Source organism: Trachypithecus francoisi, unplaced genomic scaffold (assembly GCF_009764315.1).
Source record: "Trachypithecus francoisi isolate TF-2019V2 unplaced genomic scaffold, Tfra_2.0 Lachesis_group14, whole genome shotgun sequence".
NCBI classification, from domain to species: Eukaryota; Metazoa; Chordata; class Mammalia; order Primates; family Cercopithecidae; genus Trachypithecus; species Trachypithecus francoisi.
The window spans coordinates 946-63,299 of record NW_022681459.1 but is presented as its reverse complement, the minus strand read 5'-3'; the positions used below and the strand labels follow the sequence as shown (position 1 = coordinate 63,299).

Sequence of the window (62,354 nt, the reverse complement as noted above, 5' to 3'; positions counted from 1 at the left end):
GAGGTTTTCCTTTGGTTAGTGCTTTAGGTAATCTTGGTTTTGATAAGATTACTAGACTGATCTGTCAGGGGCTAAGCCAGAGTTCATCTTGGTTTCAGTAGTGGTTTAAACGAAACTCATGATATCCTTGTGTTCAAGATGGCAGAAGAGTGGACCAGATGACAATATTTAGATGCAGTCATTCTTAACCTCTTGTTGCTCTCCCGGTGGTCTAGCCGGGGTTTGTATAAAGCGGAATGGGAGAAACAGGGATGGAAACTCCACCTACCCTCTCCATTTGTCCACTTGTCCTCCTTCACTAGTGGATAAAGTCCGCGGGAATAGGCAATGTATTATTTTAAGTCTGTATCTTCTGTTGTCAAGATCTGTAATTAGTTATGCTGGCTGGACTGGGGTCAGGAACCGAGGGAACATGAGGGTGAACGAGGTGACGTGGAGTCCAAGAACACACCGTGCCTACATGCAGAATGTTGTGCCAGGAAAACCAGTCAGCAGGCAGATGGTCTCAGATACCAAGTGGGAGGCAAGCTTCAGTCGCGTGAAGGCGGTGATTCTCAATGTGTGCTTTGTATCGCTTGCTTCCGAATGACCCGGAGTACTTGTTCACATGCAAATGTGGAGCCCAGTCCGAGACCTGCTAAGCCTGTGTCTCCAGGGATGGTCTCAGCAGTCGACACTGGAGACCTGCTAAGCCTGCGTCTCCACGGATGAGTCTCAGCAGTCGACACTGGAGACTTGCTAAGCCTGCATCTCCATGGATGGATCTGGGCAGTCGACATTAGAAACGTGCAGGTCCCTCGGAGACGCTTATGCAGATAAATTTGAACTGCTGTGTTTAAGGGTTAGGGAGCTGTCAAAAGCAAGGAATAGACCAGGCCTTTGGGTGGGAAGGTTGCACAACTTTGGTACTATTAGCGTTCTGGGCGGAACGGGATTTTGCCACATGCTTTGCAGCATCCCTAGCCTCTACCTTCTAACACCGTATCCCAGATGTGAAAACCAAAAAAATGTCCCCTGGGAGACAAAATAGTCACCAGTTGGGAACAGGAACCACTGCTTTGCGGGATCAGAGTAGTTACTTTGTTCCCAATCCAAGGATCAGAACCCAAGATGAGACAAAGTGCAGCTATGGGAACTGGAGGGCCAAGCTAGAGCTAGACCTACAACAAACGCTCCAAAAGCTCCTTTCTAGGCCTGATCCCGTGCCTCAGCTACCGAGCTTGTACAGATCCCATGTAACTCTAGATCTGGTGACAGATGGAATCGAAAGGCTAGAACTCCATAGGGTCTTTCAGATTAGGCCAGCACACAACATGGAATTTTGACAACATCGAGATGCTTGAACCAACCTCAGTCCTGAGGCAGAATTTCTCGTGACATCTGATATACAGCCTGGATTTGGAGCATTCACTGGGATTAGATGCCACGGAAATATTGTGTTTAGGAACTCTGAAAGAGACAGGCTTCAACAAAGCAGACCTAAGCAACACTTAGCAACTGAACTTCTTCAGCTTTCATTCCAGCCCACAAGGACAAAAGCTTCCCATACATGTCCAATGTGGCTAACCCGTCCTCAGTAGGGAGTTTCCCCAGCACTACTCTCCCCTCTGTTCTGAGCCTACTTGCTTTTTTGTAATGTTTCCACTTTCGGTCCCACTCCCTAACAGATGATTTGCCCTCTCTGTCCAGCCCCTAGTTCTGATATTTGGGCTGTCTGTGATCTGGGTAGTACTTCGGAGGTAGAATCAAAGTCTTGTTGATTGGATTGGGAATTTCTAACTTTCTATTAAAGGCACTGATCAAGTATCTATTGTATAAAGTAAAGACTATGATCCAGTAAGACAGATTCCACAAGCAGTGCAGGAAGAATTGGTTTCTAGTACACTGCATGCTTCAGGGCAGGAAATCCAGAAAAAAATTCTGTGGTACATTAAGTGTGTACTGTAGGTTTCATTTCCATGTGAAAAATTGTAGTTAGCTAAAAAGTACATCCATGGAGAATCCTGATTAAGCTTGTTTAATCCTGGTTAAACTAGTTACTAGTTAAACAATAATTTCACAACAACTCAAGAACTCTGTAAAAGCATTTCCTCTGAATATTTTATTCAGAAAAAAACACAAAAAGATAAAGCAGAAACAAAAATCTAGTCATTTGCAGTATCTGTCAGCTTTCAATTTGGCTCTCCTGTTTAAGCAAAGAAAAGTAATAAAATTAATCTGTGTAAAACATGCCATATATATTCAACTGCTACTAAATATAAAAAGCTTTAAAACTGTGTGGTCAATTTTGGTTACTATATTACCACAACACTTATATTAAAATATGTATACTTTTAAATTTGGTTTCTACAAAAAAATGGATTCTAATCTTATAATAGTTATTTCCTAACCGTCAATAAACATTGCCTAAGGGCTTTTTCAATCCACAATAACAATTTTTAATTATTCTGGAATTTAAGGGTGCTCTAAATTTCCATTCAATACGGTGAGAATGCTGTATTATTAGAAGTGATAAAAGTTACAGGACATAGAGTTTATTCCGTTTTAGAGTCTACATCCTGATTATATTTTATATCCTCTTCTTGGTTTCTTCCAACTAGATACATATTCATTTGCTTGGCTGGAAAAAATTCTTAACATTATGTACCGACTTTAGGTATGAAGTCTACCAGCTAGTTAACAGGAAATATGTAATTAAACATTGCCTTATCAAGAAATGTAAAAAAAGGGTAAGAGTAACTTTGCAACATAGGACTTGAATGAGCGGCTGGTGATTATCAAAATCTGGCACTTAATTGATTTATACTTAGACACTCAGAGCTAAACATCTCTGCCTGTTTTCCTATGTTGTAAATCTAGGACATTACTTATCCACATAGGAAGAGTAATAAATATTAATAGTGTGCTATGATAAACATCCTGCACTCTTCCAAATCTTATAGTAAAACTGCTTCAATTTCACTTGTGTAGCTTTTAGATTTTTAGCTGATCTATTCTTATTTTAAGGAACCTGAACTACTCTAACAGAATCCACATAATTTTTATATTAGTCAAACTGCTTCTTTCTAACTCTGGTTCCAACAGTTATAAAAAGATAATGATAAATTTATAAAGTAGACACAGTCAAACCTGAATTTCTTAAAGTATATACTTCGAATCGGTTATAATTTCTAGATATTCTTTCTTGACAGTCTTTTCCCCAACTTATGTTGTCCTCTCTAAGTAATATTGCCACATTCATAAATTAGAAATTAAAGACAAAAATGTGAAAACTATAGTAATTTAAGAGAACATAGGTTTTCTACACACCATTTCTATTCGCTACTGAAAACAGTGGAAGTAAATAAATAGCTACCTGTCCAGAAGCGTCTCATGCAAAAATCCATCTTTCCGAGCCTTTTTAAGAATTTTACTGTCTTCTTTACTTATTTTAAGTTTGTGGTCTTGGAAGCTCTGAAATTTCTTTCTGCAAAGAAAATGTCTTCATTGAAAAATACCTCAAACTCTGATTATACATATTTACTATTAAATTTATAAACACTGTTAATTCCTTTTTCACTTATTAAAAAACTCTAATTATAGGCCGGGGCAGTGGCTCATGCCTGCAATCCCAGCACTTCGGGAGGCCAAGGCACGCAGATCACTTGAGGTCAGGAGTTTGATAACAGCCTGTTCAACATGGTGAAATCCTATCTCTACTAAAAATATTAAAATTAGCTGAGCATAGTGGCGTGTGCCTGTAGTCCCAGTTACTCAGGAGGCTGAGGCAGGAGAATCACATGCATCTGGGAGGCGAAGGCTGCAATGAGCCGAGATCACGCCACTGCACTCTAGTCTGGGCGACAGAGCGAGACTCCGTTTTGGGGAAGGGGAAAGAAAAAAAGTCTAATTGTATTTTTTTAATAAGCTGGAGCTTTTCAACCACAAAGATGACCTCCATGACCCCTCAAAAGGAGGGCCACTCATTGACTGGGAAGAACCACAAGGCCCCACTTCTATCAGGGCATGCCGGCTGGAGTCCCCCGTGTCCTGGCCATAGCACAGCCTTTGACTGGCATCACACCCATTCTGTGAATGAACAGGGAGACGGACTAACCCGCAGGACGTTAGCTTTGAGAGCTGGTATGATGATTTGGAAAACTGAAGCCTTGAGAACAGCATTGAGCTCAGGGCTCTGTCCCAGAGGCTACACTGTGTTGCCTCTTCTTGTCTATCAGTTTTAATTTAATTTTGTCAGGGTCTTGTTCCGTCACCCAGGCTGGAATGCAGTGGTTATCAGAGCTCACTGCAGCCTTGGACTCCTGGGCTCAAACAATCCTCCTGTCTCAGCCTCCCGAGTAGCTTGGCCTACAGGCATGCACCACCATCCCCAACTAATTAGGTAATTTATTTTGAAAGCACTTTGAGAAGCACTTCACTGTCAAATCTGTAGGTCTAAAAGGAAAAGAATACATACACATAATTGATTTCACATTGTTTTACATTTCCTTTGTCTTCTTCTGGAATGTCATCTTTTTTCTTGGTTTCTCTTTCAGCACAGGATCTAATCTAGATATTGGAAAAGAGAATCCAATGGGTTATATTTTTATCTTCCACCTTCCCCACTTTACGTATCACATAAGAACATTCAAGCTGATTTCTCATGCAGAAGAAAAAATTAACTGATCAACTATATTCAGAAAAAGACAGGTTTTGGCTATGTGTTTTTACTTCACATCTATAATCTACACGAGTAACTGCTACCACAAGCTTCCTCCGCAGCCCTTGGGTCAGAAACACTACAGACAAAATTATTTCAAAAACATTTTACACATCAGATCCTGCTAGGCAATAAAGCAATCATTAACTAATTTAATTTTGTCCTCCCAGTGAATATACTAGGATCAAATTATCCCTAGTAGACAACTGTTCATTTGATCAGATTTAGCTTAAGATAGCTATTTTACTTCGCACAGACTATTACCAAATGTATTAAAACTTTTAACATTATACAACTTGTTTTAATTAATTGGAACCCACCTCTTTTACTAACTTCTTATATCCTCCTAAGTTTGGATAGATATTTACTATCACATGTCATAAGTTAACTGATCTGCATTCAACAATTAGGATCACCCACAGAACAGGCAATTGGCAGTGACAAACAACGTGTTTGTGCCAATGACATCTTTGTGACAGTTTTGATTAGAGGGTCCTGGAAGACCTGAAAACATTCCCTGCTAGGGCCTGTAACACAATGCTGTCTTTAGTAAGAGGGATCTGTGTTCTGGTAGATAAGGCAAGGTCATAAATGTGAATGGCTGACAGAGATTAGGAGAGCCTGCAATTAAACGGTAAAGGAAAAGAGTCCTAAATAATCACTGTTCAGAGATTCCAGGTACTTGACTAACCAAAGAGACCCAGAAAACTTTGTATTTTATCTGAAAACTGCTTTAAATAGTGAAAAACACAATCTTTGTATAAGTATCTTTGTATCTTTGTATAAGTGCAAAGCACTGCACATATATTTGCAATTGTTGCCTTCGATAACACTTTTGTGATGATATCCAGATGAAAAATAAACATGATGCAATAAAATATAAATAAATAAAATTAAAGATAAGTCACAATCCCACCTGCATTTCCCCAGTGACCTGTTTCCTGAGAAGCAATGCGCTATGAAATATTGAGTGGCTTAGGAGTCAGCTGGGCCTGGGTACACATCCTGTCTTTACCACACCCTGAAATCACTACGTGATTTCCATGAACTGACTGACAAAAACCACGAGGATGTAAGGAGGGTCAGAGGCTGTCTTCCTGTCTGTAAGGCTGAGCTCACATCCACCTCAGAGGAGCATTATGGAGATTCGAGACTACAACGCATGTGCCGGGTACATGCAACGAAAAAATATAACTAACATTTCACTTCTCTAACAATAATACCGACATTTTAGATTGAAATTGATTGAGCTTTAGATTTGAAATTATTTGAAATCAAGACTATTGTAAAAAGAAATCAAACATATGACCAGAAATCTAACATGAAGCACGTACAGACATTTGACAGATGCTTTTAAATTACACTGGTAGTAGAGAAAAATGTAACATAAATTTTTATGCTCTAATTGTAAGAACGAAGGGCATTTTAGAAAAGGCATTTCCTCCGTCTCTTAGAGCCTTCCACTCCGGCCCCCACAAAGCCTCACAGAGCAAATCTGGGTCAGACTAGATGCAACCTGTGATTCCCGACAGAGACAAACAAAGCAAGGTTCAGGATGCTCACTACCGGGAAGGTATGCCAAGGAACAGAAAAACCATGTGTCAAGAAGGAGGGAGTTATTCTTTAGATACATATATGTTTATCATTAAAGATCACTGGCTTTTGCTGAGTCTAAACAATTAAGCCTTAAATGTTTTCATCAAATTCCAGCTAACTACCTGATTTATCTAGGTTATATTAACAGTATTATTTAGAATTTCACCTTGATATGAAGATGTCTGTGTAACTTTTACAATGATATAAAACAAAGAGTAGGATTAGGGAGGAAACAGGCCAGTGCCTGGTGCAATGGATACCGCATCTGACTACGGATGAGGGAATTTAGCCTGGAATAAGGCACTTTTATTTCCAGCTTAGTGACACACACAAATGGTAAAAATAAAATAAAAATCATGTTTTATGTGATTCATGTTTTTCCTAATGTAGAGAAGACTGGTACTATTAATACAAATATTATTAAAATGTGAGGGCTAAAGCCCCAGAAGTTCTGCTATGATTTTTTATGTTTCATAGAGTGATTTTCATCACAGAAGCTCAAGCATTATGTAAATACAAATGCATATACCCCTGATCTGGTAATTCTGCTTCTGGAAATTTATCTTCAGGTCCACCCGCACATCTACAAATGGATACATATTCAATGTTTTGTACTGCAGCACTGTGTATATGAGCAAAAGACTGGAAACAGCCTAAATTTCCATCTATAAGAGACTAAACAAATTAAGGTACATCCCTAAAATGAATATTATACGGCTGTTAAAAAAGAGAGGGAAAGAAAGGAAAAGAAAGAAAAAGAGAAAACTTTCTACATTCAAACTAATAGTAGAAAACTCTCCAAGATACAATGTTAAGGGGGAAAAAAATCAAAGTATAGACGACTATAGACAAGGCAACCTTTGGTGTAAAAGAGTTGAAAATTATAAACATATTCATGTGTTTATAAAGAAATTTTAGGAGGTTATAAAAAAACAAAACAAAGGGAAAGAGATAGGAACAGGAGCTGGGACACAGGTGAGTAAGACGCATGGCAGGCAGATGTCTTCATAGGCTTTTATTTAAAAATGTTGAACCACATGTACATATTATCTATTTTAAAAATTAGATTTTAAAATACAAGCAAGAAAACAAGAAAATGAAAGTCTAAAAAGATCATGTAGAACTACTCAAAAAAATATACTAATCCATAGAGATAATGGCAAGGTAGCTCCTAGATGCACTGATTTCTCTATCACATTGTACAAACAAATCATCAATTATGGGATTTATAATAAAAAATGAGTCCATTTGAAACACCACATTATAAAAAGCTATTAACTAAACCTTTAAAGTGACAGTAAATGATGATTTAACATTTTAAAGAGATACAGTCACATTGCATGTGTGAATGCAGATATCTGTATAAAATGTCCTAATTACCTTGATCATTTCTTCTTCTCCTGCTGTCTTACTTTTTGCTTCTATGTCCCCAGCTTCATTGCATCTAATAAAGCAGCTATTTGAAGCCAATAAAGCCATTTTCCCCTAAGTGAAACAAAATAACAAAATAGAGAGCCATGAGGATACTTCTTGTAGAAGAAGTGTTTAGACTGAATTAATTTTTCCTCCCTGATTTAAAAATCACAGAAAAGAACTTAGAGAAAACCTGAAAAATATAATACAAGAACATGCAGAAAAGGAAACTAAAATCACCTATTTTACTATTCAAATATTACCACAATAAACATTCCTAGTGTATTTTCCTAGTAGGACTAAATTCTAATTAGATGAAGTAGGATTGCTTCCTTCCTAAAACATCTACGGTGATATAACTGATTTAGCTCAGTTTGATAAATTAAAGACAAGAACATAATTATGAATGCACACTTTATTCAAATATTAGCATTTTTAGTCAAATTTATTTTCCTCACAATTAGAAAACACGAAAAGGCATATACAATGCCTTTGGTGTTTTGAATTTAAGAATCAATGTCTGAGGGACTTTTGTGTGTGAAAATAAATATTCATATGGTTTTTTAGTTGTTTAATGTTTGATGTATTACACTGCTTTCTATTAAACAAAACTTTAAAAACTGATCTTCTTGTGCATCTAAATCTGGGTTATAAATTTGGTTAGCTTGATTCCCTTAACAAATATAATGTTTATTTATAACTTGTATTTGGTTGATTCTTTTGGAAAACTTGGAATACCATAACATTTAGACAAAATATTTACAAATACAATGATTATAAAATATGTATATATTTAATATAAATATGTATATATAAAATGTCTAAAATATGTGATATAACTTATATCACATCCAGTTAAAAAGTGCTGATAACATGGATTTAATTTCTTGGTCAAGGTCGCAAGGGTTGGTGGTCTCTCATCTGGATGGCGCCTGCTGAGCCCTGGAACATGCTGCTGTGGTCCAAGGCGATTTAAACCTGTGCCACAGATTATTCAGCTGAGTCTTTTTGCAATAGAATTTTAAGACCCTCTTTCATTTAAATTTTTGAAACTTAGTGTCCTTCCTAAAAATAAAATGAAATGAACTTTCCTAAAGTGTTGTATTATTAGAACTATCTAGCTCATCATCCTGGCCTTACGATATATTGCCCTTTTCTACTGGCGTAACTTTTATTAGACGTATCTCATCATAACTAGTAGGATCATCTCAAAGGGGTTGCAACACATTAGTGGGACATGAAATCAATGTAGTGGTTCCTGAATGGTATTGGGGGGAAAAAGAAACGGGCATACACACAGACGCACAGAGGAACGGGTAAAAGAGAATAAGAAATATCAAGCCGCATAACACATGAACAAGTAAGTATTGTTAAGTACAACTCTTGCTTCAGTTATACATATGTGTGTGCTGGGCTGCAATGTAAAAATGCATTTCTCAATGGGTTGGGTCAAAATAGTTTTCAAGTCACTGACTTAAGATTTTATCCCAGGGGATGAGGAAATTAGTCTAAGTGATTACCTCTTTCTGGGGGGATGTCTGTTTAATTTGTCATCTTAGAAAACATTGCTGAGTTCCTATTTTCAGTTCCTGATTGTATACCACCAAAGCGCTACTCAAAGGCTGAGCTTATCTTCTACTTGCTTGTGCCCACTGGTCCTTACCATTTTTGATATAGTTACCTACTTTTTAAAGACTGTTTAGCACTCACATACTTTTGTTCAATCTTTACTTCTCACACAAACAGAGAAAGGAAATTATGTATTCTGTACCAACAAAGATTTAACAAAACATCCATATACTACAACTGTCTACTTACCAAAATTAAGAATATTATCTTTTTTCTTCTTTTATATTAAAACTATCTTTTCGTACACTATTTGAAGCTTATGAACTGAAAGTCCCTTAGAGATAATTTACTTCAATGAACTATTATTTATTTTATGCACAAATTGTCACAACTTGGTCTTAGTTTGCTCCACTGTTTGCTTACAGTCTCTAATGTTTCTGAAAGCATCCATGATTTCTCCTACGAAGAAGATACTTAGGAACTATTCTGTTCTCCTACTCTGAGACCTAAAATTGACTGGTTCTTTAACGGAAATAAGATCCATATCTAGGCACTAGGGTATAGAGAAATAATTGTGGGCAAAAGTACTAATGCTATTTTTGTTGCACTATATTTTGAGATCTCTTTAAGGCTCTATGTTCTTATTGATTGATTCCAATTTAATGTATTATACTATTGCATCCTACTTTTTCTATTTAAATATATTAGGATTGTTACAGACTTTCTGTTACACTGACAGGAAGTTTTTATAAACAATAACAGCACTTACATTTTGAAAGACTGGTTCCCATTGTTCTCTTGGTCCAATTGCATCTGAACGCCCAACAACAAGCCCATCTGAATTGATACCAAGATACTTTCCATAGCCAGATTTCAGGGCAATTCTGCACATTAATAAGACAGATAAAAGTTAAAAACTGAGAGGAAATTAATTATAGAACATTAAAACAGGACATGTGTATGTTTGTGGGTGTGTACATATCTAAACTTTCAGGCTGGACACATTCCAAGTGTTCAAGAGCTGCATGTTGCTGAGTGATGACTCACTCCTGTAATCTCTGTGCTTTGGGAAGACAATGGGAGAATTGCTTGAGGCAAGAAGTTCAAGATCAGCCTGGACAACACAGTGAGACTCCATCTCTACAAAAAATTTAAAAAATTAGCTGGGCATGCTGGCGTGCACATGTGATACCAGCTACTGGGGAGGTTGACACAGGAGGGCTGCTTGAGTCCAGAAATTTGAGGTTATAGTGAGCTATGATCACACCACTGCACTCTAATCTGGGTGACAGAGTGAGACTCTGTGCCTTAAAAAAAAAAAAAGCTACATGTGACTAGTTGCTGCCATATTGGACAGGGCAGTTTTAAATTTACAGTTTTGTATTTTGCTTTTTTAATATAAACATTGTACTTATATATTACATAACAAATATTTTCCAAATTCATCATTCTTCAATTATACTTCTTTAGTTATAAAGTTTAATAATAAATTATTAAAACTTACTTTTTCTGTTATTATAAATAGTTCTATTTACATCTATTCTGTACATAAAACTGATTTATCCTCAGAAAAAATTCCTAGAAATAACTGGATCGAAGACTATAAACTATAAAGTTCTTATGTCATCAAACTGTTTTCCAGAAAATGCTGTTTCAACTTACATTCTTACTTCAAATTAAAAGAGTATGTTTTGGGCCGGGTGCGGTGGCTCCAGCCTGTAATTCCAGCACTTTGGGAGGCTGAGACGGGCGGATCACGAGGTCAGGAGATCGAGACCATCCTGGCTAACACAGTGAAACCCCGTCTCTACTAAAAAATACAAAAAACTAGCCGGGCGAGGTGGCGGCGCCTGTAGTCCCAGCTACTTGGGAGGCTGAGGCAGGAGAATGGCGTAAGCCCGGGAGGCGGAGCTTGCAGTGAGCTGAGATCTGGCCACTGCACTCCAGCCTGGGCGACAGAGCGAGACTCTGTCTCAAAAAAAAAAAAAAAAAAGAGTATGTTTTGTATCACGGATTTTTTTTTTAAACATTATGACTTTAAAAAAATACTTGAAAACCTGATATGGAAAAAACAGTATCCTATTAATTTGCATTTTAGTATTTAACTAGAATAACAATTGCTTTTCTTTTCCTTTCCTTTTTAGTTTTTAGATTATCTGGTTATGTCCCTTGTCCATTTTTCCACTGAGATCTGATTGTTTGCAGTTTTTCTACTGGGGTCATCAGGGCTAGGAATTCTGTACAAGATACATATGAAGAGTAAGAAGCCACTATTAAGATTGTTGCAAATATTTCCCTCATTTGTCAGTTAATTTTCTTTACAATCCTTTTTTGTTTATAATTGTAAAGCAGTTTAAAACTATTGAATTTTTTCTTTCTCTGCTTTTATTCTTTGTCTTTCCCATACTTACCAGACTTTCAAAGAAAGTATAAAAATAATCATCTTAATGTGATTTTTTAAAATTCTGATTTCTAATCTTTTACCTTACCGAGAATCTCCTGGGATGCCAGAATTGACTTTTACTCCTTTATACGTTAATGATTATATAACAGGAATCATTATCATATTGATGTAACCAATTACTAAAATATGCAAATTTACTTTCAGTATCTTCTACCCAAAGAATCATTCTATACTTTTGCACAAGGTGAGAATAATAAAGGTTACTTTATAAAATGACTGTAAAAATAGTAAGTAAAAATATTCTTCTGGTCATTATGACTCTGTAACATTCTCTGCTGGTTTCAACAATACTCCTTTTTCTAGTCTTCCTGTTTGTCTTTGGACTTCCCTACAGTGAGTTTAACTATCATAGTAACAGTGAACCAGGTTTTGTACTGTTTGATTTCTTTTTTAATCTATCTTATTTGGTGTGTGAAATTATTAATCTTGACTTTTTTACATATTTTTTTTTTCCAGCCTAGCATTATATATGACAGGAAATCCACTAAAAGTAGATCACAAAATCTACCTTTCAAAAAAGCTATTTTGTTTTTTATATCAAAATTACTCTGTGGGCTTAAGACAGACACTAAAATTTTTAATGAATACAATTAAATTTTTTAAATAACTGGTTATTAATTATATTACAACATAAGCTCACCTGGAATCAGATAGTTTGACAGCCGTCAACTGCTCTGGGGGACTAGGGCCCTCATCAACTATTGGAGAAAAAACATTTGAAAATAAATTTGACATTTGCTATAAAGATATCATTTTGCTTTTAAAAATGTGGCTATTTTCTTCTGCAATTAAATGTAAGAATATTCAGATATGCTGATGTCACTGTAATACTACCGTATCTTTGGAATCAAGATCTATTTTACCTTCTTTTAACTACAGCGCTAATTTTACATATTGAGTAGGACAGGCTAACATAATGCTTATTTAATAACTTCTGAGATATCTTCTCATTATGTTTTAAAATACAGTCATACATAAGCACTTATTTAAAAAACTAAATGCTTTCATTTATTCAAGGGATGGCCTTGTTGACCAAATGATACTGCTTTTTATCTTCTAATTACTTCGTATCTCACTAGTGCTTCCTCTAACGGGCTAAAGAAAATGAGGAAACTTCAAATTGTTACCCACACCCAGGTTAGTTTTGGCAATAGGTCTGAATAAAAAAGAAATTCAAACATTTTGAGTCAAGTAGGTTTTCTTTTTTCTTTACACTTACTATTTTAATTATTCATGTTGTTTTGATTTCCAAATATACTCTTCTGGAACTATACGGAATGTTTTCAAATGTTTATATTAGAAAGAGGGACTTGCCAATGGCTGGTAAATATTAAGGAAGAAAAAAGCGGAAAAGTCAAATGCAATGGAAAATTTGGAAAATTTGGAAAGATTTCCTTTGGAAAATGTCTGAAACTAGTTAGAGTTTGGCCTAAGCGAATGAATGTCCTAAAACCTACACTTGTGGCAGCCTCTTCCCTTCCAGACACAAACCTTCTTTGTATGGAGCTCCCAGGGTAAAAAGGCCATTGTCGAGTGCATGTATATAGGTTCCCTTATCCATTTCAATGGCTATGGTTCCTGAAATTTCACCAAAGTTTGTTACTGTCCACCAGATTCCTAAAAAACAAAATCAATATTTAAACTTTGTATCTTAGTTTTGACACAGAGTTCTTTTTGTGTTGTTATAACTTAGTTTTAAAAACTTTTTATTTTGCAGTTGTAAGAAATAATACAAAGATCTCACATATCCCTTACTCACTTTGTCTCAATGATGACATTTTGCATAAGTATCATACACTGTCAGAATCAGGAAATTGACATTGATATAATCCATGAACCTTATTCAGATTTCACCAGTTTTACATGTACTTGTTTGCATGTATGTGCACAGATTCATGCGACTACCAGCACAGTCAGGATTAGGTTTTTAAAATACAAACTAGCAAACTACAGCCAGGCATGGGGGTGCATGCCTGTAATCCCAGCTAGTCAGGGAGCTGGGGAAAGAGGATCACTTGAGCTCAGGAGTTCAAGTGAGAGCTATGATCTCCTCACTGCACTCTAGCCTGAGTGACAGAGCAAGATCCTGTCTCAAAACAAGACCAAAACAAAAGGCAACATGTGAAGGTACAAAGTGATACATAGAGAACAGTCTCTTTCATGATAGACCCCAACCATCTATTCACGCCTGCTTTCCAGAGGCAATGACCATCATAATGTTTCTTAGACATGCCCCTACAGGAAGACTTTCTAGCATAGTAATCTTTTTTTTTTTTTTTTTTTTTTTTTTTTTTTTTGACGGAGTCTCGCTCTGTCACCCAGGCTGGAGTGCAGTGGCACAATCTCGGCTCACTGCTACCTCCACCTCCCAGGTTCAAACAACTCTCTGCCTCAGCTTTCTGAGTAGCTGGGGCTATAGGTACTTGCCACCACACCTGGATAATTTTTTTGTATTTTTAGTAGAGACGGGGTTTCCCCATCTTGGCCAGGCTGGTCTTGAACTCCTGACCTAGTGATCCACCTGCCTCGGCCTCCCAAAGTGCTGGGATTACAGGTGTGAGCCACTGTGCCTGGCCAGTAATCTTAACTACGGTTTTAGATTGAAAGCAAAATGCACAGAATCTATGTCTATGTATACCAATTCCAATTTGCTAACAGAAATGTTAGACTCTAGGAACAATCAGTTAAGCAGTTGTTATAAAAGGTTATATCTTAATGTTAAAAAATATCCTTAAACCCCCTCCTAAACTGTACTTCAGCTAGAGCAGAAATGTCAATCATTAGCTGAATATGACATATTAAGGAATTCTTGTTCATTTTACAAGGTCTGATAATGACATATAGTATAATGTATAAAAGAACAAAACAGATGATGAAAGACATACCATGTTAAGAAATGTACATTTATGTACTTATGGGTAAAATGACATATCATCTGTGATTTCACTTAAAATTTTCTAGGAAAGAATGTGTGTGTGGGTGTGTGTGTAAATGAAATGAGGTTGGCAAAATACTGACAATTAATGCTGGGCCCTGGGCACATGGGGGACTCATTATATTCTTCTATGTATGGATTAGTTTGGATATTTCCATAATAAAAAGGTTTTAAACATTCAGTTAATTCCACTGCACAAAATTTTCTATTCAACTAAACATTTCATGATTTTCATAATAAATTTTAAAATACATAAAATTTTAGCTAAAATGAAGTTGGACCCTTACCTAACACCAAATACAAAAAGTAACTTAAAATAGACCAAAGACTTAAATGTAAGAGTTGAAGTTAGAAACTTTTTAGAAGAAAATGGAAAAAGCTTCATGACCATGAATTTGGCAATTATTTATTGCATAGAACATCAAAGGCACAGGAACAAAAGAAAACACAGACAAACTGGACTTCATCAGAATTAAAACCTTTCGTGCATCAAGAACCACTGTCAACAGAGTAAAACGCAACCTAGAGAATGGAGAAAATATTTGTAAACTGCATACATTATAAGGAATTAATATCCAGACTATATAGAGAACTCCAAAAAGACAAACATCACAATTCAAAACTGGGCAAAGGATGTACACAGCCATTGCTCCAAATGGCCAATGAGCACTTGAAAAGATGATCAGCATCACTAGTCACCAGGGAAATGTAAATCAAAACCATAATACAATACCACTTCACACCCGTGAGAATAGCTAGTATCAAAAAAACAAAAAACAAAAACAAAAACCAAGAAGACCAGAAAAACAAATGTTGGGCAGGATGTGGAGAAACTGAAACCTGATGCAATGCTGGTGGGAAGGTAAAACAGTGCATGTACTTAAATGCCACTGAAGTGTACACTTAAAAGTAGAAAAACTGGCAAATCCTATATTCTGTATATTTTACCTCCACACACACACGTAACCAATGGAGAAAAAGAAAATCAAAATTAAAATTTCAGCTAAAGATTATTAGAAAGCAATAAAACTAACAAGCAATTTAGACGACAGAGTTGTCTTATAGCTACAACTGTTTTCAGTAAAAGAAATAATGCTTTATTCAGAATCATTATGAACAGTGTTATGATTAGCAAGTCTTTCTTATAAATGTAATAGTTAAAGATTTTAAATTTGTTTTATTTTGTATGTTCTATGCCACATTTACCAAGTACATTTAATATTAAATAAAATCATTTAAATATAATATCTCATTAATGTTTTGCAAATGAAGAAGATATTTCTGGCAGACAAGCTCCTCAAAATTTTTACACTCTGTCCAAGTAGGGAAATGATACAGTAACATTACTTACAATATTGTGAACTGAAAAAGAAATTACTTTGAGCAGATGCCAGTATTTTTTCTCAATGGGATTTCAAAGAATAAGAAAGCTAAACATAGTATCATCAAGAATTAAATGTGAACTATTCTGCCTATTTTCTGCCAGTAGTCTATATTCAACCCTCGGAAGTATGCTTGTATGCTAAACGACAAAAGTAACATAACATAATACTTATCAGTGCCACTCTGGGGGTTTCAGCTGTGAAATAAAGTTCTTTATCATTTATATCTTTTGCAAACATCTTCTCCCCTGTCTGTGGCTTGTATTTTAATTACTTTAAGAATCTCTGACATAGCAGAAAATGTTAATTTTATTAGAGTCCAGCTTATCAATTATTTCACACATTGTACCTTTGGTGTCATATCTAAAAAGTTATTACCAAACCCAAGTCACTTAGATTTTACCTTATCTTCTATGAATTCTATAGTGCTGCATTTTACGTTCAGATCTGTTATCTATTTTGACAGGCAGGAATACTTCACCACTATACTAATGAGGACAGCGGCTATGTGATCTGTTTTAATTTTTTTGAAAGACGTAAGATCTGTGTCTAGGTTTATGCTTTTCTTTGCATGTGGATGTCCAGTCGTTCCAGTACCGTTTGTTAAAAATACTGTATTTGCTCCACTGTATTGCCTTTGTTCCTCTGTCAAAGTTTAGTTGACTATATTTTGTTACTGGGCTCTCTATTCTGTCCCATTGATCCTTTTGTTTGTTCTTTCACCAATACCACACTGTTTTGATTACTGTCGATTTATACTAAGTCTTGAAGTTGGATATTGTCAGTCTTCAACTTTGTTCTTCTAATACTGAAGTGGCTGTTCTGGGTCTTTTGTCTCTCCAAATAAACTTTTGGATCAGTTTGTTGATATTAAAAAAATAAAAAAAACTTGTTGGGATTTTGGTTGGGATTGCATTGTAAGGAAAACATCTTGACAATATTCAGTGTACCTATCCATGAACACGGACTACCTGTCCATTTAGTTTTCCTGTGAGTGAGTTTTTTAGTTTTCCTCATGAGGTCTTGAATATATTTTGTTAGATTTTATGCCTAAGTATTTCATTTTGGGGAGTGCTACTGGAAATGGTTTTTATTATTATTTTTAGTAGAGATGGGGTTTTGTCATGTTGGCCAGGCTAGTCTCGAACTCCTGACCTCAAGTGATGCACCTGCCTTAGCCTCCCAAAGTGTTGGAATTACGGGCATGAGCCAGTTTTTAATTTCAAATTCTACTTGTTCTTTGCTGGTAAACAGGACATTCAGTGAACTTTTGTATATTAAACTCAATTATTTTGGATCTTCTACATAGGCAAACATGCCATTTATGAACAAAGTTTATCTTCCCAATAAATATGTATTTTGTTTTTCTTGCCATAATTGCATTAGCTATGACTTCTAGTACAATGTTGTAAAGAAGTGGTAAGAGGAGACATCCTTGTTTTTCCTGATCCCCTTTCTGGATCTTAGTGGGAAAGATTCTAGTTTCTCACAATTGGATATGATGTTAACAATAGGTTTTTTTGTCCATATTCTTTATCAAGTTGAGGAAGGTCACCTTTGTTCCTAGTGTGCTGGGAGCTTTTATTATGAGTGTTAGATTTTGTCAAGTGCTTTCTCTTTTTCTTAGCCCGTTAATGTGATGAATTATGTTAACTGGTTTTTCAATGTTAAACCAGCTTTCGATATGTGAAATTCCATGTGGTTTTGGTGCACAATTTTTTTAACATTGTTAGATTTAATTTGCTAATATTTTATTGAAGATTATTGCATCTATGTTCATGAGAGATGTTCTGTGGTTTTCTTGTAATATTTTGTTATTAAAATGATATTTGGTATTAAAATGATGCTGGCTCCATAGAATGAGTTAAGAAGTATTCCTCAGCTTCTATGTTCTGAAAGAGATTGTAGATAATTGGTATAATTTCTTCTTAGATGTTTGGTAGAAGTCACCAGTGAACCTATCTGGGCCTGGCACTTCCTGTTTTGAAAGGTTATTAAATACTGATTCAATTTAACAGATGTAGGCCTATACAGATCGTTTCTTCCTGTTCAAATTTTGGCAGATTCTGTTTTTAAAGAAATTGGTTCATTTCATCCACGTTATCAAATTTGTGGCCATAGAGTTGTTCATAATATTTATTATCCTTTTAATGTCCATGGGATCTGTAGTTATGTCCCTTATTTCATTTCTGATATTGGTAATTTATCTGCTGTATTTCTTTTTCTTGTTAGAGGCTTATAGATTTTCTCTCAAAGAACCAGCTTTTGGTTTCATTGATTTTTCTCTACTGATCTTCTGTTTTCAATGTATTGATTTCTGCTCTTTCATTATTTGTCTCCTGCTTAGAATTTAATTCGATGTTCTTTTTCTAATTTTCGAAGGTGGAAGTTTATTGATTTCAGATCTTTTTTTCTAACATATGCATTTAAATCTATAAATTTCCCTATAAACATTACTCTCATTGCAGCTCACAAATTTTAACAAGCTTTCATTTTCATTTACTTCAAAATTTCAAGGAAATCTTCAGATTTCTTCCTGGAACAATGTATTATTTGTAAGTGTATTGTTTAATATCCTAACATATTTTCCAGTCATCTATTATTGATTCCTACTTTACTGTTGTTGAGAACATACTTGTTTAATTCCTATTCTTTTAAATTTGTTAAAGTGTGTTTTATGGACCAAAATGTGGTATATCTTGGTGAATGTTCTGTATTCTGCTGTTGTTGGAGGAAATAGTCTATAAACATCAGTTATATACAGTTGACTGAGGATGTTGATTTCAATTTTGTCCTTACTGATTTTCTGGCCACTGAATTGGTCCATTTCTGATAAAGGGGTGTTAAAGTCTCCAACTATAATAGTGGGTTAATTATTTCTCCTTGAAATTTATCAGTTTTTGCTTTGGCATTCTGATGCTTTGTTAGCAAAAATACATTTAAGGATTGTTACATCTTCTTGGAGAATTAACCCCTTTATTATGTAATAGTCATCTCTGGTAACTTTCCTTGATGTAAAGCCTACTCTGTCTGAAATTAATATCACCACTTCCATTTTTCAAAATTAGTGTTGGCTGGGTACGGTGGCTCATGCCTGTAATCCCAGCACTTTAGGAGGCTGAGGCAGGATGATCACCTGAGGTCAGGAGTTCAAGACCGGCCTGGCCAACATGGTGAAACCCCATCTGTACAAAAATAGAAAAAAAAAAATTACCTGAGCATGATGACAAATGCCCATAATCCCAGCTACCTGGGAGGATGAGGAGGGAGAATCACCTGAACCTGGGAGGCAGAGGTTGCAGTCAGATGAGATTAGGCTATTGCACACAAAAATATTAGTGTTAACGTTTATATCTTTTTCCATCCCTTTACTGTTGATCTATATATATGTCTTTATATCTAAAGTGGATTTCTTATAGACAATATATAGTTGGGTGCATTTGGACTGACATTGAAAGTAATGATATACAGTTGAATTAACATCTACCATATTTGTTATTATTTTCTATTTGTTGCCCTTGTTCTTTGTTTTTGTCTTTCACTCTTTTTCTTTTTTTTTTCCTTGTGGTCTTAATTGAGCATTTTCTATGATTTATTTTCTTTCCTTTCTTAGTATATCAGTTACTGTTTTTTTTTTAAGTGGCTGCCTTGGAATTTGCAATATAAATTTACAAGTAACCCAAGTCCACTTTCAAACGACACTACACTGGTTTTTTGATAATGCAAGCACACTATAAGAACAAAATAATCCTAATTCCTAATTGCTCTCTTCCATCCCTTGTGTATCCCTGCTGTCATTCATTTCACTTATATTTAAGTGTGTGTATATGACATATACATAAGCATGTAATCAAATATACTGTCGCTATTATGAATGAACTGTTATGTTAGATCTATTAAGAAAAATGAAAGTTTTTCTTCTACCTTCACTGTTTCTTCTTTGATGCTTTTTGTTTTTCTATTTATTTTTTTAAACAGACAAGGTCTTGCTCTGTTGCCCAGGCTGGAGTGGAGTGGCATCATTATAGCTCACCGCAGCCTTGAAGGGGATCCTGGGCTCACGTGACCCATCTCAGCCTGTCAAAGTAGCTGGCACTATAGGTGTCGGCCACCACGCTTGGCTTTTTTTTTTTTTTTAATGAGACAGAGTCTCACTACGTTGCCCAGGCTGGTCTCAACTAACCGGCCTCCAGCAGTTCTCCCATCTTTGCCTTCCAGAGTGTTAGGATGAGAGGTGTGAGCCCCTGTAAACAGACTGTGCTCTTCCTTTCTTTATGCACAGCTGAGTTACTGACCTCTACTATTTTCTCTAAAGAACTTTGAACATTTTTTGCAAGGCAGGTCTACTGGCAACAAATTTTGCAATTTTTGTATGAGAAGGTCTTTACTTTTCCTTCTCTTTCAAAAGATAATTTCACAGAGTATAGACTTCTAGGTTAATGTAATTTTTTTCCTCTCAATAGTTTAAATATTTCACTCCACTTCTTGCTTTCATGGTTTTTGAGGGAAAGTTGAATATAATTATTATCTTTGATCCTCCATAGGGAAGGAGATTACTCTGGTTTCTTTGTTTTTTAATCTTCAATTCACCATAGTTTGAAAAATTTATGCTCAAGTATGGTTTATTTTTGTTTTGTTTTTGTCGTCGTCGTTTTTACATTTATCCTTCTTGGTGTTTCTTGAGCTTCCTGGATCTATGGTTTGGTGTCTGGCATTAATCTGAGGAAATTCAGCTATTGCTGTTGCAAATACTTCTTCTGTTCCTCTTTCTTCCTCCTTGTATTACCGTTATGCATATTTTATGCCTCTGTAGATGTCCCATAGTGCTTGGATACTCTGTTCTTTTTTGCTTTTCAGTGTTCTCTTTGCTTTTCAGTTCTGGAGGTTGGAGTTGGGTATTTCCTTTCCCCCAGGTCAGAAGGCTCTGATAAAATCCCACCAGGTTAGTCTCTAGTTAACTAGCTTCTCTGGAAGGTAGACCTAGTTGAGAATGCATCTGCATATTTAAAAATGATTCCTATTCTCTTTCCCCTGTAGTAAGTATGAGGGGATTTTTCTCTGATATTTACTTCGAGAACCTGGTTGAGCTTCTGATGGTACAACTCAAAAGCATGAGACCCATATGCATAGGCCTCCTGGAGATTTTAACTCTCAGAGGTGGCCACACCTCACTGCAGCAATTTGTCAATTCCAGTTCAAGTTTTCCAATCCCAGTGTGGGTTCCTTGGAGCATTGTGCTCCAGTGTACAGTGATTCTCCGCTTTATCTGTCCAGCCAATGTGGGGACAGTGGCTTTCCTGTGACCTCACGTTTCTTGCAGGTTTAAGAAGAGCTGCTGATTTTTCAGTTTGCTCAGCTTTTTACCTGTGAGGAGAGAGTGACAATTCTCAAGATTATTGTGTACGGAACCTGAAATTTCCCAACTGCATTATAGTAAAAAGTGTCTTCCTTTCCTCTGGCTCAAGAATTATTTTCGTTCTTTGACACATTGTAATTTGATTCCCCAAATATTTATAATTGTAGATTTAAAAACTCGGTCTTCTGCTGTATCAGACATCAAGACTGGCACTTTCCAACAGAATTATGAGAGTCCTGTTATAGAACTTTAAACCTTGGTTGTAGCCTCATATAAATACATAAACAGGTACAATTAATTTTACTAGTATATTTTTAACTCAAAATGCTCATACTATACTTTCAATAAGAAATACAAATAGGCCGGGTGCGGTGGCTCACATCTGTAATCCCAGCACTTTGGGAGGCAGAGGCGGGTGGATCACGAGGTCAGGAGATTGAGACCATCCTGACTAACACGGTGAAATCCCTTCTCTACTAAAAATACAAAAAATTAGCCAGGCATGGCGGCAGGCACCTGTAATCCCAGCTACTTGGGAGGCTGAGGCAGGAGAATGGCATGAACTCGTGAGGTGGATCTTGCAGTGAGCCGAGATCGCGCCACTGCACTCCAGCCTGGGCGACAGAGCGAGACGCCATCTCAAAAAAAAGAAAAAAAAAAAAAAGAAAAAAGAAAAAAAAGAAAAAAGAAAAAAAGCACAAATAAAATATTTTCTGTTTTTTATACTAACTGGCATGTCTTTCACGCAGCAAATCCACTTCAGATCGGTCGCACTTCATGTGCTCAGCCGCTGCATGTGGTGAGTGACAGAGACCATCCTCCATGTGTGTATACTTTTTACTGCCTTTTTCTTGACCACAGATTCTACCTCCTGTTTCTCTGTGTATGCAGTGATTATTCGCTGAATATTACACATTGTGGGTAACATGTTGAGCACACTCAGGATCCCTAACCTTCCTCTGAAGCTTTCCGGCTCTTGTTTTAGCAGGTAGCACAGGCACTGCTGGGTCATCGTGACATGGGCAGGCTTGGATTGATTCGGCTGCTGGTGTGGATCTGTGGAGAGCTCCAATCCTGCACCTACTCCGATCTCCCCCTCCTGGACGTGGTAGGATGGCCATGCTCTACCCACACCTGAGCTCTCTCTGATCTCCCCCTCCTGGACGTGGTAGGGTGGCCATGTTCCGCCCACACCTGAGAGCTCTCTGATCTCCCCACTTCTGGATGTGGTAGAGTGATATGCTCCACCCACACCTGAGCTCTCTCTGATCTCCCCCTCCCGGACGTGGTAGAGTGATATGCTCCGCCCACACCTGAGCTCTCTCTGATCTCCCCTCTCCCGGACGTGGTAGGGTGATATGCTCCCCCCACACCTGAGCTCTCTCCGATCTCCCCTTCCTGGACGTGGTAGGGTGGCCATGCTCCGCCCACACCTGAGCTCTGTCCGATCTCCACCTCCTGGATGTGGTAGGGTGGCCATGCTCTGCCCACACCTGAGCTCTCTCCAATCTCCCTGTCCCTCCCGGACGTGGTAGGGTGGCCATCATGCTCCACCCACATCTGAGCTCTCTCTGATCTCCGCCTTCTGGACGTGGTAGGATAGCCATGCTCCGCCCACACCTGAGCTCTCGGCGCCAGGGTCTACAGGTGTTCTCCAGAGGGCAGGTGTACTGTGAGTGTGTCTCATTCATTCTCCTGCCCTCGCCCTCAGGTTCTGGCTGGCACAGCTGTGGTCATAGACTAAAAACAGTCACCTCGCTCGTTTTGTGCAGTTTTACAGTTGTTTTTGGCAGATGTGTGATTTGGGTCCCTGTTCTCTCATCATGACTTGAAGAAGTTTTGGCACATTATTCTTATATCTTTACATTTGAAAACTAAAGGAAAGTTTCACCCATAGACTATTATCGTTGCGACAGTCCTAATGAGAGTTTCTCCAGAAACTATGATTCAGGTCAGTAACCAGTCATTTCATAGAAGATAAACTTCAAGAACATTCTCTGAAGGACAATGAAGCTGAGTAAGCTCTAACCACTGTTACCAAATACCAAGAAAAATAGGTAAGAAAATGCAGCTAAGATTTTGTTCAAGTAAGTACGGTAATAAACATGCAAACTATCACTAAGCACAAAATAGACTGGGAGTAAAAAATTTTTATGATATCGACATTTATGATTTTACAAACTGCCCCATGTGATATCAAGAGGACTCCTGATGAAAATTTACAAAGGATGTTTTATGGTTTATATAAAAATGCTAGTCAAATAAATCCAAATATTTCACAAAAATAACATTTCAAATAATATTCTTTTATATTTTGCAGACATCTATACAATGAGGTTATTCATCACTCATGACCCAGTAACATTTCTCAGCAGTTGGATTCAATACGAGAAATAAGCAAATAACCGCACTGCTTCTTCCATTTCAAAGTCATTTCTCTTATAAAAAGTGGTCAAGAAAAATACCTGTTGCCTTAAATACTGGTTAGTGCCAAAAATTTGCTTTAAAATATTTCAAATGGGTTATCCTTTTACATCCATGTTGTTAGTTACACAAAGAACACATACAAATACAATTTTTTTTTACAATAAGTTTTGGCAAATTATAACCATAAACTAAACAAACAGGATTAAGCATACTATTTTTTGAGATAGAGTCTTGCTCTGTTGCCCAGGCTGGAGAGCAGTGACGTAATCATGGCTCACTGCAGCGTCAACCTCCCTGGGCCCAACTGATCCTCCCACCCCAGCCTCCCGAGCAGCTGGGACCACAGGCACACACCACCATGCCTGGCTGATTTCTGTATTTTTTGTAGGGACAGGGTTTGGGATGTTGCCCAGGTTAGTCTCAAATGCTGGGACTCAAGCAATCTGCCTGCCTTGGCTTCCCAAAGTGCTGAGGTTAGAGGCATGAACCACCACGCCTGGCCTAATCATTTTTAAAGAGTCTCGATTTATTATCATTATCTTTTTCTAATTGAGGTGGGGGTCTTGCTCTGTTGCCCAGGCTGGAGTGCAGTGGTGCAATCTCATCTGACAGCAACCTCTGCCTGCCAGGCTCAAGTGATTCTCCCACCTCAGCCTCCCAAGTAGGTGGGAGTACAGGTGTACACCGCCAGGCCCAGTTAATTTTTTGTACTTTTGGTGGAGACAAAATGTACAAAAGGTATTTCTGTACATTTTGCCATGTTTTCCAGTCTGTCTTTGAACTCTTGGGCTCGAACCATACACCTGCCCTGGACTCCCAAAGTGCTGGAGTTATTGGCATGAGCTACCATGCCCAGCCCTTAATGATGCACCATGGCTTAATATTAAAATAAAGAAAGGGAAGAGCCCAAGGGAGCACGTTGGCAGAAAGGGCTCCCTTGCCAACAACCTTGCTAGCACGGTGTTCACTCCCTTGCCTGCTGGCACTGTATTCTTTAGATGAAGAACACTTTATGTGTCAATGAAAAACAAAAACAATATAGGAACACCCTGTCTCTACAAAAACTTAAAAATTAGCTGGGTGTGGTGGTGTGCCCCTGTGGTCCCAGCTGCTTGAGGCTGAAGTGGGAGGACCGCTTGAGCCCAGGTGGTCGCAGCTGCAGTGAGCCAAGAGCTGTGACCATGATGCTGAATTCCAACCTTGGTGACAGAGCAAGACCTTGTCTCAAAACAAAAAGCAACGAAAACCCAAAATGATGCACTGTATAAGTTCTGTCCTGTAAATTTCAGTACCTTCATTTGTAAAGGTACATAAAGGTGAAACTCAAGAGCTGCTTGGAATAATGTGGGCATATGCTTGACCTCACCTCTGATCTGAAGCACGTCCTTCTGTCTCACTGCTTGCCAAGACTAAGCTAAACTTCAAAAGTAAAAATACTCCCCAAAATGTTGTACATTTTCAACTATTCATATTGTACCTTAAGTTTCTCTTGTACTGGAGGAAAAACATGGTGTCATTTAAAGTGATATGTAACTTCAACGTGAGATGTAAGGTGATTCAGGTCCTTTGAGAAGACAATCTTGCAACAACGACATGAATAATGTTGGAATCAAAATCACAGAAACTAAACACCAAATAACGTAGGTTCAATCCATGTTTCTAACAAGTATCTGGATAACTAAACTTTCTGCTTTACTTGGGTGTGAAGATCATGAAATATACTTTATAATTATTTGGGCAGAGAAAATAGAGAATTGGGTTAGTTATTTAAAATTCAAGATTAAATGAAAGCAGTATTATATAACAGAAATATAAATTGGCTATTAACTTCAGTACTTTAGATCAGGGGTTGGCAGGTCTGTGCACCAAATCTGGGCCACTGTTCTTGTAAATAAAGTTTTATTGGTACATAGCCATACATACTTGCTATCAACCATGGCTGAGGGCAGAGTTGAGTGGTTATGAGAGACCTTATGGCCTGCAGGAACTAAAATACTATCTGGCACCTTGCAGGCAAAGTTTATGACCTGATTCGGGTAACTGCCTAAACTGTCCAATTCGCTTGTTCTAAAACAATCCAACAATATAGCACACTTATCTGAAGATTTGAGAACACGCATGCACCAGCCTAATCAGAAGAAAAGTCCAATTCCACCCAGAGGGCTACAAACTCTTCCTTTTTCCCTACAAAGAATTAAATGAATAAAATTGTGTGAGATTTTACTGGTATGTATCATATGTATGAGTCTTGATGAAAAGTTAAAAACGTGTATTTATACAGATACATAATAATGTTACTTTTCCTTCCATGTTTAACTCTTACACTATTTTTGGACTTCTGGTTCACAAAATCTGCATTTCTGCACCATGATTTTGAAGGCAAAAACCCGACTGCTGGGCTAGTGGTCAATTCTGAGGCACCCAGCATGTTCAGGAGGCAGCGTCGGGGAGCGTATCCCTTACCTGAAGGGGTGTAGGTGTCCATGGAGGCCTGCACGACCAGGGACCTGCATTTGGAAGGCATAGGCACCACCATCTTCCGCTCTTTGTGTTTGGCCAGAGCTGCCTGGACAGCTTCCGTGTGGAGGTCTGAAACGGAGACAGCTCAGTCACTCAGTGCTCAGCTGAGGTCCCAGAGGCCAAGCTGCACCCTCCTCTCTGTCCCTGCAGCAAGGTTCATCCACCTTCTGAAACTCACCAACAGATGGGTGGGTGAGGAAAGAAAATCAATGTTTATAATTCCAGTAAAGACATAAAAATTTATTCACAGACTTTTAATTATTTATTTTATTACTGCAGAATCCATATCCACAAGCAAACACTGGTTGTAAACTGCGCTGAGATTTTTCTTTTTAGGGTGAATGGACCTTGATCTTTGGAGATTCTTTGTAGGTCACGTGTTTGAGCCTCCAAATTCTTTCACTGTACCGCTGAGAGGAGTGTGCACGCCTCACAGCCCAACTCACACAGCCACGGTCACAGCTCAGCTGAACAGCAGCCATGGGCCAGGACTGTGTTGGCTATTGATATGGTTTGGCTGCGTCTCCACCCAAATCTCAACTTGAATTGTACGTCCCAGAATCCCCATGTGTTGTGGGAGGGACCTAGGGAGAGGTAATTGAATCACTGGGGTCTGTCTTTCCTGTGCTATTCTTGTGATAGTGAATAATTCTCATAAGATCTGATGGTTTATCAGGGATTTCCGCTTTTGCTTCTACCTCATTTTCTCTTGCTGCTGACATGTAAGAAGTGCCTTTCGCCTCCCACCATGATTCTGAGGCCTCCCCAGTCATGCAGAACTGCAAGGCCAACTAAATCTCTTTTTCGTCCCAGTCTTGGGTATGTCTTTATCAGCAGCATGAAAATGGACTAAAACAACCATTAACACATTTTGTGGCTATTAACCCATTACATTAATTCCACACATTCACTGAATGCCTCCTCTGTAAGTCCCTACAGGCTGGGGACGCAGTGGTGATAAGGCAGACAGTCTCATGGCATCTCAAGCAGGCCACTTCCTAATGGATGAGACAGGTGATAGATGGGTAGAGAATTAAAGCAGAGACAGACACAGCGGCAACTCCAAACTGTGAAGCCAGGGAAGAATCCCTTAACATAAAATCAGAACAACAGGAATGAACCATACCGGCTGTCAAGAAGAGAATCTTCGAGACGCAGGCAAAAATCTGCTCAACGGCCCTAAACTGAGTGAGAACGGTGTTAGCAGAAAAAAAACACCACCACCAAAAATGGCCATTATGAGTGAAGATGGGTTCGGGGAGAGGGTCCCCAGGACGGGGAAGTTTTCTCTGAAGCTGTGAGAATGATCCCACTGAAAGGGAATCGGACGTGGCTTTCTGGCTTAAACCCCCCGCGCTGCCACCTGAGACAGGACGCAGACCTGCCCATCATGCTTGTGGGCGTGATGCCCACAAGCAGCTCATCGCACTGCTTGGTCTTGGTCAGCCTTTGCGCATACTTCTCTCCCTAACTAGATAAAGAGCCTGGTCTTCTGGCCACTATTTCTAATTCCCAGGTCAAAAATCACTATGTGACTGACTTGGCTCATGGCCGAAAACTGAAGGGATCAATGAGGTGACAAGTCCACTCACTTCCACAAATCACTTTTTGTTTCGCATATTCTCCATTTGAAACTTTTTGGATGTAATTTCAAATACACAGAAAATCTGCAAGACCAGCGTAGTGAATTCTCACATAACTTACCAGGCTCAACTTAGGACCAACTGCTCCTGTCTTACATCTGCTTTCCCCCTCTCCCCCATGAATTTTCTAAGTCAAATGAAAATAAATTTCAGATACTATGTCCCTCCATACCTAAATGTTTCAATGTATTTCCTAAACACAAGGATATTCTCTCACATTCAATTTCCTCAAGATCAGGAAATTAAACTGTCATATACAAAGTTCACTTTCAAATGGTGTCAACTGCCTCCATAATTTTCTTACTTTGTCTTCCTATTTTAAGATCCAATCTAGGATCATGAATTGATTTGTCATGTGATTTTTACCCTTCCAGAATCCAAGTTTCTCAGCTTTTGTGTTTCTTGAAATTGGAAATGTCAAAGAATGCAGGTCAGTTATTTTACAGCTTGTCCTTTATTTTGGTATCTTCCAGACTAGACTCAAGAGTATGCATTTTAGCAGGGACACCACAGAAGTCTGTCCTGTGTGACAATGGTAACATCAGCAACTCAGTGAAGGTGGTGCTTAAGTTCCTCCAAAGCAAAGATGCTACTTCTCATGTTGCAATTAAGATTTGGGAGGAGAGACCATGACACTATGTGCATATTCTCTTTTCCAGCAATTCTTCACTACTAGTTTTAGCATCCACTGATTTCCTGTCATTCCTTCTAAATCATTAGATCTTCTGTATTCACTTAAAAATAATTATTTTGTCTCTCAGCATTCATTTACATATGTCAATATGTACTCACGGAGTCTGGCTTGGTGGGTTATAATTCATAGTTACAATGGTTTATTTTGTTGCTCTACTGGTTCCAGATTTGACACTGGATTCCCCAGCCCTTGGACCAGGGCTCCTTCTAGTGAAGAACGGTGTTTAGAAGCTAAGACTGGGCACCGGGTGCTGCTGGGCATTGCCGGCAAGTAGAACACACAACACGCGTGTACACACATGTACACCCACACCCATCCACAGGCACTTCTGTCCCTGTCTACATCTGTCGGGAGCCACCAGCTTATACTGGTACCTCCTGCTGCAACCCAGTCCCACATGATCCATTCCAGGCTTTGGCCTTTTCTTATTTCTACCCCTCTTGCCAAGAAAGAAGCCTGGTTTCTGTAACACTCAATATATTCACTAATGTATTATGCTTATTTGCTTAAGCCTGGAGATACAGAAATGCTTTCAGAATTTCTATCTAATACAACTGTGAAAAATCTATCAAGTAGAGTTCAGTGTTCATTTGTAATTATTTTTCATTGTTTTTTGGAAGGAAGGGAGCACAAAGTATACACAGTGAAATGTTCAGATCTTAAGTACACTTGATGCATTTCAATAAATGGAAATCTAGTACTCTAATCAAATCTTTTGCCTCAAAGTTCCCACAAGTCCCCTCCCAGTCAATCCTGGCCCTCAAGAGACAGCCACTGTTCATTCTCAAGGAGTGTTCTTGGCCCTCTTCCGTCACCCGACACTCGCATAGATTCTCCATCGTCACATGGACTCCACGGCATGGTGTTCACTCTCTGTTCAGTTCAAGGCTCCTGGACCTTATCCCCGTTGTCGGTTTTGGTTTTAGTATTTTGTATGTTTTTCCTGATGGGAACTAGGACAATGTATGAATATATCAGAATTTGCTCATGTTTCTCCAGATGAGAGAGATTTATGTTGTTTCCAGTTTTTGGCTGTGACAATTTACTCTGGAGATAATGTGCATTCTTTTACAAAGACATAATTTTCATCTCTCCTTGGTAAATGTCTACAGCATACCTGCTGGGCCATATGGAAAGTGTACACATTTTAAAGAAACTGCCACACTGTTTGCTAAAGTGGCTGTGCCATTTTAAGTTTCCATCAGTCTGAGATCCAGCCTGTCATATCTTCACCAACACCTGCTACTGTCCTCCCTCTCCACTCTTGTGAAGGGGAACCTCATGGGTTTAAGTTGTACTTACCCAATGGCTCCCTGGCGCTCACCTTTCATGGGCCACTGGGCATCTGTATACATCTGTTGCGAAGAGTCTATCTTGCATGCTTGCAAAATTCACACCATTTCTGGTTGTTTGTACATTTCCTAAAATGTTCTAAATAAGGCCTTGTGTCTTCTGTAAATCAAATATCTCACCGCTTCTAAGTCTTTATGCCTTTTAGTTCTGACTCACTTCACTGACGAGGGCCCCTGTGCGTGCCATGAGAACGTGAACCACGGAGAACGGCCATGCTCCTGACACCCCTGACTGTGGGCAGAGCATCCCAGTTGCCACCACCAAGGAAGGGGGGTCAGTTCTTGTTTTTCGGGAATGACCTTTATCAAATGGAGAAAGTTCCCTTCTGTTCCTGATGTGATAGAAAATTTGTATAAGGACTATTAAATTTCAACAGATGTTTTCCAGTATCTACTGAGAGGATAAAATGGGTCTTCTGCTTTATTTTTTGTTAATATGGTGAATTACATTGGTTTTGGAATGATGAGCCAAGTGTGCAATGCCAAACTACACATCATGAGAACAAACTCTAAGTGGTCATGGTATTTTTCTCCCTTTTCCATATTTCTGGGTTTGATTTAGTAAGAATTTGTTAAAAGCTCTGGCATCTGTATGTCAACAAGAGTGAAAGGCGTGAGATTTTGCCTCACAGGCAAACTAACAAGGGAGCCAGCACCAGCCCAATGCGCTGACAGAGCCGGGACATTTCCGGGCCAGAAACAAAGGGCTTGTCACACACAGTGGGGCAGCAGGACCCACTCACCCCAGTCGATACTCAGGATCACACACAGTGGGGCAGCAGGACCCACTCACCCCCGTCGATACTCAGCGATATCCTGTACCACTTAAAGGACTTTCAAGCTCGTCTTGTGTAACAAAAGTTGACTTCTTCACCTCCCTGTACAAAGGCAAGATGTTATTTAGGCAAAACACAATTAATGATCACGTAAAGAACTGCTTACATTTTTCTGAGAAAATTTGTTTTTAGCAACCATGGCTCTCAAGGCACTCACTTGCACATTATACATAGTAGTGCTTGCGACGAAAGTCACGGCACCTTCCTACTCTTAATTTATCAAGAGTCCTGAAAGGTAAGTATTTTAAGGAGAAAAGTGGTATGTGGCTTACCCCAGGCTAAGGAGTAAGCCGGACTATTCTTGTGAAATATGCGATTTTTCTAATTAGAAAATCTGAGAACAAGGTATCATTGTGAGTCTGTTATCTCCAGGAAGGAGTGAAATGGGTGCTGAGAAATTAAGGGAGCCTCGGAATGGGAATCTCACAACCTCAAATGGGGAGTCCGGCAAATGGGAAAGCAGTCGCTCTGATTCACGACGTTTCGGAAAGATTCACATCCACTCCGCGCTGCGTTTGAGCGACTTTTCTTCCTGTGATGTGGACCCGACAGAAGAGAGGTCCCATGTAGACATTTGGCATTTGTGAGGGTCTGGCACCGTGACTCACTTCTACAGATTTTACATGTTTATGTATAAATTACAATGGCTCAACTATATAAAAACTGATAACAGTTATGGATCAATTCCCTCATTTCTCACTTGGGCCACACTTCCTGTTTCTGCAAGAACATATCGCTTGGCTGGAAGACACGATGTTGACATTGAAAAGAAAAAGGACCTTGTATAAAAATGATGCAGAGAATTCTTCTCAAAGGCCACTGTGACACACACTTTGTTGGTGACCAGCTGTCTACCAGCGGCAGCGAGAGAGACAGAGCTCTACGCGTGAGCAGCCACAGCTCCCGTGACCCACACCAAGACCCCCAGGGTGATGACAGGCCAACCAGCAGCCTTGGAACGTACACTTCCTTCCCGAAATAGCTTTCCGAGAGACAACAAACAGTGATAATTGCAGGCATTTCTATGACTGGGAAGCAAGAAACCCTCCCAGTCCTGTTCCTTCTACACCACATCCAGAACAGGCGTACACCTGATGTAGAAAGCTCCCGTGGCCTGAACAGATCATTTGATTCTAATTCAGATTGACCTAATCTCTGCAATGCAGTCCTACAAACAGATTTTCAAAAAGTTACCAAACCACTGCCTCAAAACTCATGCTTTCTCTGCTTCGAAAGAGGACATGTGACTTGGTTTATACGGCCACCAGAACACACAGAGAGTATTATCCTATTGCCCTTCAGTGCCCAGAAGAATCATGTGGTCTCTCACGGTAAAAACAAAACCACAACCACCACAACCCAGCTTTTCAAGTTGCAGGGAGTTTTACAGCCTTTTTCTATGTTGTCTTTCTTTTTGCCCCAAACTGGATCTTCTTTTTACTTTCTCCTTATTTCCTGAATATAATTTGATCAATACAATTAAAGTGCTTGTGTTAGAAGCAATTTTACTTAAAAAGAATTGAAAGAACTACATCAAAATATTAAGAGTAGCCATTTCAGAATGACAAGAGAACGATATATTGCTTTTTGTTCATTCTTTTCAACATTTGCAAAGTTTTTTGCCTTGAGTGCAGTCACTTTTGCAATCAGAGGTGAGAGTGCTTGATGGAATGAGGCCATGAAGCTCATACATCACCCAGTTTCTAACACAGAGCAATCTATGGGGCAGGATGGAGACACAGGAAAGGTTCATCTTAAAGCAATGCAAGTGCTTTTTTCATAAAGGCAAAAGACATTTTTAAAAGTGTTTGCACCATACACAAGTCTGCTAAATTTGGTCAAAAAACTGAGAGAAAACAGTAACAGAAGAACACTTCAGCCCACAGGGAGACCAGCACACCCAGCTCGAGGCCACTCCAGACGAGGACGGAGAGTGGTTTCCTCACAGCTGACCCACAGAATCGGGTAACACGCGCAGGAGGGAAACACGGGGACCACAAAGACGTCAGACTGTGGACTGCACAGCAAGAGACAGCAACACAAACTAGCGGAGTAATTAAAAACTATTGCAAAAAGATGTCCACATTCTATTTTAACCTGAAATCAGTGGCACGGTGACACTTCAACACATCTATAAACGGCACCCCTGAAGATTCCGTCAGACTCTACACTGAACAATGTTAAGATGAGTAACAATAACAGGATAGCCTCGCCACATTGTGTAATGGGGTCTTCTCAACACAGACCCTTAGAGCATGCTAACCCCGTCATCAAAACACAGTGAACACGTGGAGAAAGGACAACCTATCCAGGTGTGAAGATCAGCTTCTGAAGCACGCAGTGTAATTATGGCTGAAAGCATTTCCTGCAACACTGAGTGAAGTGTTTGAGTCAGAGTCTACCTCCATGTGCTAAATTGTTGCTGTGTTTAATACTCCCAATCCAACTCAAAATATCCAAGGCAGAAAGCAGCATCCAACCACGAACACCTAAAATAGCGATTAAATGGACAGCACTTTGTGGAAAGACCTTTCCCAACATGACACCTAGAGGGGAAAAGGAGGCAACCCATGCCACAATGGCCCCCTGGTTCCTCTCGATGCTCCTCCTGCGTCGTCAGCACAGCCAAGTGCTTTGCTAGTGCCCTGCTGCAGAGAAAACACCCCACACAGCTACTGGGGAGGTCTTCTTTTACGACATCCAACTTAAAAGGCCACATGTCCACTAGCCAGTGGCCCAAATCCCACAGGTGAGGGGAGACATCTGACCACAGGGCACAAGGGACAGGACGGACCCATCTCCCATAAGAGCCAACGCCAGCGGGTCACAGGGAGTCCTGGCCAGTCTGAGGCCCAGGTGAGAGGAAGGGGGCAGTGTTGGATGCACACTGGGCCAATTACTTAACCTATGTGCCAATTACTTAACCTATGTGCTCCCATTTCCTTGGGTGCAAATTAGGAACAGTGAGTCCCTGCCTGAGGGGTGTCTCATATGCATCTGTCTGCATATCTGTGTATTCGTTATTTATCTACCTGTCAATCATCCAGTAACAAGGAGGAACATGAGAGGAAATCAGGGTGACCTTGACATCCTAGTTGTGCACCTGCACAGAGGATGGTCTCTGGTTCTGCAACCAGGGTGACTCCGAGATGCTCAGCTTATGCACCTGCACAGAGGATGGTCTCCGATTCTGCACCCAGGATGACTCTGAGACGTCCAGCTCATGCACCTGCACAGATGATAGTCTCCAATTCCACAGCTACTTCTCTTTAGGGAATCAAGCTTACTGTGTGTAGGTTACAGGTGGTAGAATTTGCCTTAGCTATTCACTTACTGTGTAGAGGAGACTATGAACAGTTGGGTAGACAGTCCTTGAAGTGTCATTTATGTGAGATATAATGGAAAACTCTATTATTCCATGTATTCTGTTGTAGTTTTTAAAACTTAGGTACACGTTTTTGAGATGGAGTTTTGCTTCTTGTTGCCCAGGCTGGAGTGCGATGGTGCGGTCTCAGCTCACCACAACCTCCGCCTCGTGGGTTCAAGCGATTCTCCTGCCTCAGCCTCCCGAGTAGCTGGGATTACAGGCATGCACTACCATGCCTGGCTAATTTTGTATTGTTAGTAGAGACGGAGTTTCTCCATGTTGGTCAAGTTGGTCTCAAACTCAGGTGATCCGCCCGCCTTGGCCTCCCAATGTGCTGGGATTACATGCGTAAGCCATCACACCTGACCTCATTTTTGTTTTTAATCAATGACTGATTGGCATATGGAGCACACCCCATGGCCTTTGTATTGCCTGTGAAGTCTCAGGTGGCTCTCACTTTCTATGGAGCCAACCCAGAGCACTAATCTTTATATGTCATGGAGGCCACCCTTCAGGAAAGCAGGAGGAGTATAGGGGTCATTACAGGGGCTCCTTATTCTCTATTTCCTGCTGTTACAGGAATCTAGTTGTGAGTTCTCTAAATTTAGATATAATTTACTTTCTCTATAGTATATGCTCTCATGATTTTAACAATAAGATGTGAGATAAGAGGAGCTTATGTTAGTTCATTACTAACAGACACATTTCAGAATTTTGTATGCTTTTCTTTCTCCTGAGCTGACCAGGAACACTGGTCATTCACGAGGAAAGGGCTATGGCTCCTGGGGAGACTTGGCAGCTCGAGCTCTGTAACTACTCATCTTGCAGTAGAGCTACTGTGGTTGCTTCAGTGACTGAAATTATTTTTATATATTTTATTATACTTTAAGTTCTGGGGTACATGTGCAGAATGTGCAGGTTACATAGGTAAACATGTACCATGGTGGTTTGCTGCACTCATCAACCTGTCATCTACATTAGGCATTTCTCCTAATGCTATCCCTCCTCTAGTCCCCCAGCCCCCAACAGGCCCCAGTGTGTGACATTCCCCTCCCTGTGTCCTTGTGTTCTCATTGTTCAACTCCCATTTATGAATGAGAACATGTGGTGTTTAGTTTTCTGTTCTCGTATTAGTTGGCTGTGAATGATGGCTTCTAACTTCATCTATGTCCCTGCAAAGGACGTGAACTTACCCTTTTTTATTGCTGCATAGTATTCTGTGTTATATATATGCCGTATTTTCTTTATCCAGTCTATCATTGATGGGCATTTGGGTTGGTTCCAAGTCTTCACTATTGTAAACAGTGCCGCAACAAATATACATGTACATGTGTCTTTATAGTAGCATGATTTGTAATCCTTTGGTTATATACCCAATAATGGGATTGCTGGGTCAAATGGTATTTCTGGTTCTAGATTCTTGAAGAATTACCACACTGTCTTCCACAATGGTTGAACTAATTTACACTCCCACCAATGGTGCTTCTGTACATCCTCTTCAGCATCTGTTGTTTCCTGACTTTTTAGTGATCACCATTCTAACTGGCATGAGGTGGTATTTCATTGTGGTTTTGATTTGCATTTCTCTAACAACCAGTGATGAGCTTTTTTTCATATGTTTATTGGCCGCATGTCTTCTTTTGTGAAGTGGCTGTTCATATCCTTCATCAACTTCTTGATAGGGTTGTTTCCTTCTTGTAAATTTATTTTAAGTTATTTGTAGATTCTGAATATTAGCCCTTTTTCAGATGGGTGGATTGCAAAACTTTTCTCCCGTTTTGTAGGTTGCCTACTAACTCTGATGATAGTTTCTTTTGCTGTGCAGAAGCGCTTTAGTTTAATTAGATCCCATTTGTCAATTTTGGCTTTTGCTGCCGTTGCTTTTGGTGTTTTAGTCATGAAGTCTTTGGCCATGCCTTTGTCCTGAATGGTATTGCCTAGGTTTTCTTCTAGGGTTTTTATGGTTTTAGGTCTTACATTTAAGTCTTTAACCCAACTTGAGTTAATTTTTGTATAAGGTGTACAGAAGGGGCCCAGTTTCAGTTTCTGCATATGGCTAGCCTGTTTTCCCAACACCATTTATTAAATAGGGAATGCTTTCCCCATTGCTTTTGTCAGCTTTGTCAAAGATCAGATGATTGTAGATGTGTGGTGTTATTTCTGAGGTGTCTCTTCTCTTCCATTGGTCTATATATCTGTTTTGGTACCAGTACCAAAGCATTTTGCATTTCAGTATCATGCTGTTTGGTTATTGTAGCCTTGTAGTATACTTTGAAGTCAGGTAGCATGAAGCCTCCAGCTTTGTTCTTTTTGCTTAGGATTGCGTTGGCTATGTGGGCTTTTTTTTTTTTTTTTTTTTTTTTTTGGTTCCATATGAACTTTAAAGTAGTTTTTCCAATTCTGTGAAGAAAGTCAATGGTAGCTCGATGGGGATAGCATTCAACCTATAAATTTCTTTGGGCAATCAATATGGTCATTTTCATATTGATTCTTCCTATCCATGAGCATGGAATGTTTTTCCATTGTTTATGTCCTCTCTTATTTCCTTGAGCAGTGGTTCTGTAGTTCTCCTTAAAGAAGTCCTTCACATCCCTTATAAGTTGGATTCCTAGGTATTTTATTCTTTGAAGCAGTTCTGAATGGGAGTTCACTCATGATTTGGCTCTCTATCTGTTGTTGGTGTGTAGGAATGCTTGTGATTTTTGCCCATTGATTTTGTACCCTGAGACTTTACTGAAGTTGCTTATCAGCTTAAGGAGATTTTAGGATGAGATGATGGGGTTTTCTAAATATAAAATCATGTCATCTGTAAACAGAAACAATTTGACTTCCTCTCTTCCTATTTGAATACCCTTTCTTTCTCTTGCCTGATTGCTGTGGCCAGAATTTCCAGTAATATGTTGAACAGGAGTGGTGAGGGAGAGCATCCTTGTCTTGTGCCAGTTTTCAAAGGGAATGCTTCCAGTTTTTTCCCATTCAGTATGATATCGGACATCAAGGTCACCCCGATTTCCTCTCATGTTCCTCCTTGTTAACTCAACCTTCAGGTCCTATTGCTAGTATCTTTTGAGCATTTCTCAAATCTCACTGATACTGATTTTTTGTTTGTTTGTTTTTTGTTTTTTTGTTTTGTTTTGTTTTTTGTTTTTTTTTGGAGACACAGTCTCACTCTGTTGCCCAGGCTAGAGTGCAGTGGTGTGATCTCGGGTGACTGCAACCTCCGCCTCCTGGGTTCAAGAGATTCTCCTGCCTCAGCATCTGGAGTAGCTGGAATTACAGGCATGAGCCACCGCACGCCCGGCTAATTTTGTATTTTTTGTAGAGATGGGGGTTTCACCATGTTGGCCAGACTGGTCTCGAACTCCTGACTTCAGGTGATCAACCTGCCTCTGTCTCCAAAAGTGCTGGGATTAGAGGCATGAGCCACAGTGCCCAGCCCCAACAGATATCTCTTAAGTACACATCAGTTTCAGGCATTCAGGGTTGTTTAGACTCCCCCACTTTCAAGCCCAGGCTCCATGCTGCTGCTAAAGTGATCTTCAAACTCTGACTGGCCCTCACTGGCCCTTTGCCTAAAATCTTCTAGTAGTTCCCCATCATCTTCAGGATGAAGTCCAAATTCCCAAGCATGATGCTCAAGATGCTATAACCTGGCCCCTCCTATCTGACTTCTTGCTCTTCCCCAAATGTGTCATGCTCCCTCATCTTCCTTCAAAATATAGAAGCCAGGCAATATTTCAGGTGCTTGGCCTACACGAATGAACAAAACAGAGATCCTGGCCTGTGTGGACCTCATATTCTTATGGGAGAATGTGAGAGGTAGGGAGGTGGATGGTGGAAGAATGGCTGAGTAATTGGGTAAATGGATGAGATGCCTGATGATAGATGGATGGATGGTGGACATAAATGGATGATTGATAGGTAAGTAGATGATTGGTGAATGCGTAGACAGATACAGAGAGGTTGATAAATGGATGACTGACAGGTTGATAAATAATGAATACACAGATATGCAGACAGATGAACAGAGTGTTGTGTGGTTATAACAGCAATGGAGACAAGAGTCAGGATGGGGAATGGGAGGGATTGTGTATGAAGAGGTGCTGTATGTCACAATTTTACAAAAACAGGAGAAATGAACCCTACTTCTCACGTTGGGTCTGGCTTCCCCTTCAGAGCAGAGCCTGCAGTCTCTGAGCTGAAGTGTCGGTCTCCTCCACCCACCCTCCCACTCTCAGCCACCCCCTCTGCCGTGTGCCTCTCTTCCCCACGCCTTCCTGCCTTTGAAGAAGTGAGGTAAGGTGCACGGGTGAACAGAAAACGCGCCCGAAACCAAGAGATCACCATCTCCTGCTACACCCACCTCTCTCAGGCTTTTATCAAGCGAGAAGAGCGTGTGACAACCACAACCCGCCACACTTATCTCGTGGAGTAGCTGGGACTGTGAAGATTGCACGATCCAAAGGTAAACACAGGGTTTATCAACCCCGCTGCAGCATCATGGAGAGAGAATGTAGGAAACAGATGCACTGGTGACTGACGTGGATCTCCTCTCTCCTGTGTGGTAAGATGTCAGGCCAAAGCTGGGCTTGCATCCTCCTGCGAGGAGCGGGCCCATGTGATCGTCAGCCATCAGGCAGCCTCCCTGAATTTCAGTTTCCTCATCTATAAAATGGAAGACAGACCCCCACTGACTTCCGTGAGAACTGAAGCGATGTGAACTCACACCTGCGTGCACGTCTGGGTGTGTTGTGTGTTCACAGACAGGGCGCCCACACGGCGGCACTGACACACGGTAAGGGAAGCGTTCACCCCAGGCTGACAGCACGCGGGCACCTCCACACTCCTGAACTTGACAGGGGCCTCCAAGACACCCACGTGAGTAAGAGAAGGTCTCAATGTGTCAGGGCTTAAGACAGCTGTGAAATAACGGAGGTTGGATTTGGGAGCAAATCCTCCTTCATTCCATCCCCACGTTTTCCTGGGGTCAAAGTGTCCCTGGAGAAAGCAGCAGGGGGCGCCGTGGAGGAGGCACCAGCTTTTCATTCAGGCTCTCAGGTGCGTCCTTCTCGTTTGCACAGGTGACACTCCCCGAGGCCATAAAATCTCTCCAGAAAGAGCAGAGCCAAGAGGCCAGGCAGACGGCGACTGAGGAGGATGCAGAAGTGGCTGATCACATGAGCCTGTGTGGACCAAGAGATTCGTTACAGCACGACGGACTCACAGCCTTTCCTCCACCACGGGTGAGTTCTATCATCCCTTAGACTCAGTTTTTTCTTCTGACACAGGAGACAGCAGTCACAACTTCACCTGCTTATCATGAAAGCTCCATGTGACAACAATGTGAGAACGCCAGTGAAGGACATTTGAAAAACAAAGCGATTCATGAATCGGGTCCGTCACCAGCGACCAACCCCCTGCCCTCACCGGTGCCCTGGGAACTACACAAGAATTCACAGGTAATTTTCTTTTAAAGAAGTAACTTTGACCTACATGTTGGAAAAACTCAGAGTAATTCAAACATCAATCACAGCCTGAGTTCTTTGTTGTTTTTGAGATGGAGTTTTCCCCTGTCTCTGAGCTGGGGTGCAGTAGTGTGATCTTGGCTCACTGCAACTTCCGCCTCTCAGGTTCAAGCATTTCTCCTGCCTCAGCCTGCTGAGTAGCTGGAACTACAGGTGCCCGACAGCCTAAGTTCTCTGTTGCTAAATTAATGAAATTTCAGCTGGCCATGCCCAGGTGGCAGTGGCAACTCAGGCTCCAGACAGCCCGGTGCAGATGAAAACACGGAGGAAAAACAAACAGGAAACACATGACAATGTGTGGTTTTCATTTCTGTTTAGAAAAGTAGACCTGGAAAACAAATCACTGAAGGTAAGGAAAAGAAAAAACTATGCTAGCAACCATGATTAAAAAGTTATTTAACAGTGATGCCTAAAAATGAGAAAAATTTGGCACAAGATTATAATCTTTTCAGTTAGTATGAAATTCTGAATGGTAGACAATGTGGGCTTGGAAACCACGTGAACAGCTATTTACCAGACACTGGGGTCTCCCAAGAGGGTGTGTCTGCACACAAAGCTGGAGGCCCATCGTGTGCTGGAGGCCCACACCCACCACGCTTCTGCCTTGCCCAATGGTTGGGCACAGGCTCCCTCCTGGCACAAGCGACAGATGGACGTATTGTCACACCCCACCCCGTGCTTACCTGACTGATAGTGCTCATCTCGTGACCCTGAAGACCTTCGGCAGTGGTAGCAAGAGGCAGAGGAAGGAGTGACAGGAGCCTGGAGTTCTTGCAGCAAAGCTTGGTCCACCCCTGGATTTCAAGGAAAACAGCAGAGTGAGGTGTGGCTGTGCTCAGCAGACTCTAGGAAATCATTCCCTCCATCCTCACAGCAAAGCCAGAGCTACCCACGGGACTGGACATGGCGGCACCTCAGAGCCCACAGGCAGGAGGGCCAGGACTGACGGGGAAGCTCTCCCACAGCCAGGGAGACCCCTCCTGCCTGGATGCCACCAGGGCCCCTCTCACAGCACAAGGGTCCACTGACAGGCAGGGAGAGACACAAACTCAGCCACAGGTAGCAATTGAATTCCTGGGAGTTACAGAAACAGGGCGCAAGACACAGACTCAAGTTATGACCTTTCATGTAATAAATATACAGAATGGGTTGTATAAGTTCTTAAGAAAATTTAAAAGTTATTACTAAAGCAATTTTTAAAACAAATCTTACAGGATAATTTAACAATATAATTTAGGTAACCAGGACATACCATGAATGTCCAGCTTTGCTCATTCCAGATTACTCTCTGGAAACTTACTCCATTTGATGCCAAGTGTTAACAGATTGTATTCGACTATGAATTACAATTATTTGATGAATTACAAAAAACGTTAATGTGGTCAGATAAAACGATTTAATAGTATTGGTCAAAACACTGACGTGAATCCACCTGTCACAGCACTGGTTATACTCAGGTAACAACAGGGTGGCAAGGAACACAACTAGATGAAACTAAGCCCCCAAAGGAAGGACATCATCATCATAGTTCCATGAAGAACTGCTCTGATACCGTGGGAAAAATGTCATCCCCACAATTCTGTGAATGGCTCTGAAACCACAGAAAGAACATCATCCTCACAGTTCCACGAAGAACTGCTCTGAGTCCATGAGAAGGATGTCATCCTCACAGTTCCACGAAGAACTGCTCTGAGACCACAGGAAGGACGTCATCATCACAGTTCCACGAAGAACTGCTCTGAGACCACGGGAAGGATATCATCCTCACAGTTCCGTGAACGGCTCTGATACCACAGAAAAGATGTCATCCTACGTCATCCTCACAGTTCCATGAAGAACTGCTCTGAGACCGCAGAAAGGACATCATGCTATGTCATCCTCACAGTTCCGTGAAGAACTGCTCTGAGACCATGGGAAGGATGTCATCCTCACAGATCCATGAAGAACTGCTCCGAGACCACGGGGAGGATGTCATCGTCACAGTTCTGTGAAGAACTGCTCTGAGACTGAGCACCAATCACTAACAGATGCTTCTTCAGAAATGGATCAGTAATATTTGATTGAAAGTAAACTAGAAATAATGTTTTAAGTTAACAAAAGAAATATTTAGTCTCTGGTTTTCCATGATGGACTCTTATGACAGCTGTAGAGTCTGTGGGCTTCATATTCCTCTTACTAGGGTGGTTTCTGCACGTCAGCTTTTGATGGTGCATGTGCAGACCCTACGTATCAGGCTGGTGAGTTCAGAACTAAGTGAAGCACAGCTCCACACCCCGCCACCACTGCCCCATGCTCCGCCAGCGCTCCCCAATCCTGTCACAGTTCCCCCATCCCATCATTTTGTTAAATCTCACGTGCTCTTCTTTCAGCAGCATCCAAATCACCATCAGTTCCTGAGCAACAAACTGCTGCTACCAACCTCTTGCAGTCATCATCTACAAATGATCTTTTAAAAACGATCTTCAATTACCTTTTTATCAAACAGACACATTTTAGGAAATCAAAGAAATGATCTTCAATTACCTTTTTATCAAACAGACACATTTTAGGAAATCAAAGAGTGTTATCAAGTCTCACGTGAAAAACAGTAGTTATCTGGCACTTACATTCAAAAACATGGACTTACCACACGACTTCCTGAATTGTCCTTTAGACACCACCCTTTACACCATTGTGGTCATTATGTCAGGGTCTGCAGTGTGCTACAAATACCGTCCTATCTTACGCTTTTCAATGATTCTGGAGTTAATACTTTTTATCTATTTTCCATTATCCTGGCTTTCAATGTACCTATTGCCAACCCTTTCACAGTTCTTCTGCAGAACTGAAAAACTCTTTTCCATACTTTCTTGCCCACAATCAAACACTGATAACCTGGTGAGAATCTCTGTTTGATTTTCCTGGAAATCCTCTTGGAGCCCCGCCCCCATCCCCAACGTGCTACCATCACTGGGCTGCTCCTTTCTTCCCACTGGCCGTGCTGCTCACTATGTTGGTCACTCGTTCTCAGCCCCGCGACGCCCCCTCCTCTCCCCACTCTCTCATCCTAAAGAAGCACCTCCAGTGCTTCAGAAAGGACGGACGAGAAGGAACACTTGGGGACCCCGCATGTCCGAAAGTGCTTTTCTCTCTACCCCAGTGAGACTGGGTCTTTCTCCTAGATATGGACTTCTAGGTGCAAGTTACTTCTATTCATTGCCTTTCATTTCCATTATTGGTGAGAAGTTAAACGTCATTCTGATGCTATAATCTTTACGTAATATCCATTCCTTTCTCTTCTTTGATAGTCTTTTCTTCATTCCCACTGGAGGAGCTGCAAGCCAGGTTGTAATATCTATTCCTTTCTTTTCTCCCTTAATAATCTTTTATGCTGTAAACCAGGTTTTTCTTCTCACGGGGGCACACGACCAGATCTTCCCCCAGGAGGGCTTCATCGGGGCTGTTTCATTTGCCTGACGAATCCTCTCCTCTCCTGTTTCATAACCAAACACAGGCACATTCATCCCTCTGGGCTGGGCTGTTTCCTCCATGTGTGCTCTGACCTGGGGCCTGTTTTCAGTACCACCCCCAAATCTGGAGCCTCTCTGGTTTAATTTCTCCAGATAACAGACATGGCTGGGAAGTGGGGGAAGAGGTGGCCGCCTGCTTCCTGGACACCGTTCTCTGGGTTCCACGTGTACAGCACCCATGGCTACCCCCCCGTGTCTGCATCTTGGCTTCCTCCATTTTGCTAAATGATAAACCATAAATTCCTCTACTTGACTTCTCTTGTGCTGTGGACTTATAGTCACTGACATCTTAGCACAGTTTGGAGAAACAGAGACAAATGCACACTTCCAAGTTGCCAAGTGTAACCAGTGGCTGGACACCTTCAATCTCAATACCGCACCTATCCAGTCCATGCAAACGTGCTTCTTAGGATTACCTCCAACCCTAACCTCCTCTTGGTGCCCACGGATGATGGTGTATGGAGTTCTAGGCTGCTGCTCGGCTTCTCACAGACCTTACGTGTCTGATCTCAGAAAGCTACTTTTGCATACCAACTTTGTGAATATCTCCTTTCATAGGTGGAAATGCAAAGTTTCCAACAAAAGTTTGAAAACAAATGAATAAAACAGAAGACTAGCTTCTACAGGTTGCAATAAGACAGCAAAAGAAACAAGTATGAACATGCACATTTCCTTCATTCATTTTCCTCTGACATCATCCCAAACGAGGCTGAAGGTGGCTTAACGGTGTGTTCTGGGAAGAAAAAAGCCACAACTGAATAGGTGTCGCTCAAATGGATTCCAGCCTGTCACCGCACAGGACCCAGGAGTAGCAGAGGGACGTCCCCACTGTTCCCATCACAGGGAAACCAAGTGCGGCTACCGGAACAGATGCCTCTTGGTAGCAAGAACACAAATGATCACTAAGATGCACGGCTACAGCATAGTGCTTTGCGATACTGAGAGCTCACGTTCATAGTCATGTTCAGTTTAGGGAACTGTGGTTGAAAATCAGCTCTCAGGAGCATCACAAAGACTGGAAGCCTCTTGACAGAAGGTGTGGTCAGGGGAGAGAGGCTGGCATGGTCCCTGGAAGGGGGTGTCCCCAGGGAGATGGGGTGGCTGCCTTCAAACATTCAAGCCTCTTCAGGCAAAAACATGGCTGAGATGGAGATAAGGTTCTCCTCCCAGGAGCACCTGCTCAACTTTCACGCCTTGGCCACGCGAGGCACCAGCTCAACTCCAGTCCTCCGGGGACGGGAGATCCCGTGCCTGCAGTCAGGGCCCCAATATATCCAGCTCCTGTCACTCTGTGGGATCCTGGGCAAGTTGGTGAACTTTCCCAGGCTCAGCCTCCTGCCTCTGGACAGAAGCGGCAGTGATAGCTAACACTCTGCAGCCCCAGCCTAAGCACCTGAGAGTCACTCATTCATCAGCACGAAAAGTACCAGGCTGGGACTGTTACTTCTGCTGTTTTCTTGGCAAGGAAACACAGGTGCAGAAGCCATCCATGAGTGCGGGCGGCCCGGTGCCACATTTGTGCAGTGTCTGAACATTCTCCTATGAGAATTTGCAACGTGGACCCCTCTCCCCAGGCCCTTCCGCACCATCTTCTGAGGGCAGAGGCTGTTGTTTTCCTGGTACCTGCAGTGGTGCCCAGAGCCTCTATCTCTGTTACAGGAACAAAATCTGACTTGTCTTGAAGCCAGGAAGAGACCTCTTTGGAATCCCATTATGAAAGTTAGTATTTGGACAGAGTATTCTTTTAAGAAAATATGGAAAGTGCTAGAATTTCAGGTCCAGAAACGAATCTTGGAGCGAAGAAAAGCCATCAAGGTTGCCTGAAGGGGGGGAGGGGAGGGGAACGGGTGGGGGAGGAAAGGGGGAGGGAAGAGGGAGGGAAGGGGTGATGGGGAGGGGCATGGTGGAGTGGAGGGAAGGAAGAGAGAGGGGGAGAGGGGGAGAAGGGGAGAAGGGAGGCGGGGGAGAAGGGAGGGAAGAGGGGAGGAGGGAAGGGGGAAAGAGGGGAGGGGTGAAGGGGACGGAAGGGGGACAAGGGGGAGGGGAGAGGGAGGGGCTGGGCAAGCAACCTCAGCCTCCCTCCAGCTCTCACCTGCAACTCCCGAACCTCCATGGTGCCCTTCGGATGCTCCCTTTCTTCACATGTCTGCATCCCCTGGGATCCATCTCTTTCTCTGCCTACACTCTTCCTAGGGTCAGCACATGGCCTGCCTGGACACTGTGCACGGAAGGTGCTTCTGCCTGGAGCACTGTGGCTTTCCCTCTCCACTGTGCCCAGGGCTGTCTTCCCCACGTTGGTCTGTGAGGGCTCTAATGGTTTCATTCCTCTGTGTCCCGATGACCACAGGACAAAGCCCCCGACTCCTTCATCGGAACCGGATCCCTCCGTGGCTTCCTGTCCGGGTTCCTATCCAGTTTCCTGGCCCTATCTTCTCTCGTGGCCCCAGACTGCAGTCAGATGGAAATGCCCACCATTCCCAGGTCTGAGCCCCGACTACCATGAACACTACTCCTTCAGATGCTCTCCCCCACATCAATATCCATGTACAAAAGGAGGAAAGCAAAGAAAACAGCTATTTTTATTAAAACTTCCATTACTTCCAGCACCTAATTAAGAAAGGATTCCCCAGGGAATATTTGTAACAATAGAGTTCTGTCAACTGAACAGCCCATCAATTCCAGGTTAGCAAATAACTGCAGGAGGATGTTTCCTTGATATCGTGAAAAAACACACAGTGGACAACACGGCAATCCTCAGGTCACCCTCAGAACGCGGCATGCCTGGGCCGCCAACAACACAGCGGCGCTCTACAGGCCGGGGGCCCGGCAACGCTGACGCCATGCAGTTATTCAGGATGTTAAATCCTCCAGAAAAAAAGTCTACTGCATTTCTAAACTTCTCAATTTCCACTGATTTCTAAATTCAGATAGAGAAACACACTGAAAATCTTGATTTTCATCATACTTTTAAAAGAAATCATCACGAATGTGTGGAGAAAAACTTAAATTTTAAAAGTATGTAGGATTTAAGATAAGAAGGCCTTGCTCCAAATTCTCATCTTATTCTCAACTAATCCCTTGTCCCAGCATGCTGGGGGTGTAGACATATCCAAATTCCCATCTTATTCTCACTCATCCCATGTCCAGGCGTGCTGGGGGTGCAGACACATCCAAATTCCCATCTTATTCTCACTCATCCCATGTCCAGGCATGCTGGGCAGGCAGACACAAATGTCTCTATGGCTGACCTTGGCTCCTAGGGCAGAGACGGGGAGGAAGGCAGGAGGGGAGGAGGGGAAGAGGGGAGGAAGGGAGGAGAGGAGGAAGGGAGGAAGGGAAACAGGCTCTCCTGGCCTCTTTCCCGGGCACCCAAGGGCAAACACGCCGGCCTTCACAGGAGCGTCCTGCACGAGAAGCCTGCCCTGGGCCCTTCATGGAACTGTGGGGGATTTTTCTGTATTTCAGGTCTGTCCCAAAGCAGTTTCTGAATCCAGTCCCATTCTCTCCAGGCCTCAATTACATGCTGTTGTTCATATCGCAGAACTTGTTTTTAAAATAAGTGCAATCAAGGACTTTGCCAGAAAGCAAACAGGACAACTGTTGTAAACATGGGTAAGAAATTTAATAATTTTCAAACAAAACAAAACAAAACAAAAAACAAAAAACAACAAAAAAAAGTCATGCAAAAAGAAAAAAAAAACAAACAGAAATTTAATGATTTTCTTTGTATTTACTCAGATGGGAACACCATACAATGGAAAGACTGAAATTCCATCCTAAGCACCTGACACCTGCCCCAACCCTGTGTTTTATTTAGATGGAGTCTTGCTCTGTCGCCGGGCTGGAGGGCAACGGCGCAATCTCAGCTCACTGCAACCTCCGCCTCCCAGGTTCAAGAGATTCTCCTCCCTCAGCCTCCCAAGGAGCTGGGATGACAGGCGCCCATCACCATGCCGGGCTAATTTTTGTATTTTTTTAGTAGAGATGGCATTTTACCACGTTGGCCAGGCTGAGCTTCAACTCCTGACCTCGTGGTTTGCCCGCCTCAGCCTCCCAAAGTGCTGGAATTACAGGCAAGAGCCACTGTGCCCGGCCCCACACTGTCCTCCTTTCTATCCATCTTTCATGAACCCAAATCTTTGCCGCAAATCACTATACATTTCCTTAACAACCCTTTTCCTGTTATACTAGTTTAACTCGGTTAGGGACTCAAGCATTGGAAATTGCCAGTGATCCGAGGTCAGGAGAGTCTGACGTCTGTGTCTCATCCGCCAGCCTAAGCCGCGGTCCACACTCGCTGGATGAGACTCATCCGCCAGCCTGAGCCCCGGTCCACGCTCGCTGGATGAGATGCCAATCTCACCATCAGGGCTGAGGTTTCACATTTCTGCACTTTGCTTACACCTCGGATTTTTCACAAAACCCACATGAGCAGTTCCAAAGTGGGTGCTACCCTCCCCACTGGACACACACCGCATGGCCTGGCCTCAGCTGCAGTCCCTCCCTAGCGGCTGACATCTGGGAGGAGGAATGCGATTCACTAAATATTGCTAAAAAGACCAGGAAATAAATGCACAGATCAAACCAACAGCTGTGTGTGACAGAACACGTCTCCAGCAGCTGAGCGTGGTACCCTGGGAACAAGGCTAACCTGGAACACAGGTGGTTCAACTTTCACTGCAGCAACTCAGTCTAGGATTCATGCTATGTCACAGGCAGTGCAATCTGAACACCCACGTTTCCCCTCCTGTGGGATTGAGGTTTAAAGAACCTCACCTTGAGAGCTGCTGCATGGCCTAACCACTAAGTGGAGGCAACCAGCCAGGGACAGGCCCCCGGGACCTTCTGCCCAGGTGAGGAGGTGGTCCCTACCCTAGTACGTGCCATGCAGGAAGGGCTGCCCTGGGGTCACCAGACTGTAACTCTCATAGCAGAACCCGCTGTGCACCTGCCCTGGGAAAGCATAGCCTCTGCTGACACGAAGAATCAGAACAACCAATGTTTATCCCAGGCAAACAGGCCAGGGCCAGCCAGCCACATCTTCTAAGGACGACAAAACAAAACAGCATTTATGTGCTTAAATATAAGAAAGTTTCTCATTCCATATGTAACCAAAAAGCAAAATTCACAAATGTTGACTCCACGGCACCTCCTCCTTCATGAGTGTCAAAGCCCAGTGGGAGAATCTGCAACAGGTCCTCAGAGGAGGCCCTCTCCATGGGGACAGGGCAAGGCAGCCACTGCAAGCAACAGCACTCAGGCCAGAGCAGCTGTTCTCATGAGAACATGTGATCCAGTTACAGGATCAAACACTAGGATGCGAGCCAAGTCCCGAAAAGATAATTCTACTCACTGGATAGTGCTGAGGTACATGTTACCCTCTGTCATTCCAATCATTAGTTAGCACTTACATGTTGCCATCTGCCATTTAAATTTATCCAAATCAAGAATAAAAGACACTGTGGCCCAGATAGACACCTGAGACAGTGGAAGGTCTGCGGTGCCTGTTTAGGGCATCACGTGGATCTGAGTGTCATGTGGGCGTGGTGGCGTCTGCCCTCAGGGACACTGCACATCCATCCTCGTACCACAGTGGGGATGGTCACTCAGTGTGAGGGGGAAGCAAGCACTGCCCCGGGCTACCCCCATGGGCAGACTCAGCCCCTCTGTGCCGCACCCTGGAATCCATTCAGCAAATACTTGCCCAACGTCCACTTTCCGTGAGCAGGCAGCCGGGGCCTCGGGCGACTTATGTCCTGCTGCTGGGGGTTGGGGTGGAGACTGAGCATTTAGTAATCACTGCCCAACTACGACTGTAGTATTTCAGGGACAGGATGACATGGAGATGGGTATTTGGATGGTCTAGACTGAGGGATCAGGGGGGCAATCCCTCAGGATGGTACATACATCCAAACTGAGCTTTAAACACTGCCTGGACACGGCTAAGGGCATGGCCTGAGCAGAGTTCCTCATGTGGACAGCAGCATGGCCATCGGGAGCCCTGGCAGCAGGGAGTGGGGAGGAACTGAGATTAGTCCGGGTTTGTGATCAGAGTCAACAGCCGGACAGCACAGCGTCAGCCTGCAGGCCAGGGCAGCCATCAAGGCCTCCAGTGGAAAGTGTGGGGCTTCCCTCACTGACCCAGGAGGCCTCTTCCCTGGGGAGGCTGCTCATGCGACCCCACGGTGGAAACTGTGCGGCACAGACTGACCCCCTCAGAGAATCCTTGTAACTTGCACCTGGACATCAAGCTGTCCGGCTGTTGAGGGAAAAACAAGCTGGTCTTGGAGAGGAATACTGGATCTTCGTAAATCACTCAGTACCAAGAAACATTTCATGGACAATCACGTTAGAAGTTGAGAAACAGGAGTTGTATCTGAGGAAGGAAGGCTCCACTATTTTATAGCCACACCGAAGTTTTACTCTCAATCTCCATGGCCTGCATCATAAAAGCAGTGAGGCCTTGTTATCCCAGTCGACGATGTTATTAAGATATCCCTGAAAAGGATGCCAGGCAGTGGATTCCATTTCCTACGTTTGCAAGTTTGACTGGGCTTAGAGACTGATGAGGGATGGGTTTGAACCATAGAAGTGTGAGTGCCAAGTGGGCAGCTTCCCTAAGCCGCATCTTCTCCCTGAAGATGATCTTCCGGGCACTCTCTGACCTGCCTTTTACTGCACATACAACTCACATTTCTTCCTGGCTCCTGGCATTCTTTTCCTCAGCTAGATCTAGGCAGCTGCTCAGCACCACACTCACTTCTGAATTCCAACCGGAGGCTCTGACACAGATGCTGCCCTCCTGAGCAGCTGGGACGCACCTGGCTGGCCCAGGGAATGGAACCCCCATTGGAGCTTGTAATTCTGCATCCCAAACAACGTCCTAGAAACATGTTTAGAATAGTTTCTGGAGACATAGGAATGTAAATGTTAAGAAAAAAAGGGTGGAAGTTAATCAGAAAACAAACCCCTTACAGGCAAAAGTGTGCAGCAGCCCAGGGGAGCAAAAAGATGATCCTGCAACAAAGGAAGTCACGTCCCATGGGGCCAATCGAGAAAGCAGCCTCAGCTTTGGAAACATCTGCGTTCCTCGCTGCTTCCCAGGACAGGAGCACACGGTGCACGCTCACGCAACACCAGCAGCATCTCCAAATGAAGGTCGGCAGGGAAACGCAGACTCTCTGGGGCCCCAGCATCCCTGTCCTGACTCCCCCCAATCCTGAGTCCCCCCGTATCCTGAGTACCCCCCGGCCTGAGTCCAGTGTCTGGGCCTGAATCAGGCAGCCCAGGCGGTCCCTCCTCCTGTTTTCCTCACATTTCCAGCAGATGAATTCAGAAACGGACCTTGTGGCTAACACCCAACGCTGTCACCTTCTCATCAGCTCTGCCACTTGCTCCTGAGGGCGCGAGGGCATCAAGCCAGGGGCCTGGAGAGGAGGAACGCGGTGGAGGCCAGGAGATGAGGTGGGGTGTCCTCTTCTGAGACCCCGATGGCCAATTGTGATAATAAAGTTTGCCTCTGTGACTTGATTTTACCTATTTTTTTAACAGGGTCTCGCTCTGTCCCCCAGGCTGGAATATGGTGGCACAATCACAGTTCACTGCAGCCTTGACTTCTTGGATTCAAGCAATCCTCCCACTTCATCCTCCAGATAGCTGGGATCACAGGCACGCACCATCATGCCTAATTTTTTCTTTTGTAAAGATCAGGACTCCCTTTGTCGCCCAGGCTGGTCTCAAGCAATCCCCTCTGCCTCAGTCTCCCAAAGTGCTGGGATCACAGGCGTGAACCACCACATCCGGCCTTGTGATTTTAAAACACATTTTGAAATGTAACCCTGAACATGAACCTAAAACTTCAACCTGCATATGATTTTTTTCATTCTGTTGGAAAATGCATTGAACTCCCCTTTTGCCTCATGAAAAATTCCTATATTCACAACACTGTCCACCAAAGTAATTTTGACCTTTGAACAGAATCCTTACCTCTAAGAATATACTCTATGATTAACTGGTTTTTCTATTTCAAAATTCCTTACATTGCTCTTTGGAGATGGAAATCTCAAAATCACTCCCTCTAGCAGATCTCAGAGGCCAAGACTCATCAGTTCATCCTTTAATCGGGTCTTTGGCTATGAAACAAAAGTCTGTAGAAGACCAGTGGCTTTAAGAAAAGTTTTATAATCTGTCATGCATTCTTCTTAAGTGTTCTCTAAGTAGTGCCCTGCTGAGAAAGTGGAATTGTAAAAGCAACATTCTACTTCAACAGGCAACGCAGAACTGGGCCCTGACTCACACGGACAGACCCGGTCTCTGGCGAGCTCTGGGCCCGCGGATAGACCTGGCTCACTGGAGAATGGGACCCTCAGGCCCCCAGGCCACGCCCTACACGTCTGTACAGGATGGCACTTGGCAGGTGGCCCCTTTTCTAACGTGTACCCTGCTGTGGGGCTGGCTCTCAGCAAAGCAGCGCTCACCGAAACGAAAGTAAAACAGAGGCCGGTTCCCTGCGGTGCTGGCCACCCGCTCCCGGGCCGCGGCTTCTCGGACGTCGCACACCCCGATGTGGGCAGAGCGGAATGTTCTCCTCGGCGCTCCTTCACTGTGCTGCAGTCTACACCGAACCACGGCAGCTCCATTCGCTGCTGTAACAAGTTGAAAAAAAACTAATTAATTCAAACTTTAGTTTTTTTTAAATTTGTTACAGCGCTGAGCAGAGCTGCCGACCCCATGCAGGACAGCACACAGACCACCAAGGGGACCACAGGGCGCGGCCGCCCTCTGTGCCCGGCCAAGGCCACTGCGGGAGGCACAGTGCGCTGGAGAACCGTCCTGGGAAGCGAGGAACCGCTTCTGTTTCACTTTTGTTTGGCAAGGCACAAAAGTTAAAACCAACAGCGTCCACTGCCTACAGTCAGTCCCCCACCTTCCTGTAGGACGTGAGGGCACCTGGAGAGGGGAACCCACAGGGACAGGGCTGGGGCAGCTGTCGCCACGCGGCTCCGTGAGAAGAGAATGAGGGAGGGGGCACAGGCCATCGGAGGATCTGCCCAGCACCGCCCTGAAGCCTCTCGCCCCAGCCCAGCCCTCTGCTTCCCTTCTCTCGGGTTCCTCGGCATCTCTCCCTGACTTAAGCGCCTCTGCTAAGCAAGGTCCACACAAACACGTTCACTGTTACATCACTGTCTCAAAAATCAAGGTAAGAAAAACACAAAATCAAAACAAAACTACCAATAGCAGAAGCTCCACACCGAGTTTCCTGGAGCCTGAGCCCCAGGAAGTTTTCCTTGCTGAGTCAACAGGACCCTGGATGGGCACCGGGGCCTCGGGAAGAACAGAATTGGGGTTTGTGCAGGTGTGGACAGGTGCATCCTTAAACCTTTTAAAATCTTGTTTCAATGATAAGAACTATGGAAACTCAGTTTCCACCTTTAAAATTTATGTTGCTAGCCTTTATGTTTCAGGAAGAAACTGCTTGTGTTAGCTTTAAGCCATTCCTCAAGCCTAGCAAATTTTCAAGGTCACTCTCGGGCTGAACTGAGCTTGCCAGATGGGAACTGAGGTGCTAGAATCCCAGTCTAATATGAGGGTCTTTTTCCTGACATTTACAGAACCCAGCTCAAGTGCAGGAAAGCTGCCAATCTGCACATGTAGAAACACTGGCGGGAAACCGACTATCCTTCTGAAGAATCATCATGTATGTTTGCAAACATATCTCAACACAGAACCAGCTTTCACAATTGCAGAGTCCTGGGTGGGATATCACAGCACTGTCTAGGTTTGGCCTGTGCCACCAATAGATGCCTTGGATTAAACCAGAATCAATAGTAATAAATAGCCCCTCTAAACCAAAGATGTTGAAATCACTGATGTGCTATTGTTACGATTATAGCATTTTAAAGTAATCAACAGAATATTGATCTCTGCTTATAGAGAAAACACCTGTTAAATTAGGCACACTTATAGAAAAATCCTCTGTGCCTTCTATGTGATCACGCAAAGGAACGGGATGCCTGGAGCATGAACGCCAGACAGCTCCTCCTGCCGACGCGGGAGTAAGGGAACGTCTGCCTCCAGGTGTTTCTCTGGCACGCAGTGAACACGTGAAATGAGAGGGCTCATGCTACTCATCGGGGGTTACGTACTCGGAGGCTGCGGAAGGTAGGCTCCAATTAACTTTGACCTCTTCTTTTCATATCCTTTTTGTGTGATGTCACCTGCAAGAGAAGGAAAACGAAGTTCAGCATGGTCTCAGTGGACAGAGTTTATCATTCAGTGGCAGCCAAGAAAACAGTTACCACTGTGTCTTCTGTGTGCCTCATCGTTAGAATTTTAAACGCAAGCACTGCACATCATACAACTTCAGTTCCTCCCCTGCTCTCGAACAAAAGCCCACAGCATTTAAGTCACTGAAACTCATGTGCTAAACACACGCCTGTTTCTGGCCCCTTCTTGATTTATCTGGATCAAGTCCAGAGTTAGATCCCTGCCATCTCATCCCCACCCGCTGGCACAGGAGGCCAAGCCCGGTGGCGAGGGCACTCTGTTAACTCAGTCAGCGACAGAGCCTACGGCTGGCGGGGCTGGGATGGCCGACATCAGCACCAATCAGCATCTTCTTCATTAACGAGACGTTTCCTAATCAAGCGTGTCGGTCACAAGGACTTGAGCCGCCACAGGGGTTTTGAAAAAGGAGTGACCAAGGCCAAGGGAAGAAGTGAAAGGCGTGAAACCTGCAGAAATCCAGAAGAGAAAGATGCTTGTGGGGAGGCGAGAATCCACACGTGAAAGCCACGAGCTCACAGATGGCAAGGGGGCCACGCAGCAGCCGCGCCTTTCCTGGAGCCAGCGCGAGCACAGACAAAGCCACCTCATCAACCCGCAGAGGCCCAGGCCCTTCCCGATCACAACTCCAGCGCGCACAGCATCCTCACTCGCCCTTCATTTTCTTGGACCTATTGTATTGTTTTCTAAGACCGATCAAACCATAATTCCTAGAAGAGTTAAAAATCCAAGCTTTAATAAAAATACAGCAAATGAGTGACAAGTTATCATGATGTACACACAAGGTGGTCACAGCTCGCTTTTCCTAGTAAAGGGCGGGCGGGCATTCTCGGGTGCCACCTCTGCCTCCACCAACTCACAGCTCATGACACGGGTTTCCGTCTCCACCATGGAACACAAGGCCGACGTCTGAACACGGAGCCGGGAACCAAATGACACGGATTCCGCATCTGCCCATCCACGAGTGTCCTTGATGCTAACTAGCCAGCCGGCCACCGCCGACAAAGGGACGGTTTCTGCAGAAGTGTTGAAGCTTGCCAGGCACTCCACACACCCGCAGCCATCGGCTGCCCGCTACGAGACTGCTTGGCCGCTTCTGGAAATGCCTTGTTAACCCATTTTACAAAGATGTCCAAAATCTGAACCACACAAACAGCCACATGTGCATGTGCACTGGAGCTCAGGGACGAGTCACCTCGAACGCTGGCTGTGAAGTCCGATTCACTCCTTTCCCTACACACTGCGGCGCCTGTCCCACCACCAGAGAAAAATATCTGGTTTTGAGGAAACATGATCAAAACACTCTGTAGAGGAAACAAGATGCCAGAAGCCCGGAAGTTCTGTCCAGGCCCATCAATCACAGGAGACCTGGTTCACTGGCAGGCACCCCCTCCCCAGCCCTCTCACTTCAACCCACTTGAGAGCAGAATTACAGAGCAAGAGGCATCCAGCGCAGGGGGCCTCGGCCGACCCGAGCTCTGCTCTCCGGCTGCAGAGAAGATGGGTGTTCCACCTACAAGGGCAGAGCAGAGAGCCCGATCCACACGCCCAGCCTTGGGACCCCTGAAAAGGCAGCAGCAGCCGACACGCTGTTCTCCCCGTGGTTCCCAGGCCTGCCTTGAAGGTGGCTGCGTGAGGAGGAAGCTGCTCCACCCCCTCCACCCCCTGCTCAGCATCTAGAGTCACCCCCAGAGCCTGCTCCCTGCAACTGAGGAAACACCCCAGCGAACAGAAAGAAAGGACCAGAAGCGGATGGAACACAGCTGCACCCGGGATGAGATGGATGAGCAACTGCCCCGCCGCACAGCGGCCACGCCCTCAGCACCAGCAACTCTCACAGCTGCTCCAGCAATGCACCCAGATGGCTCTCCTGGCCGTTCCAACAACACTCCCAGTGGCTCTCCTGGCCGCTCCAGCAACGTTCCCAGTGGCTCTCCCGGCCCCTCTAGCAGTGTGCCCAGTAGCTCTCCCAGACCGTCCAGCAACACGCCCAGGTGGCTCTCCTGGCCCCTCCAGCAACACTCCCAGTGGCTCTCCCGGCCGCTCCAGCAACGTTCCCAGTGGCTCTCCCAGCCTACGGCCCCGCTGCTCTGGCATCCTGGTTTCTGGCTGCCTTGCACAATTCTATGATCAGGTCCCATCCTGAAAGCCCTGTCCACATCCAACATTCAGCTCCCAAGTCACTAATTTCTCAATTGGACACTTAAGCATGGGGAGCTGCTCCTCCATTTTCAGTTGATGCCAGCATCAAAGAAAACTGACGTTGAACTCTGTCTCACTTCGCAAAGCTCAGATTGCCAAGGCCCCCAGGCGGAGGAACCCAGCACGTTCCTCCGGGCCATGGCGCCTTCCTCTCCCCCAGTGAGTTACCCCGGCAGGCCTAACCGGATGTGCCTTCTCACGTTCCTCACCATACAGGCTCCGCAGCGAATCTCAGGATGGGGAAGGGCCAGACATGAGGAGAAGCCTCTACTTAAGAGCAGGCATTTGGCTGGATTTAAATCGAGCCCCCAATCAATCAGCCAAGAAAATTTCCAGACAAGACTTCAAGAAATCCCAGGTTACTATCATCTCTCAAAACCTAGGAGGTGGGAAAGGGCAGCGCCACTGAGTAACTTCCATGCCCCGCACTTCCCCCAAACAGGGTCTGCAAACCGTCTCCAGGCTGAGCCCGGCTTCCACACCACTTCTGGAGACATGCTCTGTGCTCACGGCCTGCTCCCTCCCAAGCTGTAAGGCAAGACAGAGCTCTGTCCAGCTCTTCACAGGAGGGTTTGCCAGCCCTTCCCCAAAGAAGACATTGTTTAATCCTTATAACAACTTATTTTATGGATGAGAATTTGAGGCACAAATAGTACTTACATTCCTCACTCAGGACCACAGATCTAAGACAAAAGTCTGTCCATCTCCAAAACAGTGTCCCATGAAAACCACACCCAGAGTCTTACACTCTAAAGCTGGCACAGTGTCCAGAGGCCACAGCCCTGGCTTCCTGGGCCTTCCTTGCATATTCACGCCCCTGTGTGTCCTCCTGACTCTGAAACCTGCCTGGGAAGTGCCCTTCTCCAAAGGAAATGAGAGTCTACTTCCCGCTTTGCCCTCTCCCAGCCCCTGCCCTGCCTGGATGCCGCCTCTGGGTGCCCACAGCACAAATCACACGCTGTAGCTTGCGTGATGTCGTGGATGACTGTTTATGGTTTATTTGTAACACACAAGCACAGCTATCCTTAAAACCAGACAACGTCCCATAGAACTGTGCCCCAACCCAGTTGTCTTAAGAACTGAAGCCAGGGTGCTCCTGCGTGTACCACACATACAGCTGCCTGTGCCTGACACAGAGAGACCTGCAGATAGATAAGCGACTGGCTGGGAGTGCGCTGAAGACCTGGGCAGACACGGGGCGATCATTTACCTGTTCAGTGACTGGGAGGCGGGCAGAGGGGAAACTTACACCGATTCTATCACCAAAACGCAGAAGACGATGGCTTGATGTGCCGAAGTGCTGGATGCCGCGGCCCTCAGACCAGGCTCACAAGCACCTGCTACATTTTCGTGGGAAAAGTCCAGTTATTTTCAACTCTGGAACCGCCTCAGCATCTGGCAGACGGAGATCCACCAGATTCCCATAATAGACTTGCTACAGGTTTACAGGAGCAAACCTAGCAGCAGCTTTTACGTGCCGTCCTTTATTTTGAAGCAACCAATGTTTCCTGTGTGAATACGATCATAGGCGACAGGTAGGTAACAGATGATGCACAGACAGACGACAGAGATGATGGACAGAGGGCAGGTGGCGGGAGGTGAGAGATTGACAGGCAGAAGCTAGCTGGCTGACTACACAGCATCCTCCCAGAACACCTCCTTGGGTTGGACCCAAGGCCTGACCTTCAATTAATGCCACACTGTCACTAGGGAGACGGTGGCTCTGACGGTGCCTGGTGCTTCCTCCATTCCACACGAGGGAGACGGTGGCTCTGACGGTGCCTGGTGCTTCCTCCAGTCCACACGAGGGAGATGGTGGCTCTGATGGTGTCTGGTGCTTCCTCCATTTCACATTGGTTCAGGCTGAATGATCAATTCCTGCTTCTCTCCCCCTCATCTTGTGTCCATCAGGGCATGTGGTTGTCAGCGTGCAGCTACATAAACTAAAGGCGCAAATGCACCGAGAGAGGACACGTCCTTCCCCATGTTTCTAAGCAGGGGCCGTCACGGGTCTGTTATCCCGCTAGGTGTATCCACTGCTCACAGCAGGCTTGTTCCTACTCCCCAAACCTGGAAGCCATGGGAACGTCATCCAGGGCTATTTCAAAAGTCAACTCCCGTCTCCGGGGACAGCCTCTGGGAGGCTGCTGTCAGAGAATGCGAACCACCCGAGCCTCTGCTGGAGCGCTTTCCATGTAAAATTCCAAACAGCATATTTTCCCGCTTCCACATCAAGATACCCATTTATTTAATTTCCTTTTCACTTTAGGAATAAGTACGACAGAAGAGTAAATGCAGAAATTGTAACCTTAGTGAGAAAAAAAAAATAAAAGTGATGTCTTTTGAAACATTTTCTACTTCATTTAAAAAATGCTACTTATATAATTCTGAGTTTCTGTAAGAATTAAAATTTCAGAAGCAGAAATTAAAATCACAAAGAGAGATTTACAGAAAATCATACTTTAGAAGTGAAAACCCCAGTGAGGCCAAGTCAGCACCAGAAGGTCGAACGAGACAGGGGACGATGCTTCTTTCCCTCCCTGAAGGGAAGAATTCTTTTTCTCACCTACGTTGCAGCCCAGAGTTTCAGGCCAAAACCCTATCTTAGAAAAGCAAGGAAAGACCAGCCTGGCAAACACAGGGTTAAGACGACAGAACAGACGCCCAGCCCCTGTGGCTTCCTCTCGGCCTCAGGCCCGCACCAGCCAACGTGGCCCCAACTGGAACCCGTGCAGAGCCCGTGCTGCGGACGTCAGGCTCGAGCGAGACACCTGAGGGCTTGGGTACCCCTCAGGGATGAAGGAAACGGGCCACAGAGCTGCTTCCATGACGTGGCTCAGCTCCGAGCGCACAGACCCACTTGGCGGTGATGGTTTCCACGTGTGGTGTCGGGAGATTATTTAATGCTGGAATGAATACTTTATATTACAAAGCAATCATTTCCATGTTCGGAATTCTATGGCTGTCAGGAGCCTGGTGCTGCTGCTCTGAGCCTATTGCTTTATAAGGAGCCGGGAGGCCCCGGAAGGCAAGGCTGCAGCCTCATTTTTAAATCTCCAATAGGCTTCTTCATTCTCCAGCAGGCGCAGGAGGCTGGTGACAGCTCCTGTGTGTAGCCCCTCGCCTGCACTGGGGGACAGGGGCAGGAGGACCTGGGATGTCCTCTCACTCCAGCAAGCTGAGCACAGCAGGGCCCCCCCATGGGCCAGCTAACTAGTGTGGGTCTCATTTTTCTCACGGATAAAATACAGGTAATAGCACCCATCTACCTGCTACCGCAGATGGAGAGATCAAATACACATGATGTGAAGGTCTCAAAGCACTAAGGACACAAAATCTTTAAAAATTTCAACAAGCACTCATTCAATATCTGCTTCACATTCAACTCATGAGAGATGCCCGAGTTGATGGGAGGACTCATGAACACAGACGTGCTGTGCAGCCTGCAGGGCCACAGGCATTGCCCCTTCAGGGGAGGGAGGCAAAGAAGATGGGCCACGGAAAACCAGGGACTAGGAGGAAACTCCAAATCCCAGCCTGAGAACCCAGTTGTTGTTCTTCTCTGATGTCAACCACCATCTCAGGACCCCAAAGCCCGCGGGCCCCGTCACTGAGATGCTCCAGCTCTGGGGCTGAGGCTCCTGGTCCCATGTGCACCCCAGACAGCAGCCGGAAGGGTCGCTGCAAGAATGCAAACATGGTGAGCCTCTCCCCCAAAACCATGTCGGAAGCTTCTGCCTGCTCTTTGGGTTGAGGCCAAACTCCCCACATGGGCTCCTGACCCGCCCCCGCTGCCTTGGCCGCCTGTGCTCTGCCATAGCTCCACGTGCGCCTGCTGTGCCCATCACCCCCTCATTCTCGCAAGCCCCTGCCATGTTTCCAGCATGAGTATCAGCAGCTTAAATTCCATAAAGATCTTTTAAATAAGGTGCCAGGGTAAACATAAAGCCTACACTAGGATTCATACATTCACCTGAGCTTTTTGTTTAATAAAAACATTTATTGTTATTTAGGTGCCTCGTGCCCCACACTCTGGTTGACAGAGCAAGACCCTGTGTCAAACCACACACACACACACACACACATTTAATTAACAGTAGGAGCAGGAAGGAAACACATTTGAGACACGCTGTTGCAGTAAGATCTTACTCAGGTGGGGTGGGTGGATCAGGTCATTTAGAGTTTTACCTTTTTGGTTTTTTAAATGTCTATCGTCCTCTGTAGCTCTTCTCTTGGTATATTAAGAACTCTGGTTAGAAGGGGGATTAAAAGAAAGAGCTTGTTTGGAGTCCATTCTGTTTTTAACACATGGATCAAAAGAACAGGAGAAAGATCAACAGAAGTTCACACTACCACAGCAGTCTTGAAAATAAGCTTCTGATGTTAAAAGAAAATAATGTAGTACTAACAGTCCCGAAGGGCTTAGAAATATGAATGCTGATGGAATTTTAAAAACTTCGAAGCACATGTGTAGTGTGCCACATGGAACAGAGGCTTTGTGAGTTTGAAGAGATTCCTGTCCTACTGCAGTCTCAAAACACCTTCTCCCTTCCAGTCCCTGGCAAGACCGGGAGCTCTGCACGAGGTCCCTGGAGATGCCCCAGCAGTCATCCTGGCCAGTGGAAAGATTTAAACACACCTGTTTCACACAAAACTGCTGTCATAACTTGCTAAAATCTCTTTGGGTAAGCATAATGTCTCCAGTATGTCCTGGGAGCTAGAAATCCCTCCTTCACACAAAAAGGAAAGAAGCCCCACCCTGTAGAAAGACAGCTCTGAGAAGACTATGCCGTATTAAACACAGCTACTTCCCTTTCCCATGACGTTGATTCTCAATTTTGCAGATCTCGGGCCTCAGCAGTAAGCTGGTTTTACTGGCTGTTGTATTTACATTTTTTGGTGTTGTGGGGAGGGAGAAGGGGCAAGGTGGGGACAATGAAGTCCAGCTTCCGTTATTCCCAGCTAGACACTGAGACTGATATGTAGAAGAGGACCCAGCCTGGCCCAACGCCTGCTATGGGCTCTTCTCAGATGGCCGCTGTGGGCCTCATGGCTTGAGAGCAAGCCTCTCACGCTCCACCCTTCGCTCCCCGACAGACAGAGGGAGAGGTCCCTTCGGAGATTTTTCTTCGGATTGGGAGGGAACATGAGCATGAGGACAGGGGGACAGGGGAAAGGATGGAGGACGATCATCCACCTACAAAGTTGGGATCTTACTGCGAACGTTACAGACAACCATGTCATTTAAGCATTCCATAAACACTATCATCCTCATTTCACAGACGACAGTCTCAGCAAGTCTGAGACACCTGCCAAAGGGCCAGACTGGTGGCAACAAATCGTCACACAGAACCGCCTGGCCCAGTGGGACCAGCCCACCCCTGACTACAGGAGACGCTTCAGATGCCCCAGCAGGGAGAATGTCACAGCCCTGCTGAAGGGGGAGGACGACAACTAGAACAAACAAACGTCCACATCACTTCCAGGATCTGAACAGTCACACTGGACCACCCCGAGGTGAGAAGTGGATGGTCTATCTCGGATGCCAGGCCACGGGGAGTGGTTACAGCCACGTATCACATGCCACGTGTCCTTCGGCATCAGAAAGTGCTTTTGTTGGGAAACAAAACTGCTAAGGCATCAAAGATGGAATCACTTTGACAGCAGAAAGAAGTCGGCTAATCTCAATCAATACAAAAGCACATGCAGTCCAGACTCCTAAACCCCAGGAGGAGCCCATCTCTGTAATCAGAGCTTCACCGTCACTGTGTGTTCACGCCAGCGCCAGAGGCGTGCAGTGAACTGGGACCAACAGAGCCTCGACTTTCCACAACACATCCAGCATTATCTTCCTGTTTTAGAAGCACACACTCCCTCATCCAGAGTCTGACTTTATACGGCTTTCTGCTCAGTTGCCTTTTTAAGTCAAAGCTCCCAAGAGTCAAAGCAATCCAAGAGGCTGCTCAGCCAGTCCGTCTGCAGCATGAGAAAGCAAAACTCAGAGGTGGCAGTGAGCGGTCAGGCCGCCTGTGCCCACACCAGGGAATCCAAGGGATCTAGGAATGTAAATTCTGCAGTGTTGGCAGATGTGGAGCAAAGGGAACTCTTGCACACTGTTGGTGGGAGTGCAAAGCAGCACAGCTGTGAAATAGTATGGAGCATCTTCCAAAACTAGAAAGAGGACTCTATGATCCAGCAATCCCACATCTGGGTACATATCCAAAGGAATTTAAACCACTAATGGAGAGATGCCTGCATGCTCACGTCCACCGCAGCGCTACTGACCTCACTTAGATGTGGAATTGACCAACGCACCCGTCAGTGGACGAACAGATAGACATCATGGTGTACGGACACAACGCGTACTATTCACCTTAAAGAATGAAATTCTGTCATTTGCAAAAACATGGATAAACCTGGAAGATATTTTGCTAAGTGAAATAAACCAGGCACAGAAATACAAATCCTGCATGATCTCACATGTGGCATCTTAAAAAAGTATTTGTAGAAACGGAGTGGAATAGGGGTTACCAGGGACTGGGGATGGGGAAACGGGGAGATGCTGGTCAAGGGCACACACG

The 62,354-nt window shown here is 43.5% G+C and overlaps 2 protein-coding genes across 2 annotated transcripts; both read right to left on the bottom strand.

The window, feature by feature from the left end:
* Positions 1-2,073: 2,073 nt before the first annotated feature.
* Positions 2,074-13,369, bottom strand: LOC117095594 (protein FRG1). Its single transcript, XM_033232164.1, has 7 exons — positions 13,233-13,369; positions 12,382-12,439; positions 10,047-10,161; positions 7,676-7,780; positions 4,457-4,548; positions 3,356-3,466; positions 2,074-2,185 (listed from the first exon to the last, which is right to left on the bottom strand). The coding sequence occupies exons 1-7, from the start codon at positions 13,300-13,302 to the stop codon at positions 2,149-2,151; spliced, it is 588 nt and encodes a 195-aa protein (XP_033088055.1). The 5' UTR covers positions 13,303-13,369; the 3' UTR covers positions 2,074-2,148.
* A 12,600-nt stretch (positions 13,370-25,969) lies between these two features.
* On the bottom strand, positions 25,970-41,471 carry LOC117096735 (disco-interacting protein 2 homolog C-like). Its single transcript, XM_033234138.1, has 4 exons — positions 41,400-41,471; positions 40,462-40,572; positions 26,305-26,430; positions 25,970-26,025 (listed from the first exon to the last, which is right to left on the bottom strand). The coding sequence occupies exons 1-4, from the start codon at positions 41,440-41,442 to the stop codon at positions 25,970-25,972; spliced, it is 336 nt and encodes a 111-aa protein (XP_033090029.1). The 5' UTR covers positions 41,443-41,471.
* Positions 41,472-62,354: the final 20,883 nt, after the last annotated feature.

Bases quoted from the DNA above. Each gene is read 5' to 3' on its own strand.
- LOC117095594 (XM_033232164.1), bottom strand. From the start codon at position 13,302: ATGGATAAGGGAACCTATATACATGCACTCGACAATGGCCTTTTTACC. The intron at 12,440-13,232 runs GTTTGTGTCTGG...TTTCTCCAATAG, and splicing joins GGGAGCTCCATACAAAGAAG to TTGATGAGGGCCCTAGTCCC. The intron at 10,162-12,381 runs GTGAGCTTATGT...ATTAATGTGCAG, and splicing joins GTCAAACTATCTGATTCCAG to AATTGCCCTGAAATCTGGCT.
- LOC117096735 (XM_033234138.1), bottom strand. From the start codon at position 41,442: ATGACATCCTTCTCATGGACTCAGAGCAGTTCTTCGTGGAACT. The intron at 40,573-41,399 runs GTGAGGATGATG...CTTGAAATCCAG, and splicing joins GAGCAGTTCTTCGTGGAACT to GGGTGGACCAAGCTTTGCTG. The intron at 26,431-40,461 runs GTAAGCACGGGG...TCTCCGTTTCAG, and splicing joins AGATGAGCACTATCAGTCAG to ACCTCCACACGGAAGCTGTC.